The following is a 72,089-nucleotide window of genomic DNA, read 5'->3' on the forward strand; positions in this document are numbered from 1 at the left end:
TGAATACCATGAAAGTCTTGGTGCACGAAAGTTTTGAGATCGGTGGGTTTTGCACATGGCCAAGCTTGGCGGTGCACCACGGCATAGCTAGATGGCTTGGTGGGGAGTTTTCTAAAAAAATGAAATTCGTGATTTTTGAGATGTGACGGTTGGAAAGGCCTACAAATGTCCCCAAATGAATACCATGAAAGTCTTGGTGCACGAAAGTTTTGAGTTCGGTGGGTTTTGCACATGGCCAAGTTGGTCGGTGCTCCACGGCATAGCTAGATGGCTTGGTGGGGAGTTTTGTGAAAGATTGAAATTCGTGGTTTTTGAGATGTGAGGGTTGGATTGGCCTCCAAATGCCCCCAAATGAATACCTTGAAAGTCATGGTGCACGAAAGTTTTGAGTTTGGAGGGTTTTGCACATGGCCAAGTTGGTCGGTGCACCACGGCATAGCTAGATAGCTTGGTGGGGAGTTTTGTGAAAGATTGAAATTCGTGGTTTTTGAGATGTGAGGGTTGGATTGGCCTCCAAATGCCCCCAAATGAATACCTTGAAAGTCATGGTGCACGAAAGTTTTGAGTTCGGAGGGTTTTGCACATGGCCAAGTTGGTCGGTGCACCACGGCATAGCTAGATGGCTTGGTGGGGTGTTTTGCGAAAAATTGAAATTCGTGGTTTTTGAGACGTGATGGTTGGAATTGCCTCCAAATGTGCCCAAATGAATACCATGAAAGTCTTGGTGCACGAAAGTTTTAAGTTTGGTGGGTTTTGCACATGGCCAAGTTGGTCGGCGCACCACGGCATAGCTACATGGCTTGGTGGGGACTTTTGTGAAAAAATGAAATTCGTGGTTTTTGACATGTGATGGTTGGAAAGGCCTCCAGATGTCCCCAAATGAATACTATGAAAGTCTTGGTGCACGAAAGTTTTGAGTTCGGAGGGTTTTGCACTTGGCCAAGTTGGTCGGTGCACCACGGCATAGCTAGATGGCTTTGTGGGGAATTTTGTGAAAAAATGAAATTCGTGGTTTTTGAGATGTGATGGTTGGAAAGGCCTCCAAATGTCCCCAAATGAATACCATGAAAGTCTTGGTGCACGAAAGTTTTGAGTTCGGTGGGTTTTGCACATGGCCAAGCTTGGCGGTGCACTACGGCATAGCTAGATGGCATGGTGGGGAGTTTTGTGAAAAAATGAAATTCGTGATTTTTGAGATGTGACGGTTGGAAAGGCCTACAAATGTCCCCAAATGAATACCATGAAAGTCTTGGTGCACGAAAGTTTTGAGTTCGGTGGGTTTTGCACATGGCCAAGTTGGTCGGTGCTCCACGGCATAGCTAGATGGCTTGGTGGGGAGTTTTGTGAAAGATTGAAATTCGTGGTTTTTGAGATGTGAGGGTTGGATTGGCCTCCAAATGCCCCCAAATGAATACCTTGAAAGTCATGGTGCACGAAAGTTTTGAGTTCGGAGGGTTTTGCACATGGCCAAGTTGGTCGGTGCACCACGGCATAGCTAGATGGCTTGGTGGGGAGTTTTGTGAAAGATTGAAATTCGTGGTTTTTGAGATGTGAGGGTTGGATTGGCCTCCAAATGCCCCCAAATGAATACCGTGAAAGTCATGGTGCACGAAAGTTTTGAGTTCGGAGGGTTTTGCACATGGCCAAGTTGGTCGGTGCACCACGGCATAGCTAGATGGCTTGGTGGGGTGTTTTGCGAAAAATTGAAATTCGTGGTTTTTGAGATGTGATGGTTGGAATTGCCTCCAAATGTGCCCAAATGAATACCATGAAAGTCTTGGTGCACGAAAGTTTTAAGTTTGGTGGGTTTTGCACATGGCCAAGATGGTCGGCGCACCACGGCATAGCTAGATGGCTTGGTGGGGACTTTTGTGAAAAAATGAAATTCGTGGTTTTTGACATGTGATGGTTGGAAAGGCCTCCAGATGTCCCCAAATGAATACTATGAAAGTCTTGGTGCACGAAAGTTTTGAGTTCGGTGGGTTTTGCACTTGGCCAAGTTGGTCGGTGCACCACGCCATAGCTTGATGGCTTAGTGGGGAATTTTGTGAAAAAATGAAATTCGTGGTTTTTGAGATGTGATGGTTGGAAAGGCCTCCAAATTTCCCCAAATGAATACCATGAACGTCTTGGTGCACGAAAGTTTTGAGTTCGGTGGGTTTTGCACATGGCCAAGCTTGGCGATGCACCACGGCATAGCTAGATGTCTTGGTGGGGAGTTTTGTGAAAAAATGAAATTCGTGATTTTTGAGATGTGAGGGTTGGAAAGGCCTACAAATGTCCGCAAATGAATAATATGAAATTCTTGGTGCACGAAAGTTTTGAGTTCGGTGGGTTTTGCACATGGCCAAGGTTGGCGGTGCACCACGGCATAACTAGATGTCTTGGTGGGGATTTTTTTTGAAAAAATGAAATTCGTGATTTTTGAGATGTGAGGGTTCACTAGTGCAGTACCCCCTTTTGGCCCCGGTTATTTTCGAGATTCTGCCTCGGTTTAAGAACCGAGGCATATTAAAGCGAGGCCAAAAGGCACCTCTTTTGGCCTCGGTCATTACCCGAAGCCATAGATCTCTTTTCTGCCTCGGTTGCAGAGAAACCGAAGCCATAGATTCAATTTTTTTTAAAAAAAACTAAATTCACAGGACCAAACTTCATCTCGCCGGCAGCACCCATCGCGAATCCTTCGTGCAGTCCACCAAGCAGTGACGAGAACTCCATTGTTCAGCCATTGATGCCGCGCAGCAGTGGAAATCGTAACCACCTGCACCACCATTTTATCGTTGCACCTTGTCTCATCTTCCAGCAACACCTGCACTTTTGTGAGCCACCGTGAATGCCAATACTGCGTCGCTCACCATGGAAGCACCTGGAACAGTTGCAGCAACGAAATGCTCTGTTGAAATCCTCTTCTCTGTTTCGATATTTCATGTTAGTGGCCTTTGAAGCGAGAGGGCTCCTGAGGGCCATAGTGTTGGTTCTATTATACCCTTTTGTTTGTGCAGTAGGAAGCGAGATGGGGTTGAAGATAATGGTGATGACATGCTTCTTCGGGATGAAAGCATCAAGCTTCAGAGTGGGACGCTCCGTGCTGCCAAATTCTTGTTGGAAGACGTTGGTGCTGAAATGTTTGAGACACTCAAAAAAGGAGGGAAGCAAATGGGTGTGACCAAACTCCCTCGGGTCATGGTGGAATTAGGGAAGAAGATGAATAGTGATTGGGGTTCGCGATTTGGGGATTTTAACAGGTTTTATGGCCTCGGTTATTCAAAAAACGGAGGCCTAAAGTGGCGCAATGGTCTCGGTCGAAAGGAACCCGAAGCAAAAGGCGGCGGCGCTGATGAAAATTTTAAATTAGGGTTTCTGGGCAAGGTTATAGGCTTCGGTTCTATTTCAACCGAGGCCTAAAACTGCCCAATATTGCCTCGGTCGAAAAGCAACCGAGGCCAAAGGGGGCGGCGCTGATGAAAATTTTAAATTAGGGTTTCTGGCCCGCCTAATAGGCTTCGGTTCTTAAGGAACCGAGGCCTAAAGCTGCTTACGGCACCGGTTGTTTGTAGAACCGAAGCAATATAGGTTGCTGAAAGGCCTACAAAAGTCCCCAAATGAATACCATGAAAGTCTTGGTGCACGAAAGTTTTGTGTTCGGTGGGTTTTGCACATGGCCAAGCTTGGTGGTGCACCACGGCATAGCTAGATGGCTTGGTGGGGAGTTTTGTGAAAAATTGAAATTCGTGGTTTTTGAGATGGCCAGTCTTACAAACAATATTTCCTTGCCCAAGTTGACAAAAGCTGTCAACTATGACATTTGGAGTCTCAAAATGAAGGCCCTTCTTGGATCCCAAGAAAATTGGGAGGTGGTTGAAGATGGTTTTGATGAACCGGCCAACACTACAGGTTGGTCAAATGCCCAATTGAAAGTGCTGAAAGACGCACGTGTGAAGGACAAGGCAGCTTTGTACATCCTGTACCAAGCTGTGGACGAGTCTGGCTTTGAGAAGATTGCAAGTGCTAAATCTTCAAAAGAAGCGTGGGGCATATTGGAGAAGGCGTATAAGGGAGATGACTGAGTGAAGCAGGTGCGACTTCAAACACTTAGAGGCAAATTGGAGAGCATGAAGATGAAGGAGACAGAAGGAGTAGCCGAGTACATTAATCGGGTTGAAACTGTGGCAAATCAACTTAGTAGAAATGGAGAGACGTTGCCCGCTAGTCGAGTTGTGGAAAAGATTTTGATGTCTCTAATGGATGACTTTGAGAACGTGGTGTGCGCGATTGAAGAGTCCAAGGACTTGTCAATGCTCACGGTTGAAGAGCTTGTCGGGTCCCTTGAGGCGCATGAGCAGCGGAAGAAGAAGAAGAAGGTTGAGCCACTTAAAGATGAGAAAGCTCAGAACACTCAAGGTAGAGGACGATATTAGAGTTGTTGTCTAACAAAGTACTAACATTTACAATGTGGTAGCTTGAATTTATGTAAGAGGAGAAAATTTATATGGGAAAGAAATTTGTCTTTAAATTTATTTTGCATGATAATATAGAAACATATGTCTAACTTTCTAGCATAAATTATTGTGGAAATTCCTCTTGCCATCATGATAACTTTGCCCTAAATCAAACATTTTTTTTATCAACAATAACAAATATATTAATAAAGGCAATAGGGTTACCCCAACCCAAATACAAAAAAAAACAAAGAAGGAAGAAAAAAGGAAAAAAACAACAAGAATAAATCTAAATCATACATCTTTCTCTCCCATAACTGTTGCCCACCAAATTACAAGAAAAATTTATAATAGGAAAGGATACTAGAACATGAACTTGATCTACCACTCTTAATGCCAATATGGATCTTGCATAGAATCATAAGCACAACACCACACACCAGTATAAATTCCAATACCAAAAGAACAAGTCATGTCAATATAATTATTCTTGCTATCGTGATAGGTTCTTACCATGCAAAAACTAAACAAGACTTAAGCAACACAAAACCATACACAGATAGAATTTCATTCTGAACCTATTGTAAACAAAGAACATTACCTTCACGTCCCCACCCCATCAGATAATATAACAGTCTACTAATTGATAAGTTCAAATTTTTGCCCTCGTTTAATATTTAAATTTGGGGATTTAATTGAATTTTCTGTGCTTAAAGATTGATTTAATTAGGATTTGTGATTATTGGATTTATTGAATAAGTTTGGTAAAAATGGCGTAAAAATTGATTTTAGTTGCATAAAATATTATTGGATATTCTAACGTTTGTTAATGCAGCTGGAATTTATTTTTGGTCATTAATATTGTGGATTTGAAATATTCAAAGTTACAAAATAAGTCCAAAATTAGGAAATTCTGGAAAAGAATAGGAGCTAAATACACCCCCTGTTTTTATTTACACACTCCTTCTAAAGTGGACCACCAAACACCTGTTCTGCACCCCAGTTTTCACTAAGTTGCACCCCTCCTACCACTTAAACTCCACTCAACCAGATGCTGCCATGTGGCAATCCCCACCTTTCAAATCAGGCCAACCAAATGCTGACATGTGTCATTATCCTTGCAAACTAATCTGCACCAATTAAACACTGCCACGTCAGCATCTCCTCCCTCTCACATGAAACCCTAACCCTAATTTTCATCATCTCCTTACATCATCATGGCAGCCGCCACCCTAACCGCCAATCTCGCCGTCGGCCACCATGGTTCCACCACAGATCTGCAGTAGCGCCCAACGCCGTGAATCTGCACCGCAAGCTTGAAGCCACCATCATCCTTGCGCACCAGCAGCCATTGTAGAAGACTCCACCATGACGCACTCATTAGCCTGCAGCTACGAGCGAGAACGAACCAGATCGGAAACCTGCATCAGTTCACGTTGGAAACAGTGAAAAACACAGCCACTACCGCGAGCCACCAACGTTTCGCAGTCCACCAGAGCGAACCTGCAACGCACACAACAGCGACGAGCAACCACCACGCATCTGCACCGAGCTGGACCACCGCATCGCCGACCATCACGAGCCTGAATTGGAAATTGGACAGAAATTAAGTTGCCAATTAATTAAAAAAAGATAAAATATTTTAGCAACCGACAAATAAAGTCCAAGTTCAATTGAAGCCTATTTAAAGAGGCCTAAGGGAGCAGAAGAGAGACAACTTACAGACTTAGCAATTCTCTGGTTTTGGCAAATACCGTCATCCACCACATCTCTCCTTCTTTCTTTATATTTTCTTCCCTTCATCATATTGTTATCATGTATTTCATCAAAGCCATGGAGGGCTAAGCTTTTAAGGTTGATTCCACTGTAATTTCTTTATTGGATTCTGAGGTTAGATGAATTAATTTATTTGTTCTTTTGATTCTTGTTTAGATTTATATTTTATCTATGTCTTTTAGTTCTTAATCTAGTTAAAGCAATGATTTTTACATTATAGCAAGTTAGCATAGTGTTAAATCTAAAGAACATAACAATCATATGAGTCTATGGGTTTTTGAATTTTAATTAAGAAGTTACTTTGATTAATTTTTAGAAACTTTCATATGATTACAAGAGTTTTTGCTAATTATTGAGAAGTTACTTTGATTAAAGGTAAAAACTTAGACTAGAATTAATCAAGAAGTTACTTTGATTAATTAAGTTTTTACTAGATATAAGGTCTAAAAGAATATACATGATTAGGACTAGTAATATTTAATTGAGAAGTTACTTTGGTTAAATTTACTAGGACTAATCTACAAAGTTCTTACTTTTAATTGAGAAGTTACTTTGGTTAAAAGTGAGGACGTCAACAAATTAATTAAGAAGTTACATTGATTAATTTGTAATCTTAAACAAGGAATCAATAACAATAATCTTTAGAAAACCAGTGATGAATCCTATTTTGAAAGAACAATGGAATTGACCTATTTACTATTATTGTTTTTATAATATTTAATTTACGTGTCATTTATTTTTTGCTTATCAAAACCCACATTTTCATGGTTACTAGTTTTAATTGCATTTTTATAAGAGTCAAATATTTGAAATCAATTCCGTATTCATTGAGAGACGACTCAGGGTTATCTTAACCCTAACTAGTTTGTTCACTACTAATTTGGCAATGCTGAAGTTGCTAAAGTTAAGTAGTGATAATTTGATCGCCTAACGACAGCGATATCACTAATACAGGGATAAAAAATGAGTCCACCACCAACCTAAACAGAAGAGCCTAATATCTGCTAAAAGCACAAAGATTGTAAACACATGGTTGGGACAAACACCAATCAGAGTATGAAAATAATGCTTTAGGATTTTTGTACACTATCCAAGACCATGATTTAAGTTGGGCTAGAGTGAACACTTCATCAGCATCAACCCTTTGTTTCTTTGATTTCAAATGCACCATATAATGGCCACCCATATACAGTGCCACAACTTGTTGCAATTTTTATTCATACCTTGGAGTTCAAACTGAATGAAGTGTGAAGCTGCTATATTATGATGTACATATAACAGTCCCACCCATAAGTCACACATGCTTCCATACAAAATACATGCACAATGACCCCACGACCTTTTTACAATTGTTTAAAAAAACAAGTGAATCTAAGCTAATCTAAATCCATTCAAATTTACATCTTTTATGTTTTTAATATGTATATCATTTACATATTCAGTTTCATTGACTTTTTTTTTTTTCAACAGTGTCTTCTAAATTAAATATTTTAATTTTAGGTTTTTTTATCTATGAATGAATATTAGTGTATTTTTTTTTCTTTTAATGATATTTGATGATACGTAGAACGGTAAAGAAAAATGATTAATTATGAAATTATATATATATATATATATATATATATATAAATAATATATATATATATATATATTATTTATAAAACATTCTAACAATAAAATAAAATTTGTATTAAATTATATAAGAAATAAGAAATAAGCAAATAATATTAATTTAGATATTCAAACTCAAAATGTATAAATAATCCATGCACATTGACCTAATAAAACTATTTACTAGGAACAAATTCTTTAAATAATTTTACATATATTTCTAATAATGGATTATAAGGTTATAGAAAATAGCAACACTAGGTCATACTAAATAAAAATCTAAAAATCTACATCGCTAACATTTGGTTAAGACAAAAGATATAAAATTCTTAAATTGTAACTACTAGAAATATTCAAAATATATACATGACTTTTTAATAAACATCTAACTAGTTAAGTAAAATAAAATACAACTATAAATAGTAACTAAATTAAAAAGTCATTACATTTCCTATTCCATTATAATAAACAATTATTTTCTTAAATTCTTACAGACTGGAATCTTACAGGTCGGTACTTCAGAGTGAAAAACCAACAAAATTATTTTTCTATCAAACTTTCTTTTCCCTTGCCACTACTTCCTCCAATTCTCTCCAAGAAAAAAAAAGAAAGGAAAGAAATAAAGAAAAAATATATTTATGACAAAACTATTAATAAGGTAAAAGTATAGATAAGTTACCTTGAAGAAGAACATTGTCTTTGTTGTTCTTCTTTTCTCTCTAAATAGGTTACAAATTACTTTTTCTTCATATCACGAAACCTATTTTTCAGTAGCGAAACTTGAAAAAAAAAACTTAGAGATGCCAAATTAGATTTATTTCTTTATCAAACCAAGACCTAGCTAAATGTTTAGAAAAATACAAAATCGAGGAACGAAAAAAGAAGCAAGACATCAAATGATAAAAGCAATGGACAGTATATAATGCAAACAAAATTATAGCGAAACTCAACACTAAACTTATATAGCAACAGTTGTTTGCCATACATATAAGTTCTTTTTCGTCGTAGTGTGGTCATACAATAAAACCAACATTTTATTTTTGCTTTCAAAATCTTTTGCTAATAACTACTTGTTTACAACTTGGATAACTTTCAACTATGGATTTTTGTACCACACCAAAATATTTTGACCTAAATCGATGAAAAATGATCGGACAGACTCGAAGATTTCGCCGCAGTAATCACTCTCGCAGCCTCTGATCTTCAAAAGGATGAGAGCACAGTGAGAAGTTTTAGAAAGAAATTAGAGAAAATTTAGAGAAACAGAGTTTTAAAGAAATAATGTTTTCTAAATAATGAAATCTTTTATGAAATTTCTATTTATATATAAATGGTTTATTTATTAAAAATAACACTAAGATCTCATTATTTTAAACACAATCACTCCTAAAGTATGATTTTATAGATTCTCACAATTAATCCTTGTATACAAAAACATAAAGGAGAATTTTGCTGCAACTTGCAATAAATTAAAGAAATGGAAGAATTTTCAGATGAAGTTCTAGTAAAAGTGTTTTTTGACTATTTGAGCTCAATATTATAAATTTTTTGTTTTAATTTATTTGAGATGTTTGTATTTTTCATAAAATTGTGATATACTTAGCACTTGCAGAAAAAATCTGAACTAAGTTGACTGCTATAACCCTAACTATCATATGTAGCATATCAAATATATATATATATATATATATATATATATATATATATATATATATATATATATATATATTTGTGATAGGTGAGACTACAATAGTAAACCTAAACCAAGTTAAGATATCTTTTTCAATAGTGGTGCTAAGCATATCATACTTTTACAAAAAAAAAAACAAACATCTTAAATAAAAAATAAATCTGAGATTTATAATGCTAAACTGGCCTAGTTCGGAGACATACGGGACAATACTTCCTTTTCTTTTTAAGTTTTTACAGGTTGCAGTTGTAACATCCATTTAAATAATAACATAATTAAAGGAAATCTTACACCGGATAATATAAAGAGCCAAGTTGCGGAGTATAAAGTCACTCCTTACAGTTATCCAAGGTACTTAAAAGGAAATACTAAAGCTCACTACAATGCCTACAACCCAAAATGAGTAAGAGATAGCCAGTATTCGAAACGGGCCTTCGCCCTAAAGAAAAGCCCAAAGAGACATGAAGTCCAACACAGGTAGACTGTGCAGCAGAACCATCCCTTCTCTATTGACCTCGAGTACCTCTCGCATCTGCGCCCATCAATAAATTGATCATCATCGCAACGGTAGAAGAACAACATACAAGACAATCAAACAAGCAAAAGGGTAAGCTAGAGCCAAAAAGATTTTATCATGCAATCAAATATACTTTCACAGTCCAATATACATACATCATCCAAGCATGTTATGACCTCCCAATCAATACACTAAGACTCGACTTGACTCATTCGGATACATATAATCTGGTCGGATTCAGCGGATGCTCGCACTTGTGGTGGATACCTCTGCTCACCCTCGAGCTATGTGTTACAAGTGTTACAAGTGTTACAATGAATCAATTCCCTCACACACAAGGGTAACCCTTAATGAATTTCAGGCCTCTTGCTACTCCCACCGTAGGAGTCGATCCACTCTAAGTGAGACTAACTGACTCCTTAGAGTGTTAGGATGGAATCCTTACCTTGAATCCTTACCAAATTATATAAATGGGGCACCACCATGGACACCCACTAACAGGGGCCATGGAATTACGTCCCGACCACTGAAGTAGGACCTTGAAATCCCACTTAGAGATTTCAAGGAATTACGCACTGACCACAAACCAATCATGTTCAATCAATCAAGTAATGTTTACCATACACAATATCTCATGCCAACCTCTAAAACCCATTCTCATTCATAACCAAATGTTGAATCCATACCAACTCATCCTTCCCAAAAAGTGAATATATATGTGTATTTCATATCAATACCATGTCTTCTTGATACCAACCATCTCATTTAAATCACATGCCAAGTTCATACCAAACCCATCATCCACAATCCATGAATCATATCACTCATGCATAATCATTTATCACATGCTTTTAATATAACAATTAGATTCAAGTCAGTAATAACCATTCAAGATCAGAGAAACAACCAAACTACAGCGATCTTGCGATAAAAACAACTCTCACTATAGAGCTCTGATTCAAGATCGAACGGTCAAAGTTAAACACTATGTGTTAAGGATCAGCTGTTAAAATATCAGCTCGATCCAATGGTTAACGAAGTAGTAACTTTCATTTTACGAAAAGTGTGCAATGTTGTCAACAACACAAATTCAGTGACCTTGCGATAAAAACTGCTCTCACTACAGAGCTCTGATTAAAGATCCTACCGGTCGAAGTCAGGAATTATGTCTTAAGGATCAGCTGTTAAAATTTTAGCTCAATCCAACGGTTAACATAGTAAAAATCTTCATTTTACGAAAAGTGTGCAGTGCAAAAAAAGAGTAGCGGCACATCAGTCAAACATACTTGCACACCATACACTTTTATTCGACCAACAACCTCGGACTTGCTTGATAATCAAAATACTCTTTTATAGGCTTTTAATTCTTTTTTTAAAAGAAAATTAGAAATAACAAAAAATAAAAAAATTATAAAATCATCTTAAATATTATGTCAAATCTCGGATTTGCTTGATAACTAAATATTTATCATGTAAAATCTTGGGTTCTATTGATATTATTAATAAAATATACATATACATAAAAATCTAGAAAATTAAAAAAAACAAAATAATAATATCAAATAACAATTTTTTTATAAAGAACTACGTTATCCCTGATTTTCCAAATGGAAATACGTAGGAGCGAGGTACAATCCTCGTCGGGCCAAAAAAATAAAAAAATAATTTTGTTTGAATCTTTAATATTTTTGTATGTGTTTTTTTATTTTGGTTGATTTTTTTGGGAATAACAAATATTCTAAACATCAAAATTCTACTTTTCACACTTAATTAAAGAGGGAACCGTCTTAAGACGGGCGTTGTGGGGTGCTAATACCTTCCCCACACGTAACCGACTTCTGAACCCAAATTTTGTTCCGAAGACCATTGTGTTAAGGTTTTTCTATACTTTTCCATAATAAATTATGGTGGCGACTCCTCTGTACTATTTAAAATTATTTTCATTGTCCCGCCGCGATCTCAGTTGCGACATTTAATAACTAGCTTGGAAAAGCTGGAAAAATCTAAGAAGCACTCTAGGTCCAAAGATGGAACAATCTCTCCCCAATGTGAACATTGCCTAGGATAACTAGAAAAGATAGAGTATTTGATGAAAACTCTCTCAAAATTCACGCTGGAAAGATCAAACCTAGATGTTGTGTCAGGATCTCAAAGGAGTGTACTTAATAAAGAGGGAATAGGTTAAAATGGCAAATTTAATCCATTAGGCACCAGAAATTTTCTAAACATGAGTAAACCAACATCTGTTATTTTCTCCTACTATTCTAAATTTGGTCATGCATCAAATTCCTGCTATTTTAAAAATTGTGGGGTTTCTAAAGGAGAGTACAAATGGGTACCTAAAGGAACACCTCAAACCACTAACATGAAAGGACCCAAGTTCAATTGGGTACCTACATCTTCTCTTTAATCTATGTTTCAGTTGTGTCTTGATGCAAGGAAAACAATGTAGCTTCTATATAATGGATGCTCAAGACACATGAAAGGAGATGTGAAGAACTTCTGCAGGATATCTTACAAAGCCAATTAATAGTCATGTTACAAGAGGTGATAATAACAAAGGTCAAATTTTAGGCATTGCCAAGGTGAAAAGTTCCTCTTCCATTGTGATCAAGAACAATTATTGGTTGAAGTACTCCCATATTTTGAATTTACTATATGTTTGTTCATTAAAAAGGAAGTAAAATGTGCATTTTTCATATTTTCGCATAAATTAATCAATTAGAATAACTTCAAATTGATTAAAATGGATTGTTGTTGTGATTGTGTGTTTTGAGGGCTTGATTCAAATTATGTGCCTTGATTGCTACTAAATCACCTTTTGTTGAGATGCATGAGTTGATATTATACTATGTTTTGATAATGTGAGTGAAATTGTGTACCTTTATTGTTATTAAACCACATTCTGCTGATTTATATTATGTGTTTTACTTGCTAGCTAATCCATTAGGTAATTCTCTAATCGATTATCGTTTTCCTGCTATGGCTCATTTGCTTCTGAATAATACATAATTCATTAGATTAGTCATCTACTAGTATTGTAATCCTTAACTGATTGTATGGACTCTGATGTCTTCATACTTTGCACTCTGATACTGCACTACTTAATTGCTCATATGATTTATGCCTGTATGCACTCAAAGATACTATTGTTGGATCTACTCATGCAATCAGTACTTGCTCATTGGTTTATGCTTGTTGTGTGTGTTGTTTATCTTTGTTGCTTGTATTTGGTACTTATGTTTGCCGCTCATACATATCATTTCACATATGCTTAACCCCTACTGCCATGAATAAATTGTTATACTCTATGAGGTGATCTTAAATGTTACTACTCTTTTTGCTAATGTCCAAAGGGGGAGAAAGGTTATTTGTCTTGTCTCTATGTTGCAGGACACATTTTGGCTATCATAAAAAAAAAGGGGAGATTGTTGAAAGGGGGAGCTTGTTCAACTCAAGTGAAGATGGTTTTGATGACGTCTAAGGCTATGCATCATGTGCATTAGTAGTTTAGGCTTAGTCCTGATTTTCTATCTTTTGCATTAGGTGTTATAGATCAAGTATTACATGTAAAACAAGTTTGCATCAAATTGTGTCAACCATCAAACTCTTGAATGTGAACTCATGAATAGATTAGCTACTTAACTAATAGATTAGATGAGGGCACTGCACTGATGCAGAGAAAATACACTCACGATAATCTATTAGGTAAATTCCTAATCTATTAGTCACTGCAGCAGAACTCTAGTATAAAATTAGTTTTGAAATCATTTTTAAAGATAGAGAGAAAACTAACTGAATTACTGAATTACGAATTGAGAGACTGCTTTTCTGAGATCTATAGAGTTCTTGTGCTTTCTTGAGAGATCATTCAAGTGAACCTTCAAGAAGATTGATGGTGGATTCAACCTTGATGGGTCAAGCTTGGATCTAGGATCAAGTGAAAAATCTACACATCCACTAGGTGTATTCGTTCCTATTCCTTTCTTATTGTATTTCTATTTACAATTGATTCACTGTGTGAAATGAAGGTCGAGGTGCAATTGTGTGGATGCATTGCATCTAGGGGGAGTTCTTGATTTGTAGATCAAGCTCCTTAGTCTTTAGGGTCTTGAATTATATAGATGCTCTTGTAATTCTTGTATCTCTATTGATTTAGTGAAATCCTCCTAAGTGGGTTGCTTAGGAGAAGACTGGACGTATTGAATCGAACTAGTATAAATTGTTGTGTTCTTTGTTTCTCTCATCTTTTATGCCTTTCTCAATTGCTTTACACATTTCATTAACACAGAACTATAAAACTGATTATTTGGAGTATAAAGATTAAAGAAACTTTCATGATTCATTTAAAATCAGTAAAAGATTCAATAACCAATTCACCCCCATGTTAGTTGAGTTATATTAGACATATTTGTTTTAACATCATGATCATAATGAAATTGCAGCACACATGTAATGGCATATTAAACACTGAATAAAACTTTGACACATGTTATGGTGCAATTATGCAATGTCATAAATATTTTTTAGAAGACCTTTTCAAACTTAGTGACATAATATGATATATTTCCATGGTTTAATTATATAATATATATATATGCAAACCAAGAGCAATAGTCAAAACATACATTCAAAAAAAGTCAAATCAAGCATGCATTCTCAAATAAAAATAACCTTTATTTAATTTCTCTTCCCAAATAATTAATTTAAATACAAAATCCTTGGCATTTTATCTCTAACCCTCAACTAGGCAATTTCAACAATTTTCTTTAAAAAAATATTGAAATTGGTTTTGAATCACCAGAGTGTTGTCAATACAATCTATCTTTCTGTCATCTTGCCACTATTTTCTTCGAATTTTTTCAAAAGAAACAAGAAGAAAAAATGAAACATATTCATCCCAGAATTAAGGATAGGGTATAGATAACTTACCTTCATAAGAACACACACGCCGCAAAACAAACAATTCTCTTTAGGTAAGATATTTTTAAAGGAATGAAATATAGTCTTTGGTTTTGGCTTTCCGAAAAAAAAAAGTAATTCACAGTTACCATTGTCGATATGAATGTTTGGCTTGCCTGCAGTATCACAGGTTTTAAGAAACTGATTTTATGTGACTTTTTTATTTTTTTAATATTTTTTATATACTTTATGTTACTGCTGGATTTTATAATTAAGAGTTTATTTTTGTCTGATACTATTTTATTTTTGTTTTTTTTCCTAAATTATTAATTTACAACTTCTAAATACCTAGTAATATTAAATAATGTTCTTTTTAATATCATCCTCAAATATATAAAATTCAACGATTCCTTCGATTAATTTCTCTTTTTTTATTACAAAATGAATAAGTAGAGTCTGCAGGCTTCTTCTTCTTCTGTTTTTTAAAGTTGATACATTTTCTTCAATTATTATTATTCACTTTTGCATATTAATGTTCTTTCTTCAACTAAGTTGTAGAGAAAGAAGTTCAATTGTAAAACATTGTTTTGACTATTTGTAAAGCACTGGTATGTATTCATTATAATATAATACATTGGTTTTTTTTTATATAAATTTTATTTTATTGATAGAATGTTTTATAAATATAATATATATATATATATATATATATATATATGATTAATCAGTTTTCTTAATTGCTCTACGTATCATCAAAAGAAATTCATAAGTACACTAATATTCATTGTGCAACAAACTCGGTCTCTGCGCGAAGGAGTGGTAACGCTGTGTTAGAGAGAATGGATACAGTACTGTGAGAAGTAGAGGAAATTTAATATACTAAAGAGAAGTTAAAAGTTTTGAAAGGAAGGAACAACCATTTTGAAGGGAGGGGAAGAAAGGAAGAACATTCAAGGGAATAGGATCATTTTTTCACTAACATTTTGGTCCAAAAAAGTTCATCCTCATATCAACATTAATTTACTCATCTCCTTTTCAATTCAATTGAGAGTTCAATTAAGAGTCATGATCTAAAAAAAGCAATTTGAAAGTTCATTTCAGAGAAATTTTTTAGATTCAACAATAAGAATACTTTAGGAAAAAGACAATAAGAATACTTTAGGAAAAGCACAAGGAACGAGAACAGATTGGCAAGTAATAGGTTACACGGTTTTGCTTTCTACTTTGCTACGATGCTCTGTTACATTTTGTGTGGTCATAGAATTGTATGAAATACATATAGAAAGAACAAAATATTGTCATCTTAGGCTTCTAAGTTAATAAACCACAATTAAAAATAAAATTAAACTAGGTTTAAGGAATTTGAAATGGAGAAGACTTAAGAGATGCCGCTGGTGAACGAGGAAGGCAGAATAGTTTTTAGTAATGAAATTAGCAAAAAAACAAACAATTATTACAAGAGATAATTTCTCTCATAAAATTTATTAACTAACGGTTTAAATTTTTTTAACAAAGTCACTAATAAAATGGACTCCATTACTATTTGAAGAATAATAAGTATAGAATCTTATAATTAAATAATTTTTTTATATAAAATATATATTTTTAAATTGGAAACCATGTGAATTAGAATTTTCAATATTTTATTCCCTAAAACATATTTATTTACATTTTATCTTCAATATTATTTTAATTGATATTTTAAATATTTTTAAATTTCTCTTTTAATATATTAACTCGTTGTTTTTTATCAAATTCCGTATGACTTTAATTCTTTTGTATTACATTTTTATTTCAATATATTAATAAATGTAGAGTTAAAAATTTGATATATGTAAAAATAACTAAAGATGAAAATATTTATTTGAGAAGGTTACACCGTATTACAAAAAAAATAGTACATATAAAAAAACATAAAAATTAAGGAAATTTATTTATTTTATGGACTTTGTTTAAAATTTATGAATGTTATGTATTGTATTTTATTTGAATTTACAATTAAAATATATTTTTAAATATTCACTTTTATTTTATTTTAATACCCGCAGGTACCCGTGTAAATATTAAAAAATTATGCAAGTACCCGCAAAACGGATACCCGACAAATATAGATACGAGTACATGACACATATTTATCCAACGGGTAAGGTATGAGAGAGCTACTACATGTACTTTACCCGCCCGCACCCCGTTGACATCCCTAGTTACAACCGAAAACTTTTCTCATGATCCTTCTGAATTCTTAATTAAAGATTTTATTTCATTTTAACAACTCATTAATAAAAGATTTATTTGCCATTTGAAATAATTTATATAAGCGTATAATTTTATGTTTCAGTAATATTTTTATTATAAATATATTTTTTAAATTACTACTCAATGAAGTATAATTTTTACAGTTTTTCTCTCTGAAAGGTATTTATTTACATTTCTTCTTTATTGTTGTGTTAATTATTTTAATTAATATTTTAAATTTCTTTTTTCGTATATTAACTCATTGTTTTTCATGAAAATCAATGTAATTTTAATACTTTTGTAATACATTCTGTTGAAGAGGAGTTGAAAAATTGTATATAAAAATAACTAAAAATTATATATTTAATTCAAAAGGTAATTTTAATATTATTATTGTGGATTTAAAAAATCATTTTGGAGATGAGTACCATTTGGGTCAAATATGAGAACAAATAATCATGTATGTAATTTAAATTTGAAAAGCCAATTAGGTTTTATTTTTACTTTTTGGTATGGTTTAACCATTATTGTTTATAGTTTTAGGAGTCAAATGAAACTTAAAGATAACATTTTTCTTTATATTCTACTCAAAATTAAGGTTTCCAAAAGTTATGTCATTCTTAATTATATCAGTTATGCATATTAATGTTTTATTTTTTTTCTAAAGTTTAAAATGGTTGTTTTATATCCAAATGTTTGCCCATGTACATGATGATAATTTTTTTATATTGTATAGTATCTGTTAGTTAGTTTTTTTTATTATTTGTGTTCTAAATTGATATTCTATCCACTGTTTCTTCTAAAAAAGGATTTATATTTATAGAAAAAAAAAGTAATAAATGTGTAGCAAACTATAAATAAAGTCAAAATTGACTTGATTTGAATTAAATTTAGCAAATATATATGATAAAATAATTTAATTTGCTAAAACTTTAGTATAATTTGTTAGAAACAAAATTAAATAATAAACTGATTGTAAATGAAATTCTTTGAAAAAAATGAAGTAAAAAATCAAATATATAATAAAATTTTGAAAAGAAATGAAGTTGATGTAGTCCAACATTTTAAGTTTTTCTTTTGACGGAATATATTTTTAAGATTACAAATTCATATATTTCATTCACACCCTTCTCTTATTTAAATACTGTAATGAAAAAAAGTGAAAAGTATATAAAGATGGATAAAAAAAAATAGAAAATGTTTAAAAATTCATATTTAAAATTTAACTTAAATGTTTTCAAAACAGTGGAAATCACATATCTTATTCTCAATCCATTTATATTTATTTTCATTACTTTATTTGAACATATATTATAAATTAGAAAAATGTGCTCATCATATTTTTTTTTTGTTTTTTTTACTAGAACATGCATATATGTACATAGTTAAGCAAATTTTAATATTTAAAGGATTTTAAAAATAAGTTTTTAAAATATAGATTATATGTTTAATTATGTTAGAATCTATCTATTACAACAGTCTTAATATTTAAAATAATTTTAATTAAAATATTTAAAGTCTTAATATTTTTAATAATATTTAAAGGATTGGCTTCACTTTGAATTTCCTTCTAAAAAAACACTTCTTACTTGAATTTTTAAACTTTTAATAAAATCACTACTTAAAAGGACTCACTTGTCATTTGAAGAATCAATCAGTACAAAATTCTTTTATTTATTTTCAATTGTTAGATTGAATTTTTTTTTTCAAGGAAGTATAAAAATTCCTAGTGAAATTTTATAAAAATTTTAAAATACAAAACTTATAAAATTAAAAAAATTCAAATTCAAATTCTAATTAGATAATTATTTGTTGATGATATTATTGATTTAAATTAAAGTTAATAATTAAAAAAATAAATTACTTAGTAATAAAATTTTAGTTTTGAAAATTAGTAATAGATGTGTAGCAAACAATGAATAAAGTCAAAAAATGACTTGATTTGAATTAATTTTAGCAAATGTATATGATAAAATCATTTAATTTGTTAAAATTTTAGTATAATTTGTTAGAAACATAAAATTAAATAATAAACTAATTGTAAGGGAAATTATTTGAAAAAAATGAAGTAAAAAATTAAATATATAATAAAAATTTGAAAAAAAAATGATGTTGATGTAGTCCAACATTTAAAGTTTTCTTTTGACGGAATATATTTTTAAAATTACAAATTCTTTTGACGGAATATATTTTTAAAATTACAAATTCATATTTAAATACTGTAATGATCCCTCCCTCTCTTATTTAAATATTGTAATGATCATTTCTTCAGCTCGAAGTACTCTTGCTCGCCTTAGCGAGACATTGGTTTCAGCACGTCTCGCCCAAGCGAGAAGCTTTCTTTAGCATGAAGAATGTTGTCTCGCTCAAGCGAGACTCACGTCGCTTGAGCGAGACCTTCGTGGGTATAAATTCTCCTTGCATCATAAAGTGAAATCAGCTTGGAGATTTTGGGAGAAAAGCTGCAGACTTGCTGGAGCTGTGACCACGAGCTACAGAGTTCACATTTTCTTCTTCTTCTTTTTTAGCTCTTAGTATTTTTATAGCTACCATGAGTGGCTAATCTCTTTCCTTGGGATTGGATGTAATCTACTCGAACTTGGATGTAATCTGGTGATATTTATATATAGCATTTCTGTTTTACTCAATATTGGTATTATTGTTCTACTCTTAGTGCTTACTTCTATCTGATCAATAGATGTTTTGATTTTGATTTTTAGATCTGACCGGAAGGTATTTTTGAAAATCTGATTTGAACAATGATACTTGATATACTGTGATGCTAGGAATAGATCTCAATATATCACTTGCTTTTAACACTTGACCGTAATGCTGGATAGTTTGTTGAATATGTGAGGAATCAATATTCAGGGAACTAATCTTATGAATTTTATACGTGAGGGATCAGTATAAATGATTTTCGAGTGTGCATCAATATTGGTATTTTCATATGTTATATATTATATTCATCCAGATTACAGACAAGGGAGATACATGAAATTCAATCCCAGTTTCTTTTACTGAATTTTTATCTAATTTTCTACTTTTAGTGTATTTTTTTATGCAAATTAGTTTAAACGTCAATGATCTATCAAATAAAATTTCTGTATATAGATGCTGATCGAGATAATTAATTATTTTAACTGAATTCGTTCCTCTTGGGTTCGACACTCTTACTTCAAATCATTATACTATAGTTGACTTTTGGTACGCTTGCCAAGAGACCAACAACAGCAGCCACTCGAGATGTAGGGAAATATTTCTGAAGAAAAATTCTTTCCATAGTTGCCCAATTAGTGATTCTCAACGAAAGGTAGTACCACTGATGAAGGCGTGACCACCTCCTTAGAAGCTCCCTCAAGAAGGATCACTAGAAGCATGTCTAGAGGGGAGTCTTCTATTCCATCACCTTTATCTTTGTTTTGCATTACTTTAGTTTGAATTCCCTAAGTTGGTTTCTAGTTGACTTATTTTGGTTGACTTGTTGACTTTAATCCAAAGTTGACCTTTGACCAAGATTAGATTAACTTAAACCAACATGCTAATCCTTGTTTGTCTTGTTTTGTAGGTAATTAAGAGAAAGTAGAGCATGGCTAGGTGGCACTTGGTGATTGGAGCACTTGGAAGAAGTGGAAGAAAGAGGAAAGCAAAAAGCATAAAGCAAAAGCAAAAGTAGACATGTACCTTGTCTCCTTTTGCCTTTGTTACTACAAAAAAATTATCATTTAGTGAAGGTTTATTTGTGGAGGTTATAAAAACCCTCTCCAAATTAATATGATTTAAGATAGTTCTTTTGAATTGTCTAAGCGCTAAAATATTTGGACTTTTAACTATTTTTAAAAGAGGTTTATAACCTCTGCAAATTATTTTACATTTTTTATTTCTCTTTTATCTTTTTCAGCGTTTCCCTCCAAGGATTTTACACTCTCTGCGCACTCCAGTGTTTCCCAAATTCCCAAACCCTTGTTCGTTTTCGTTTTCCATTGAACTCCATCTCGTCATCAAATTAAGGTTCAGTTCTCGTCATCGATCATCGGTGTTCATTCAAATCGTCTCCGTCATCGGTCGTTGTCCTATGCTCGTCGTCGGTGTCATCCTATGCTCGTCGTCGTCGTCGTCCTGTGCTCGTCGTTGGCGTCGTCCTGTGCTCGTCGTCGTCGACCTTCAAGATACGAAGTCTGTAGTTGGATTGCCATCTCTTTTTCTTGCAAACATTGTTTTTACAAATTCACAGTGCTCGTTGTTCTTCACGATCTTTATTCATCATCTCCTTTTTTTAGCCTACCGTGGATCGTGCCGATGGCGTTGAAAGTAGCGGGTTGGCGTGGAACCTTTGGTAGTCATGGGGCCAAGCAGAATCCGAAAAGGAAATCGTTGGATACGTTGATAAAAAGACTTAAGGACGTTAGCTGATTAAGCTTATAGTTGTATGTGAGGTACTTTCTCTTCTTGTTGTCTATAGTCCATTTTGACTATGAATTATTTAATAGTGAGTTGTTGATAAATTTATTTGGTTTAAGGTCAGGCTATCACTGTCTTGTCTTCCAAATGCATTTTAAGATTTTCCCAAATATCTGTTTGAAATGTATACTTGTTATGTTCTTTTTTTTGGATTTCATTAAAATACTTCCATGTCATTTTATTGTATCTGTTATGAACTGTATCCCTCATGTCTGCTAAACTATCTTTAATGTTGTAAAATGATGCTTTATTTTCCTGAGTAGCTGCTGGTGTTCTTTCAACTTTCATTGGTTTAGGTCTAGATGAATAGAACTCGTGTTAAATTAGCTCATATTTATTGAAATGTCATAATCATTGCCTTGGCATTTGCCTCTCTGTTCATTTGCCTTAGCCTTGTATTGTACTACAGTGTTGTTAAAAAGCCATAGTAGGGCCACCATAACACTATAACATGGCATTTTTCTACCCCTCCGCCAGTGGGAATTTGTGAAGGGAGTCTTATTGTTGTGGCGCCATAGACCACAATGGCTTTCTTAGCCTCTATTACTTGTTCAACTGTTGCTAATGTTAGAAAAATTGAGATTATTGAAGTGGCATTGATCCACACATAGCTTTCTAAAGCACGATTGGTAGCCTTGGCCCTTAGGTTTTGAAGTTGAAACTAGGATACCTTCCCAATCATGTTGTCATGATTGTAGGTTTTACTAATGATCGTATATGGGTCTATAAAAGACACCAATTTTGGAAAGAAACCTTTAAACCCAACGCATAAGTTAGATGTTATATCTAAATCCTTAAGCAATTGAATTAAAGAAACTCTTTACCTGTTGAAAAAGTAAATCCCAAGCTAATTAATACAATTTAATTGAGGTTGTGGAGTGATGCAAACAGAATTTGTTTGCATATTGTCTTTAATTAATCTATTGCTGACTACTATCATTTTCTTGAGTCGGTGCACTCTTTTTTGCTTTCTCGCAATAGAGACCAACCCATCCATAGATTTCGCTTCAATTGTTTCTCTAACTTTTATGATCCTACAAATATCTTGACTTCGGTTAATGTTGCAATGAGTGGTAGAGTTCAACATATGGACTTTAAACTGCACTTCACCCATGTGTTGCCATCTGTGGTGTTTAGCTACAAAACTCTTGTAGTTCTCAAATTGGCGTTCACAAGAGTGGCAGATATTTCCTCTGTTGATTTTCCCTTGCTTAAGATCTTGCACTTGTTTTCTGTTAGTTTTTCAGGAGATTTAGATCTCTCGCAGCTTCTCTCTGGGTGTCCTAATCTTGAGGACTTGGAAGCTAAGGGTGTAGCCTGTAAAACTAAAGGAAAGTTTAACAGATTGCCCAAGTTGGTTAGGGCAAGCATCGATGGACATTTTCCATTGGAAATTGTTAAGGATGTTGAAGTTTTATTCATAGATTGGGTAATGCCTGTTAGATTTCTTTGTTATTACTTTCCATTTCTAAGAGAATAAGATAATATCAATTTGTATCTCTTGTAGATATATCACCAAAACCTGGATTTTGAGTTTCAGAATTTAGTTCAACTTAAATTGACTTTGGGACTTAGGAAGGATTGGTTTGGGGTCTTGAAAGTGCTCAAGCATTGTCCAAAGCTTCAAACTCTCGTCATTTACATTTCTAATAAGGTTTGATGATTCAAATTATGATTTTTGTTGTTGTCGTTTATTTAAACATTAGTATTAATATAGTTTTATGATTGTTTTTATCAGGTTTTTTATTCATCTGATGATGAAGGCCATGAAGAAGTAGTTTGGCAATACCCACAAATTATTCCTGCATGCATTTCATTACATCTCAAAACCTGTTGTCTTGAAGGTTACAAGGGTTCTGTAGATGAGCTTCAATTTGAAAGGTATATTATGGAGAATGGAAAATATTTACAGAGCATGAAAGTTTGCCCTCATTTTAATGTTACTCATGAGGAAAAACTTGATATGATTAAAGTTTTAACCTCATGCCAGAAAATTTAAAAATTGTATAGTAAAAAATTTTCTGCATCAAATACAAGTAGATTTTCTTATTTAAAATTATTTGCAAACAGAGATGTTATAACTAGGGGTGCAGAACAGGTTTTTGTGGTCCATTTGCAGCAGAAGTGTGCAAATAAAATTTGGGGGTGCATTTAGCTTCTGATTTATTCTTTTCAAGAATTTCCTGATTTTGGACTCATTTTGTAACTTTGAATATTTCAAATCCACACTATTAAGCGGCCTGGGTCGAACACCGTTAACTCGTGGTTAATTCATTTAAGTTCCCCACCCTTACTACAAGTAAGCGGCCTGGGTCGAACACCCTTAACTCGTGGTTAATTCGTTTAAGTTTCCCACCCTTACTACAAGTAAGCAGCCTGGGTCGAACACCCTTAACTCGTGGTTAATTCATTTAAGTTCCCCACCCTTACCGCAAGTAAGCGGCCTGGGTCGAACACCCTTAACTCGTGGTTAATTCGTTTAATTTCCCCACCCTTACCACAAGTAAGTGGCCTGGGTCGAACACCCTTAACATACAATCGATTGCGCCATACATAACATACACCACAAATCATCAAAACCCGGCATACACAATAACATACAGAACATTAATCACATTAAGCATAAATGCAAAGAAATGTACCAACATAACAAACATAATGTACCAGTTATTACAGACATAGGCTCAATAATACTTTTAAATCATTAACAAATCGATGTCCTATTCTGCTGAATCATGGGCCACCACCGCAGCATCATCCACCTCCTTCTCTTCTTCGGCCGACTCCTTCTCTGCCCCCTCGTCCGGACTGCTCTCATCCTCCTTGATAAGCTTCCCATCAATAACGTCCTTATTCACATCAAATTTTGAGTCAGCTACGTCAACTTCTTGATGAAAAAAGGCCGCTTGCCGCAATCCCTTCTCAAAGTCGTTGATATGCTCTTGGATGATGCAATTCTTCAAGTCATCAAGTTCACCTACGGCACCATCGTACTTGTCTTTCAATTCATCATAATCTGCCTCCAAATCTTCTATCTTCTTATTCATTTTTCTCTCCGAGTCCAAACACTGGACCTTCCAGGTTCCCAGCCTTTTTCTCTCTTCTTCCCAACTCTCCCTTTCCTTCTTCCACGCAGCTCTCTCATCCTCTAACTTATCGACCTTTCCCTATAACTCCTCCACTTTCTCCCTACCTCATTCCTTTACTTCCCATCGATACAGAGACCCAACACGACCGCTCAATATCAACGCCTTACTTCCAAACTCAACCATCGTCCTCACAATATGATCCGCCTCCATACCGTCAATGGAGTTGATGATGGTATATGGGAGGTTGATCGCAAAATCTTTTTTGACACATATTTTTGGCAACTCAATCAAGCCGGACTCAGGTCCCTTCACCCCGCTGGCCGATCCTGCCCCACTAACCGGCCCCGAACCGAGTAATGCAGCCCTCACCTTCTTCACATCCTTCCCTTTGCCGGGTCGAGGTGGCAACTCGGCCTTCCTCTTGGTCCCGCCGTGCACGTGCACCTCGACCAACGATTCCTCCAGGTTGGGAACGTCAGTCTTCCCGGCTTCCTTAGCCTTAGCAGCCATTTCTTTCCTCAACGTCTGGAAGTGCGCCAAATTCTTCTTCCACGATTGCGCCATGTGCCCTACAATAACAAATCAAACCTCGGTTAAGACAACTTAGAATCATTAACATAGTTTAAGTAATAAACAAATACCTTCAATATCAATAATCGGGTGCACCGAATTATAAACTCTAACTAGGCCCTTAGTGGGCAACTCGTCGGTAAACGAGAGGGGGTTCCTGTCCAGCTAAACGGGAACTTCGTACTCCCATGTGCGTTCAAGAAATGGGACTTGCCCTCTTCCTTCACCATAACTTCAAAGTATCCGTCCTTAAAATGCTTGAAGGACTTAGAAAATGCGACCAATCTGCTGATGCTGGGGCGACTTATCAGAGACAGCCAAGTAGTCGGTTGGCGGGGCCTAGTATCATAGAAGTATAGAAATGCATAAGGAGAAGGCTGCAGATATAGGGATTGGCACAAAACGCGGAGGCTTGCATATAAGCCCAACTGTTTGGATGTAGTTGTGTGGGTGCAACGTTCAATGCACGCAACACACCCATGGTGAAGTCGTCCAGCGGCAACCGCACGTGTAACTGAGAGAAGTGGCACATGTACATGTAGAAGAACTTTTCGGTTGCCCGCTCCTGCCCGTGGCATACGTGGTCGATGGCGCTCACCCTCTCCAAGGATAAAATACCCCCGCTTACACCTTTTGCGATAACAGGTGTACAATTCAGCCAAGATTTCAAAAAAAGAGACCACCAAAATTAGGATGATTGGTTACGAACGTCGGCAGCCACCCACCTATACCCGCCCTTGGCGAGCCAGTTACTCTCCGCCAACTTCTCTGGAGGGTCTTCTCGAACCTCCCTCACCGTCTCCATAAGGATTCCACCTACCATACCCCCGGAGCTAGTGCTCTCCTCTTCAACATGTCAACTGTAAGACCCAGGAAAATTAAATAATTATTTAACTAATTATTTAATTAGGACGGGTAGTGAGAACATTTAAAGCAATAAATGTGAGGGACTATGACGTGGAAAGGTACTAGCTCAAGTGGTTGAGAGTACTTTATTGTGTGTGAGGACTTGGGTTCGAGTCCTATGTGTGTCACTTGGATGTTATTTAAATTATGCGTTTTTGTGTGTTTATATATTGAATGTGCGGTTTGATGATAAACTCTTAGGATTATAGGACTTATCACGAAATAAGGATTGGTTGGATGGTTTGGTCTTGGTTGGATATGTGCATGAGTGTGGGTTCAAACCTTGGTGAGGACTAAATAATTTCTTTTGCCAAATTTTATTTCTGCATGGAATTTGAAAGGGGCAGCTTAACCTAGTCGTTTAAGGGGCTGAAAAATCAGATGAATGATCCACTCAATGGTTATTAAACCCCTTTTTAAGTAATTTTCGTTTTGGAAAGTGAATGAGTGAATAGATTACTCATAAGCCAAGAGAGGGAGTGAATTAGTGAAAGGAGAGGTGTTGTGGTACGTGGGGGACTTTGGACAGAAGGTTTTGTGGGTTTAGGACTGAAAGCAGAGGGAAAGTAAGGAGAAGAAACTAGCGTGGGAGTGTGAGCAAGGGCAAGGAGATTTTGATTGGGGCGCGCTCACATTGATTCGTAATTTGAAGCAAATTCCAGGTTAGGGGAGTTGCTTACTGTGTTTTGATTCGTGATCGATTGAATATGTACTGTCTTGTATAATTGCATGAATTCCTTCTCTTTTTGACGCTGTCTTTCTGGAAATTCTGGGTTCCGTCCAGAAACCGCCTGGCGGGCATGAAGGTGCCGCCAGGCGGCACATCAGTAATAGCCATTCTGGGTTTTGTAACAATGAGCTGCTTGGCGGTGAGCATGAACCGCCAGGTGATGTGTGGCACTGTCGTTGTTTTTATTGTGTTTTGTTGAAATTGTGGCCTGCGTGATTTTCAATTGGATATTTCTTGTCTGTGTAATTGGATAATCTTGTGTTATTTCATGTGTTCTGAGGTTTTGGGCATATTAAGAATCTGATTGGAGACATGAGAGATTCGTACGGGAATCAAGGGATGGTATGAGTGGTAGGCTAAATAGGATTGCTATGCAATCGGAAGAAGTATGATAGGTAATTGAATAATATAATGGTGTGATGGTTTGTTAATTCATGCTGAGTGAATTGAGCCTGAGATTGGGAATTGGTTAGAACTTTGGGGGGTTTTGGGTATTCGCAGGTGCAGGAAAAGCTGAGATTCCATCATGGTACTGGGATGCCGCCTGGCGGCGTTACCCTTGTCGCCAGGCGATAGTGGGACGCAGACCCGTTTTGTGCAGAGATAGGGTGACGCGAGAAGGGGCAAAATTCGTGCGTAAGTTGTTAGGAAACTTTAATTAAGGAAAGATTCGTGGTAATTAATAGAGTAAGAGAAGAAGAAGGGAAGTGTATTGTAAAGTATTGATGATTAGTGGGTAACGGGAAGGTAATGAAGATGAATAATCGAGTATAAGAATGTGGTGGAAGAATAGTGTAGCTGCAATTAAATGAGGAGTATAAGATTTCATGTTTTGGTAAGCCAATTGATGACAAATTACTGGATGAAACAATGTTGGAAGTTGGTAAGTATAAGGATTTGGGATTTATTGAAATGTGGTGTTAGTAGAATTAAGCAATTGTTCTACTGTGATACTTAGATAGCCTAGGGGGTGAATGATTTCTGAATCTGTACTTGAATAAGTTAGAGGGAATGGATTAGGCAATCTCTTTAAGGTTGACCTAGACATTATGCTGGGATAAAGAATTGGGGGAAATTCTTGTGGGGAGTATATGGACATAGGAGTATGGTTATGAGTAATTCCATTGATTGTTGTATGGTTGGGTAACTTTGCATAATGTACTGATGAATGGGAAGAGTGATACTTATGGTAATATTCTAGTAGGAACCAAATCAGTGAGTGTGCCAAAAATCAGCTGTTGGAGGCTTCTGGTATGGCGCCTGGCGGTCGGTTGATAACCGCCAGGCGATAGCCTTAGCGTGAGAGAGTCTGAACTGAGCAGGCGCCTGGCGGCACGGCGTGCTCCGCCAGGCGGTGATGGGAAAGCAGTAGGTCTGGGAGGAAGCTGGCGCCTAGCGGTGAGTGAATACCGCCAGGCGGTCTGGAACAGTTTCGCCTGGCAGCGTGTGGGCCGAGCCAGGCCGAAACGCTGTTGTTCTTTGCTTTCTGGTGTGTTGTTTTTAACTAACAATGATGCTTTGCTTGGATCGGGAGATGCTGTGCCATGAGCGGGTAGGTTCATGGATGGTGTGACATGTGATGATATGAGCGGGGAGGTTCATATCAAGTTACTCTCACGTGGGGATACGAGCGAGGTAGGTTCGTATGTTCCATGCTCACGTTGAGAGATGCCACGTGCGGGGAGGTACGGGGGCTGGTGGATCACATGTGTTGGACTACGGGCGGGTAGGTCCGTAGAGCAGGACTACGAGCGGGGAGGTTCGTAGAGGCAGGACCACGAGCGGGCAGGTTCGTGTGAGCATCATGTTCCCGAGTCCAAGGCTAACAAATTGTATGATTTGGAGACTGGTAAGTCTTGGGGTTAGGGTCTTGGCCAAGAATTATATATAATGAATAAAATGGGTATACGATTTATCTTGTATTTCATATGCTTGTTATTTTATTTTCTCAGCTCACCCTTTCTGTTTGTGTGTGGCGATGATCGTGTAATTCGTTATACGGGAGCAGATGTTGATACAGGTGATGCTGAGGATGTTCAGATGGTGGAGTGAGGACTAGCATGGGATTAGAGCTAGGGTTTTGCTCATTTGTATTTTACGTTTTGAATACTAATTTTGGAAACTTGTAACCTTTTATGGATTAGTTATGAGTTTTGACGCACTATTTCAATGATTTTAAATATTTTCCCGCGTTGGGACTTTTATCGAGATGGCTATTAATGCAATTATTTATTTTAATATTTATTTTTAAGTAATATTCCCTAGGGATGTTACATCAACCTCTACTCCTCCCAGACTCTGTACTCTCACTACTAGACGTAGACAACGACACACTATCACTACTAGACATACCTTTTCTCTTTTCTGGAAAGATCACGGCTGAAATTAGGAGCAAGTCGGACAAGAAAACGCACACAAAATCTATAAATGAAAATTCTCGCGAATGAACCAACGAACCCTTACTCGTTGTAAAATCTACATTTATAGGTCATAATTGAAAAATAGACGAATTTCCCTCTTTCTTGCCGTCTTTCTCCCTCATCGTTGATTGCAGGAAGAGATAGAATGAATTCAAGTGCATTAGAGTGTGAAACTTATCTTGTTCACTTTAAGGGGATTAAAGGAGAAAGTGAATGGATTTAGAGTAAATTTTGTTGATGTTTGTGAGTGATTTGATAGATGTGATACATTAAAAATTATCTTTAAATCATAAAAAAACAAGATTACCAAATTGTACTTTATTTTAAAAATAATTACAAATTATCATTATATAAGTTTAATTTATCGTAGAAAAAATATGAAAATGTATAAATCAAGTAACATATTTTAATAACAAAATATTTAAAGGATAATGTAAAAAAAATTATAATTAAAAATTACTTTTTAAAACTTATTTTAAAACAATTTTAAAATATTAGTTATTTTTACATCGTTTTCATAATTATGCTAAAAAGAATTGCGGACATAATTGTAATCTAGATATCGCCCTCAATCCATTGCATGACAGACATGATTGAAAAATAGAGGAATTTCCTTCTTTCTTCCCCTCTCTCTCCCTCATCGTTGATTGGAGGGAGAGAGATAGAATGAATTCAAGTGTATTAGAGTGTGATGCTTATCTTGTTCACTTTAAGAGAATTAAAGGTGAAAGTGAGTGGATTTATATTAAAGTTTTTTTATGTTTGTGACTGATTTGACGGATGTGATAGATTAAAAATTATATTTAAATCATAAAAAAACAAGATTACCAAATTGTACTTTATTTTAAAAATATTTAAAAATTATCATTATATAAGTTTGAATTATCGTAGGTAACATATGAAAATGTATAAATGAAAGTAACATATTTTAATAAAAAAATATTTAGAAGATAATGTAATAAAAAAATTTATAACAATTTTCAAATTTTCGTTATTAATTATTGTTTCAAAAATAATTTGAAATGTCATATTTTTACATCATTTTAATAATTAAGCTGAAAAATAAATTGCGGATATAATTGTAATCTCGATATCACCCTCAAACAAAGATATAACAAAGATGATTTAAAAATTGTAGAATTTTCCTCTTCCTTCCCCTCTATCAGTCAAGGTTGATTAGAGAAAGAGGATGACATCAAGTGGATTAAAGTGTGAAATTTGTGTTGTTCACTTTAAGTGGACTAAAGGTGAAAGTGGGTGGATTTGGAGGAAAGTCGTTTGTGAGTGATTTGATGGATCTGATAGATTAAAAATTATATTTAAATCAACAAAAAACAAGATTACCAAGTTGTTTTTATTTTAAAAGTAATTAAAATTGATCATTATATAAGTTTGATTTGTCCTAGAAAAAATATTAAAATGTATAAATGAAAATAACATATTTTAATATAAAAATAATTATAAAATAATGTAATAAAAGTTTTTATAATTCATAATTACTTTTTAAACAATATTTTATAACAATTTTCAAATTTTCGTTATTAATTATATTTGTAAAAATAATGTCAAAAGCCATATTTTTACATCATTTTAATGATTAAGCTAAAAAATAAATTGCGGACATAATTGTAATCTTGATATCACCCTCAAACCACTGCATGATAGAGATGATTGAAAAATAGAGGAATTACCATCTTCATTCCCCTCTCTCTCGTCAAGGTTGATTGGGGGGAGAGGGAGATAATGAAATCAAGTGATTAGGGTGTGAAGTTTGCGGTTTTCACGTTCAGTGGATTAAAGTTGAAAGATGGTGGATTTAAAGTACACTTTGTTAAAGTTTGTGAGTGATTTGATTGATGTGATAAATTAAAAATTATTTTTAAATAAAGGAAAAATAAGATTACCAAATTACCATTGTATAAGATTGATTTGTTGTAGAAAAAAAATATTAATATGTGTAAATTAAAATAAAATATTTTATTAAAAAAATATTTAAATAATAATGCAATAAAAAATTTTATAATTAATAATTAGTTTTTAAACCTTATTTTAGATCAATTTTCAAATTTTATTTATTAATTATTTTTGTAAAAATAATATGAAAAGTCATATTTTAATATCATTTTCATATTTAAGCTGAAAAATAAATTGCGGACATCATTGTTATCTTCATATCACCCACAAACCAACACATAACCGAGATGATTTAAAAATAGAAGAATTTCCCTCTTCCTTCCCCTCTCTCTCCCTCAAGGTTGATGGGATGAAGAAGGAGAGAATGACATCAAATGGATTACAGTGTGAAGTTGGTGTTGTTCACTTTAAGTGGATTAAAGGTGAAAGTGGTTGGATTAAGAGTAAAGTTTGTTAAAGTTTGTGAGTGATTTGATGGATTTCAAGGAAAAACAAGGTTACCAAATTGTACTTTATTTTAAAAATAATTAAAAATTATCATTATATAAGTTCGATTTGTTGTAGAGAAAATAATAATATGTATAAATGAAAATAACATATTTTACTAAAAAAATATTTAAAAAATAATGTAGTAAAAAATTTTATAATTAATATTTAATTTTTAAGCCTTATTTTTTAACAATTTTCAAATTATCGTTATTTTGACATGTTTTTCATAATTAAGCTAAAAAATAATTTGCAGACATAATTGTAATCTTGATATCAGTCTCAAATAGAGGAATTTTAATCTTCCTTCTCCTCTCTCTCCATCAAGGTTGATTGGCGGGAGAGGGAGATGATGAATTCAAGTGAATTAGAGTGTGAAGTTTGTGTTGTTCAATTTAAGTGGATTAAAGGTGAAAGTGGGTTGATTTAGAGTAAAGTTTATTAAAGTTTTTGAGTGATTTGGTGGATGTGATGGATTAAAAGTTATATTTAAATCAAGGAAAAACAAGATTACCAAATTGTCCTTTATTTTTAAAATAATTAAAAATTATCATTATATAAGTTTCATTTATCGTAAAAAAAATATTAAAATGTATAAATGAAAGTGACATATTTTAATAAAAAAATATTTATAAAATAATGTAGTAAAAAAATTTACAATTGAAAATTACTTTTTAAACCTTATTTTTCAACAATTTTCAAATTTGCGTGATTATCTATTTTTGTAAAAATAATTTCAACAGCCATATTTTTAAATCTTTTTCATAATTAAGCTGAAAAAATAATGGGGGACATAATTGTAATCTTGATATCACCTTCAAAACATGGCATAATAGAGATGATTGAAAAATAGAGGAATTTCTTCCTTCCTTCCCCTCTCTCTCCCCGAAGGTTGATTGGAGAGAGAGGATGACATCAAAAGACTATGCTAAAATAGGCTAAAACTAAGAATTGAACTAAACTAAGAAATGGAAATACTAAGCAACTAAAACAATAACAGAAAGGTAAAAATAAAGTATGATATCAAAAACAAGAACAGAAAGAAAATCTGATTATAAGAACCTAAAAATGCAAATTTTTTAAACAACAAAAATAGCAAAATAAGCTAAGCATGGAACAAAAGTTGTAATCTATCTAAACTAATTCATACAAGTTTAAACAGAAAACTGAGAGTAGAATTTAAGGTAACTACTGAAAATAATGACAAATTCAAAATACAACCTATAAACTAAAATTTGTCCAATTTACAACCCAAGAAGTTAAACTATTATAGTAGTTAACAACTAGAATGAACCTATAAATTAAAACAAACCCAACACTACTAAAATCAACCAAAAACATCCACTAAGCATGTCCAAATTCATCAATCAAAACCAAATCTGCAAGTATATACAAAAACAAAACAGAATCTTAGAATCATCTTAGTAAAACAGAACAAACAACATAAGACTAGCTAAAATAGTAATTGCAGAATTATTTACACAACTATATTGTTATAGAACAGAATGATCAAAGTAGTGTGTGTGAAAAACATGTAAAAGTTAACCTTCCAGGAAATTTTAATGATCCTACGACTTGTTGCAGTTCAAATTTCAACAATCAATATCCATTTTAATTTATTTTTTGACAAGTTATTTCATCTTTTGTTAATATTTTCTAAAAAGAAATCCATCCTTAGGTTCTTAGAGGTTTATGTTATACTATAACGATGCTAATTATTGATGATTAGCATAAAGATAGTTAACATAAAGATATTCAAATGTGTAGGGAATGATTTGAACATTGTGATCTAATATATACGTAACTTCTTTAAATACACAGATCATGACTTCATTTCCTTCAAGTCGTGATTGGATGTATGATAGGGTGTATAAAGGTAGAAGAGGTTTGAAACCTACTTTCGTAGCTGGGGTTGAAGAGTTTATCGAAATAGCCTGTCAACAAGAAAGTTATGTTAATGAAAGACAATTTAAATGCCCATGCATTAAATGTGAGTGTACAAGGATTTTTGATGTTCAAACAATCAAGCTCCATCTCTACAAGCATGGCTTTATGTCTGACTACTTTATTTGGATTGATCACGGGGAAGCCATAAAGAATATTTCCCATCATGTTGACGATGCTTCAGGAAGTGGTATACATGTGACTGAAGGACAAACATTTAACTCGATGCATGAGATGTTGTGTGATGCTCTTGGACAACATGGGTCATTTGAAATACCAGAAAAAAACTTCGAAGAGCCTCCGAATGAAGCAACTCAACGATTTTATAATCTGTTAGTCGAGTCAAATGAACCATTATTTGAAGGATCATCAGAGTCTAAATTATCAATCTGTGTTAGACTTTTAGCATGCAAGTCGAATTGGAATGTCCCTTACGAATGTCTAGATTTTATAGTAAAAATGCTTTAAGATGTAACACCAATGAATAAAGCTTTACCTAAAAATTACTATGATGCTAAACGATTAGAATCAAAGCTTGGATTGACTGCTAGAAGGATTGATTGTTGTATACAAGGTTGCATGTTGTTTTACGACAATGAATATGGGAAAAATGATGGAGCACTTATATGTTGCAAATTTTGTGATATGCCAAGGTATCATGATCGGAGCACAGGAGCAAACACAAAAAAGCTTGTTCTAGTGAAAACAATGTTCTATTTACCTATAATTCCAAGGTTGCAGAGACTGTTTGCATCAATGGAAACTGCTAGTCACATGTCTTGGCATCGTGAAATTATAAGTAGCTCAGGCGTGTTACGTCATCCCTCAGATGGTGAAGCTTGGAAGCATTTTGATCGGGTACATCCAGACTTTGCAGTTGATCCACGCAATGTACGCTTGGGTTTATGCTCTGATGGATTTAACCTATTCATTCAATCAACAATCCCTTATTCTTGTTGGCCAATAATTGTCACCCCATACAATCTTCCTCCTAAAATGTGCATGACAAAGCCATTTATGTTCTTAAGTTGTCTAATACCTGGACCACGCAATCCAAAGGCAGGAATTGATGTGTATCTCGAACCTTTGGTGGATGATCTAAAGAAGTTGTGGGATGGTGTAGAAACATATGATATTTCAAGAAAGAAGAACTTTATCATGAAAGCTAGTTTAATGTGGACTATAAATGATTTCCCTGCATATGGGATGTTGTCTGGCTGGGGTACTCAAGGTAAATTGGCATGTCCACATTGTATGGAGCATTCAAAAGCCTTTACATTAGAAAATGGGGGAAATTGTTGGTTTGACTCACATCGTAAGTTTTTACCTAGTGATCATGCCTTTAGAAAGAATAAAAAAGCCTTCTTAAAAGGGAAAGTTGAAACCGATGGCCCACCAACTACAATGACATCTGACTTGGTTTGGGGAAGAGTAAGGGATTTACCAATGGCCACAGAAAATCCTCGTTTGTCGAAATTACGAGGATATGGCGAGGTTCATAATTGGAGGAAAAAAAGTATATTTTGGAATCTTCCTTATTGGAAAGATAATCTCTTACGACACAACCTACATGTCATGCACATAGAAAAAAATTTCTTTGACAATATATTGAACACGGTCATGAATGTTAGTGGGAAAACAAAACACAATGAGAAAGCAAGGATGGATCTTGCTTTGTATAGTAGTCGCCCTGACTTAGAGATGAAACTGCTAGCTAATGGAAAAATGTTTAAGCCTAAGCCAATTACTCTTTAACTATAGAGGAAGCAAAATTATTTTGTCGTTGGATAAAAGAACTCAGGGTGCCTGATGGTTATTCATCAAACTTGGCAAGATGTGCTGATGTTGAAAAGGGAAGGATACATGGGATGAAAAGTCATGATTGTCATGTGTTCATGGAATGCTTACTTCCTATTGCATTTAGTACATTGCCAACACATGTTTTAAATCCCCTAATCGAAATAAGTCATTTCTTTAAAGACTTATGCTCTACGATATTGAGGTATGACGATTTGGTTACAATGGAAGAAAAGATTCCACTAATTCTTTGCAAGTTGGAGAGAGTATTTCCCGCTGCATTCTTTGATTCAATGGAACATCTCCCAGTTCATCTTGCATATGAAGCTAGACTTGGTGACCCAGTGTAATATAGGTGGATGTATCCCTTTGAAAGGTAATATATGATCAATGTATTTCATATAAATGCATTTATTTAACGATTACAAAGCATGACCAAGAAACAATTTTTTTTTATAGATTTATGGGAGATTCTAAGCGATCAATCAAAAATAGGGCAAGGGTTAAAGGATCGATATGTGCATCTTACACACACCGAGAAACAACTTATTTTTGTTCCCACTATTTCAAAGGTTATATGTTGTCATTGCGAAGTAGTAGAAATGAAATGGGAGTTGAAACCAACCAACCATCATTTTCCATCTTCAACCAACCAAGTCGTCCTTCTGGCAAGCCATGAATTCATTAGTTAACACAAAGAGAATAGGATTCGGTTCACGTTCATGTGTTGATCAATTGCCAAGAAGTGAAACCATACCTCGAGTAAATATTTTCCAACTACCAATTTCATTGTTATAATTGAGTTAATTCTTTTATTAAATTAACCTTCTTAATGACTTATTTGAATTGGTCATTCCTTCAATCTCAGGAAATACCTGACTCAACTACTTCTAGTCGTGTACATGTTGATTTTCCTAGATGGTTCAAGAATCAAGTATGTACTTGATAATTAAATTACACTTTCAATGTTTAATAAATAAAATATGACATTGAGTTTGTGTTGTACTGTAGGTTTACAATGAGCCTTTAAATGTGACAAACCAACACTTGAGAGATTTATCACTAGGTCCTCTTATCGAGGTTAAGCAATGGCCCACGTTATATGTCAATGGGTATAAGTTCCACACTGATGCATGGAGTTAAGGTAAAAAGACAATAAATAGTGGGGTTTATGTAAAAGGGCTTACAGACGGAGGTGAAGATGATTTCTATGGGATCATTAAACACATTTACGAGATAGAGTACAATACTTCAAGCACTCCCAAGAAAGTATTTGTATTTTATTGTGACTGGTTTGATCCATCACGAAGAGGTACAAGAGTGGACTTTAAATACCATGTTGTCGATATTCGGATGGATAAAAGATATGTGTCGTATGATCCATTTATAATTGCTCACAATGTAAGGCAAGTATACTATGTCTCATATCCACCATCTCGAATAGATAAACGTGGCTGGTGTGCTGTAATTAAGACAAAACCTAGAGGTCGCATAGAAGCTACTGATGTAGATGATGATATGCCTTACCAAGAAGACCAAGTTTCATACGTCAATGAAATCATAGAAGTTGAACCTATTTTAGGCTTCCAAGATTCAGAAAATGGTGTTGAAGTAGAAGATGAAGCCATAGAAGAAGACACGAAAGAAGAGGAAATTCAAGACTTTGATTTGGAAGAAGAAGATCATGAAGGGGAATTTAATGATCACGAGTCAGAAGAAGACAATGAAGAAATGGAATTGAATGATGATAGTTCTGAATAGGCGTACAATAATTAGATCAATGATTTGTACCACTTTCTATTTGGAAATTTTTTTGTTAGATTTGCCTTTTGTGTGTTAAACTTATGGCTTTTATTAAGTACTTTTAGATGAGGGTTGCAAAATGATACATTGTACTTGTTTTTTTCTGAGAAGATTGATACAATACTTCTCTCATTTCTTTTTAGTACAGATTCATTTTTCACTACCAACGGTTAAAAAAAATCTTAATGACTTCAAGTTGATAGGACCCCAGTCTTTCATGCCAAAACATCCCTCCTCAATTTTGATAATAGAATCATGAACTTCAACTAAATTAAACTTCAAAATTTAAAGCATTTCTAATCTTTTATATCTTTGTCATCTCTATTTCATGTTAATCAATGATAAAACAATAATTTTCAGTAAAAGGAGACCGTGTATCTTTGTGTTAATTTACAACAGTATATCTGTGTCTTCCATTCTAGTTTAGGGTCGTTAAACATATACTTTAGTAAGTCTAGACTTTACTGATTAAATGGTCTTTGTGTGTTTTATGTGCTATAGTTTGATTTACAGAATAATATGATTTGTTGGTTAGTCATAGTACAATCATGTGACCAACAGATGACAACCACCTCTTTATGATTTGAGCTTGACCATTTTTCGTACGCTTTCTGAGTACTTAGATCAAAGGTTGAAGCTTGAGACACAATTCGAGCTTTAATAGTTGCCCTCAACAATTTTAACTAAAATAGGACTTCAGTTCTAATATGGTTATCCTAACATTCTTCAATAGAATGGTCTTGCTGAACTTGTTTGGCTTATCACGTTTATTAGCATCATATTTATTAGTTAATAAAATTGTACTTCTGTGCTGATTCTGTTGACAACTATAGACAGCTTCAATTCTCTTAACCAAAACAATCTGGTTGTATTATCTTTGTTTATGTACATAGCAAATTTTAGGCCTAAACTTAATCCATGTGCTGAAAAATGTAATTTATATGCTCTTGGTAAAGAAGGATATAACTATTGTTGCTTTGTTGTAGCTTTACAAGAAAATACACACTACGTCAGTGTGTATGTACCCGTTTGGAGACCTTTATTTCTCTTATGGACGAGATCACGACCAATGAAGATACTTTTCTGCATGAGTTGGGTACCAATAGGTTCCAAAGCTGGACGGGAGGGACTGGAAATGGGTGGGATGGATAAAATTAGGTTTGCTTGGTATAATAGAAAAAGGAATGAGAGAATTAGAAAGTTAGTGTGTTTCACTAGAGTTTTTTTTGCTCTATATCTCATTTATTTCTATTAATCTATCTTCTATCTCATTATTTCTTTTCTATTTCCCTTCAACCCAATATCTTTACTTTTCTCGTTATTTCTTTCTTATTTCCATCTGCATATTTTAGTTTCACCCACTTTATTTTTATACTCTACCAAATGGACCTTAGAAGTATATTGTAGGGGAGAGATTAGGTAATTAAAGGAAGAACATTTATGGTTATTACAAACAGTTGTGAGTGGTAGAAATGGGGTAGTGAGAGGGACTTTGATATTATGGGGTGCCTACATCATACAATTAATTCTCTAACTTTGTGATTTTGTGCAATATGTGTCTCTACTGGTTTGCATTCTAATTTAACAGTTTCATCCAATAATTTCTAGCATATTTTTAAGACTTCCATTCCTGCTGCCTAATCATTTCAAGTTACAACTATATCATATATTCACCTAATTAGATATGCTAATTATGCTGACAAACTTTTTCCCATTCGAACTTCAACTTTTGTACCCTTTTCTCATTCCACCGTTCATTTTGGATTAGAGGGTTGAACTGAGAACAATAAAAAAAACTATAAGAACAGTAATGGAAAACAGAAAAACTCATAAATATAACGACAAATGGTAGGTTAGTTGCAGGAAATCATATGGTGGAGTTCTGATATTCTCTGACCAGCATCAGAAGCAGAAAAAGAAGCAATGATTTGTGCTAAGATTCCACTAGTTTCACTATCTACACTGAAATTTTCTCTCAGTGAAAGATTCCAGTAGGTTAACAACAAAATTAAAATGGTAAATAGTGATGATGATATGCACCCTTTTATAGCCATGCATGTGTTGATTTTAATTGTCATCACATATATTCGTGATTGAATTTTCAGTAAATATACTTAGCCAGGGCCAAATCTGACACCATCATACATACCTACACTACATAGACATATAGATATAGTGTATTTTTGTATCTAATTATGGAAAATGTTTCATTCATGTGTCTGAAATTATGTGAAGAAGTTTTCTTTTTTTAGTTATATTAGTTTCTATCTAATAAATATTCCATTCTTATGCAATATACAGAAAGCATTGGAATCACATAAAACTATTTATATCTATATGTTTTGCTTAATTCAAGAAAGAGGATCTGCATTCAGTAGTTTGATATGATTTTTTGAACACTTTTCTCATGTAAGGATATGATATTTAATTAAAAGTTCCAACTTGGATTTTTGTACCCTTTTCTCATTCCACCATTCATTTTGGATTTCCTTTTAGGAGCATCACATTCGAACTGGCTGTGGTTCTGTGTCTGTCATAGTCTATGAGGATCCTGACAAACCAACTCTGATCACCTATCTGGATTTAGCACCAAACTGTAAGCACTGCCAATTTATTTTCTTTTACATAGTTCCACTTGTTTAAGGATTACCTATTGTTTCCAAGGATTGTTTTTCTGTCCAGAGGAAGCTTCTTTACTGCTTCACAACTTTTGCATTTATCATATTAGTCCTCCCGGACATGATGTTTGTAAGTTGATAATTTGAATGGGTTCTTTATTGCATTTAGAACTGAATATTGTTATTGACATAGATTTTCCTCTAGAACTTCAACAAGAGTTTTTGCAGTTGGGAGCAACTACAATTTGTTGTGAGGATGTGTTCCTTCTACTGAAGACATAGCAGATCAAATAATCAACATCCTCAACTATTTTGGGTAATTAATATATAATTACAGTGTAGCATTCATTTTTTAGAACTTTTCTTTTGAAACTCAATATGTAAGTTGGTGTTTTCCTTTGCTTCTCTTCTTTTTCTCTATTTACGGATGGCATGAACTATGTTCTTGTCTAGGCTTGGTGCAGTGATGTGTATGGGACTTCTTTCCTCAATATGTGTTCAATACTCCTTTTTTTCCCTTATGTAGTAATTAAAGGAATAACAGAACACAATGTGTTCGGTCGATCACAATAATACATCTTAAAGATAAGGATTTATCCATAATTAGTTATTAAAGATCTTCTAATCAAGGATTAATTATGTTCTTCTTGTATCAAGGATTAATACATCTTGACATGCAGTCTTTAAACTGAAATGGGGTCTTAATTGGTGTTGTTGTCCGATTGAAGGACGAGATTATTACAATACACATTTTATAAGAGTTTAGCTTGATAACAAATTTGAGTGGATAATTTACTGACATTTCTAATGCAGTGCAACTGATTTGTATATGTTCTTCTTTGCAGTTGTAGATATGTCATCAGAATGTAAAAAAGACATTCCTGAACCATCTTTGCCTATTGCCAAAAAGGGGAGAAAGGGGACAATGAAGGGAAGATGACCAAAATATGTTCTTAGATTACCATCACAAAAAGCACCTATACTTGAATCCCCTATTGATCAACAAAATCCTTCTACAACTGCAAATGTTGTACCAATTCCTTCCCAACCATTAATAGCCGAATCTACCCCTTCCCAACCCTCAATTGACCAACCCATACCTTCTCAACCCCCCATTGTTCAACCTGTGCAACCTTATGTTAATGAACCTACACCGTCATCTATGGCTTCCCAATGTGTTGGTGCTAGATTGACATCTCTTCCCCCTCTCAACAAAATGATACACCAACCTCAATACCCACTCGATCTATTCATAATGTACTTCAAGAAGACCAACACATGTCTACCGAAGAAGCAGGTGAACCATCCATAAATGAAGACGATGACCCTCCTATTGGTGCAAGGCTTGAAATTATTGAACCTTGTAATGATAGGTAATAATCAACACTAGTTGAAATCAGTTTTTCTTTTATATTATATGGTTTTTTTCATATTGACATCATATTTTTCCATAATGTGTTTATATTTTTAGGTTTTACCCAAGTAGAGTTGTCTCCAAGGCAATATCAAAGACAATTAAGCAACAATATGTTGAGCCATGGTTAACTTGGGGTGCAATGTTGGATGAAGAGAAGGAGATCTTCTTCCAAAGGTTCAAGGTAAGTTTATATTTGTAACCTACCCTTTACTAGATTTCAATTAAGCATATTTAATTTCTTTGCATATATTGTTTACTATAATAATCATTATCTTAACTACTATATTATCTCTTAATGTAGAGAAAGGTTACTTGGAGACCTGAACATGAGGAGAAGATTAGAAAGATTTTCAACACAAAGGCCTCTCATAGACTTTCTGAAATCTTCATGGAAGCAAGAAAAACTGGGAAAAAACCTCACTGGATGTTTGATAGAGTATGGAACAGTTTGCTTGCTAAGTGGAACCAACCCAAGTTTTGATCAAAGAGTGCTCGTAATCAAAAGAATCGAGCATCTGAGAAGGGTGGATGTTTGCACACAAGTGGCTCAATCACCATCCATGAGCATGCCCTTCGCATGGTATGTACACTAAAAAATTTTGTTATATAAGTTGATTACTATTTTATCATGATTAATTAGTTTTGGTTATAGGCAGAACAATTGGGTCGTCCTGTACATTTTGATGAGCTTTTCCACCATACTTATGTTTGCAAGAATACCGGTGATTTTATAGATCATAGATCTAAACAAACATATGTAATTCCTCTAACTTAGATCTTTCCTCCTTTTTAAATATAAAGATTTGTCATTATATAACATGTCTATTTTGAATAACAGGAGGAATTTCAAACTGTGGTGAAGGAGAAGAAATATCTCCATTGGTCCCTAGTGAGGAAGAGAAGTTAAGGAAAAAAAGTTGGTTAGTTGCTGCTGGTGGCAAAAATCCTAAGGGACGAGTATATGGTGTTGGAAAACTGAATGAAAATTATCTTTGTTGGTAAGCCTTCACACAACAACCATCCAGTTCTACAAGTATGGATTCACAAAAGATTCTAAGGTTGGAAGAAGAAATTCGTCAATCTAGGGAGGAGTTTCGTCAATCTAGGGAGGAGAATCAACGACTGCAGAGAAAATTAGAATCCCTAGTAACTGTTGTTCTCCCACTTCTTCCTCCCGCCCCACAAACCATTTTGCAAGACGTCAATGAACAACCACAAAATGAGGATCAAAACAAAGATGATGCTCGGGAGAGGGACCACCAGCATGGGCAAAACTCTTCTCATTATGCAGATTATTAGTTAGGTTTGTAATTGTAGGACTTTTTGAATTAGGGGTAACATTAGTTAGTTTTTAAATTGTAGGACTTGACCTATGTAGCTTATTTGTTAGTTTCTTAATATGTGTTATCTACTTTATTTTATATTTGTAGTTTTATAGTTTTGATGTGATGATATGAATAGTGCTAAACCTTTGGATAACTATGTTGTTTTATATTTGAAGGTGTTATTTGAATGCTGGAATGTTTGTAGGATCTACAGGTGGAGTCCAACTTTTATGTCTAGACATCACTTCTCTTGTCTGTGATAAACTACTATATTTTCTAATTCTAGAATATGTTAAGTAGACAAAATTGTCTACTGCATTGTTTACAGGTGAAGTTTAGACGTAAGTCCTGACAAATATATAATGATAATTTTTAGAAATTAAAATTATTTATAATTTTTTTTAATATTATAACGTTATCTACGAAAATTTTCGTAGGTAATTATGTACGACAAGTTTCGTAGATAATTTACATCGAAGAACTTCGTAGGTAATTTTTTGCAGGTACGAGGACTTGAGGAAGCCCAAGAGAATGAAGATGAGGAAAATGAATTTGCACCTATTGATAACAATGGAGGATCAGGCGAACCAATACCATGTACATCTGAGACACCTACACCTACTAATGACTCCAGGTTAGTATCTTCTAATTCTTCTTCATGTTATTCTCCCCTTCCTCCCTATCCAAATCGTTTGAAACCGAAAACTAAGAAGTTGGAGGAGTTTGACCAAGAAATCTGGGATCACCGTGGTCAAGAACGAGAAGAACGAGTTAATTCCTACTCATATTCAGAATAGTTAGAGGGTTTGCATTGATTATAGAAGACTAAACCAGGCCACTAGGAAAGACCATTTTCCCTTACCATTCATGGACCAGATGTTAGACAGATTGGCAAGATTTTACAGGAGGTTTATCAAGGACTTCAGCAAGATAGCCAACCCTCTCTCCAACTTACTGCAAAAGGATGTACCATTTGACTTTGGAGAGAGGTGCAAAGATGCTTTTGACACATTGAAAAAGGCGCTTACCACCACTCCTATCATCCAACCACCTGATTGGACATTACCATTCGAGTTGATGTGTGATGCATCAAACTTTGCAGTAGGAGCGGTGCTTGCACAAAGAGATGGGAAGCTACCACATGTAATATATTATGCTTCCAAAACATTGGATGCAGCATAGGCTAACTACATCACAACTGAGGATGAATTATTAGCTGTTGTGTCTGCCTTGGACAAATTCAGACCTTATATACTTGGTTCCAAGGTAATTGTTTACACTGATCATGCAGCATTAAAATTCCTTCTGAAGAAAGCAGATTCCAAGCCAAGGTTGATTAGATGGATGCTACTGCTCCAAGAGTTTGACATTGAAATTCAAGATAGAAGTGGGGCACATAACTTAGTAGCTGACCATCTTAGCAGAATTGAGAATGGAGAAGATAACATTCCTATTCAAGATGACTTTCCTGATGAAGTCCTCCTAGCATTGACTACTATGAAAGGTACGTTTCCTGAACCTTGGTTTGCTGACATTGTTAACTATTTGGTTGTTTCTGCTATTCCTCCCTCATTCTCCAAGTCTAAAAGAACCAAGCTGAAAAGTGAGGCAAAGTACTATATATGGGAAGATCCAATATTATGGCGAATTGGTAGTGACCAAGTCATAAGAAGGTGTGTTCCAGATATTGAGATACCTTATGTGCTTGAGTTCTACCATTCGTCCCCTTGTGGTGGACATTATGGCACACAAAGAACAAGTAGGAAAGTGTTAGATTGTGGATTATATTGGCCTACTATCTTTAAAGATGCACGGAGGGTGTATGAAAATTGTGAGCAATGTCAAAGAGCAGCTAGATCTATTACAAGGAGGGACGAGATGCTTCAACAATGTCAAAGAGCAGCTATATCTATTGGGGTATTGATTTTATGGGTCCTTTTCCTCCTTCTTCTGGATTTTCTTATATTCTACTTGTTGTAGACTATGTCTCCAAATGGGTGGAAGCCATAGCTACAAGGACTAATGATGCTCGAGTTGTTATGAGTTTTGTCAGGTCTAATATTTTCTGTAGGTTCGGGATACTATGAGCCATCATCAGTGACCAGGGGACTCATTTTTGTAATAAACTGCTTGAGAACATGTTGAAGAAGTATGGGGTGACACATTGCGTTGCTACACCATATCACCCCCAAACTAATGGACAAGCAGAGATCTCTGACAGGGAGATTAAAAAGATACTAGAGAAAGTAGTGATGCCTAGTCGAAAGGATTGGGCCATAAGATTGGATGATGCACTTTGGGCACACAGGACAGCCTACAAAGCACCTATAGGTTTGTCACCTTTCAGGGTGGTTTTTGGAAAGGCTTGTCATCTAGCTGTGGAGATTGAACATCGGGCCTATTGGGCCGTGAAAGCCTGCAACATGGATTTGGAAGAAGTAGGGAAAGAGTGGAAACTTTAGTTGCAAGAACTAGAGGAGATTAGGCTTGAGGCCTATGAAAACTCAAAGTTCTACAAAGAAAAGACCAAGCAATTCCATGACCAAAAGCTTGCTAGGAAGGAGTTTAAGGTAGGCCAAAAGGTGTTACTATATAAGTCCAGGTTAGGTCACATGAGTGGTAAGTTACGCTCCAAATGGCAAGGGCCATTTATTATTACAGAAATATTTCCTTATGGAGCAGTGGAGATCAAGGAAGAAATTTCAAACAGTGCTTTCAAAGTTAATGGACATCGTCTTAGGATATTTAATGAAAATCAAGATATGGTGAATAAGACGATGGATGGGATGAACTTGACTTCTCCCTCATACCTTCAACCTTAAGGAGGTAAGTACCCTTCATACTTTTTCTTTGCATTTTATACATATTGAATACATTGAGGACAATGCATGGATAAAGTGTGGGGGTGTGGGGAGAAAAAAAATTATTATTTTTTCTCTAGTTTTGTTTTCTATTTGTTTTGTTTTGTTTATTTTTATTTTTATTTATTTTTTTATTTTTATTTTTGTTTTCTTTAAAAAAAAATTCTGCTTTCAATAAAACATATTGACATTGGATTTTGGGATTTGGGATTTGATTCACTAATTGGAACGGTCATAATTCTAGGAAAATAAGAGTCATGTGCTATGAGTGAATTGTTTCTGTGATTTACTAATTGAGTTGATTTGAGAGTTTCTAGAATAAATCTTTTGTGAAAGAGTTTTGACCTTGTGAGTTTTGAGCTTTATTGTAAAGGGTGGACTACAAGGTGTCATTCTTATTTTTCTTGTGTGACTTTCTCATGTCTTGTCTATACTCAAATGTTTAGCTTGATTCTTTTGTTTTGCATCTTAGGTGAACATGCATGATTTGATATGACTGAGGCATTTCTTGATTTTAGCTACTTGGCCAAATAAGCTAACGATGACATTGATCCATTGGTAGCCCTTTGAGCTTAAACCTCTTTTTTCTTGTTTTGAGCATATTTTTAAACCTTAAAAAGAAAAAGACCATGTTTTTCCTTACCTTAGGGAGAAAGAAGGAGCTTGATGAAGGATTGACCCCAACCAAGGATGGAGGCACATGCTTAAGAAGACTAAGCATGTTTAGAAAGGAAGTTCAATAATCCTTCATCCCTTTCATTTGTTTTTGTTATTTTTGATTCTCAAAGTTGACTTAGTTGAATCAACTTTAGTTGACTTGTTGACCTTTGACTAGGTTTGACTAGGTGTGACTTGTTGACTATAGTTGATTTGACTTAAGCCAACATGCTAATCTATGTTTATTTGCTTTGTAGGTTAATTAGGAGTAAGAAAGCAATGCTAGGTGGCGCATGGTGATTGGGAAGCATAAATGATGTGGAGGAGAGAGTAAAGCAAAGGCATAAAGCATAAAGTAAAAGGCATGAAGCAAGTGTACCTATGTACCTTTGGTCTCCTTTGTTTTTAGCACACTTTGGCCACTTTTTGGAGACATATGAGACACATTCTTTGTCTCCTTTTGTGCTAGAACGAAATTAGTCTTGCACACACCATAGTTAGCTCTTTTGTCTCTCATTTTTTGTAACCTTATTTGACCTAGTTTCTAGAAGCTAGGGTTAGGTTTTTGTAGAGACATGCTTAGGTATCTTTTATTTGCTTAGAGGCCCCTAAAATCTTCTATATAAGGGGTGCTCCTAGACATGTAAAAGGGTTGAACATTTTGAAGTAAAAAAACCCTCTTGTGTCTCAATCATTTTTGAGAGTTTCTCCCTTGGGAGTGAATACTTTTAAGCCTTATCTTGCTTAGCAAGTGGCGACACACATCCACTCATCTTCAAGGTTGCCATGGCTTCTAGCCTAGCCTTGTAGTGGCGTGCTTCTCACATTTTTACCATTTCTTTCCTTTCCATTTTATGTTTTCTTCTTCCTTTAATTGTTCTTGGTTTTCTATGATTTATGTGCTTTCCATTTCCTTTTCATTTTGAATCAATTCATCATCTTCTTCTCTTGAGCTTTGTGAAAGGAACCTTCACATCTAGATAGCTTGCTATCTTAATGTCCAGTGGGGATTTCACTTAGCTTTCTTAATCAACTCACACCATATTCAATAATCTTAAAAAGAAACAAGATAATCCTTCATCAGAGCTAGTGGATTATGTTGAGATTGGTTAAGGAATAAAGTGTGGGGGTGAGTATTTCCCCCACAAAGTTTTAAAAATGGCAAAAGGAAAATAATTGTTGATGACAGAGTGTTGAAATGAAAAATGATTGCTGTCTGAAAAAAAAAGAGCAACAAAGGATAAAAGAAAAAAAACCAAAGAAAAAAAAGTAAGGATTGTTTTTGAAACTATGCTCCATAATTCTTTCTACCTTACTTTTTCAAAATCACTAAAATCCTAAAAAAATTCCCTACCTTTGCCCTGGCCCTATTATAACCTGTGAAAAGTCCTCATGATGTTTGAATGCATGTTTTCTGAAAGCTGTGAATATTAGAGTCTTGCTAAGCATTCAGAGTGTTTACTTGCATGGGTATTTTGAGTGAAAACACAAGCCAAAATACTTGAGCGAATTTTGGTGAGAAAATATACATTTAACTTGAATGTTTCTCTTTCATATTTGATTATCTTGTAAACTCAAAAGATTAAATCATGTGTGAAAAACATAATCTTTCCATTTATATGTGCATGACAACATGATTTCTACAAGATTGATCTGTTTCCATTTGTATTCATTCCTTTAATCCAGTGAAAATATGAAATAAAAAAAACCTCAGAAAAAAAGTTTTGAAATTGTTCAAATTTTGCCCAGGAGTGCAAAAGGGTAAGTGTGGGTGTGCGATGAGTTCAAAATTTTGCCCTCATTTAATATTTAAATTTGGGGATTTAATTGAATTTTCTGTGCTTAAAGATTGATTTAATTAGGATTTGTGATTATTGGATTTATTGAGTAAGTTAGGTAAAAATGGCGTAAATATTGATTTTAGTTGCATAAAATATTATTGGATATTCTAACGTTTGTTAATGCAGCTGGAATTTATTTTTGATCATTAATAGTGTGGATTTGAAATATTCACAATTACAAAATGAGTCCAAAATCACGAAATTCTGGAAAAGAATAAATCAGGAGCTAAATGCACCCCCAGATTTTATTTGCACACTCCTACTGCAAGTGGACCACAAAAACCTGTTATGCACCCCCAGTTTTACTAAGTTGCGCCCCTCCTACCACTTAAACTTCATTCACTCATAAGTTGTCATGTGGCAATCCTCAACTTTTCAAATTGGCCAACCAGAACAAGCCACGTGGCAACAATCCTTGCACTAACAAGCTGTCCAATGGAAGGCTGCCACGTCATCATCCTCATCTCCAAAATAGAAACCCTAATTTTCCTCAAACCCTACCCTCCACCGTGAACCATCATCACCACGCTTCTCCATCTCCACCGCACCTGCAACCTCCATCATCTCGTCAACCTTCAAGCATATGAACCTCGCCAGCAACCACTGCAGCACGCCGCAACTGCACCATTCACGGACCTCACGCCACCGTGAGCCACCATCTCCGTCCGCAACTGCAGCGCCTCCACACATCTTGCAGCCACCATCGCGAGTCATCTTCTCCGCAAGGAAACCATGGCAGCAACTTCACGCGAGAACCTCCACTTTTTTACCGCACCTGCAACCATGTTCGCAGTAGCACCACCTTCGAAAAACACTAGTAAGTGAACCTCGCACCAGAACGAACCTACAACAGCGACGATGAAACGCGAAGCAGCAGTGTAACCTTTGGATCTGCACTATCCCGCATCCATGGAGCACGGCCATCACGCATTCAACACAGATATGCAACTCGTCGAGGTTCCGCGTAGCAACCACCACCGCGTCGTCCACCATTGACGAAGCTTTATCCTTGCCAGAGAAACGGAGCAGCCGTCATTGCACCTTGCACCTGCGACAACAACAAGGATAGGCGCAGCAAACCCTAATTCTGGAGAGAGACTCTCTATGCCACATGTCAGGCTACTATTGATGAGTTCAAATTTTTGCCCTCATTTAATATTTAAATTTGGGGATTTAATTGAATTTTCTGTGCTTAAAGATTGATTTAATTAGGATTTGTGATTATTGGATTTATTGAGTAAGTTTGGTAAAAGTGGCGTAAAAATTGATTTTAGTTGCATAAAATATTATTGGATATTCTAACGTTTGTTAATGCAGCTGGAATTTATTTTTGGTCAATTAATAGTGTGATTTTAAAATATTCAAAGTTACAAAATAAGTCCAAAAATCAGAAAATTCTGGAAAAGAATAAATCAGGAGCTAAATGCACCCCCAGTTTTCACTGAGTTGCACCCCTCCTACCACTTAAACTCCACTCAACCAGATCATGCCATGTGGCAATCCCCACCTTTTAAAATTAGCCACGTGTCATAATCCTCCACTCACCAAATTGACCACTCAGATCTTGCCACTTCATCATCTCCTCCATCTCACACATGAAACCCTAACCCTAATTTCCCTTCCACCCACCATGGCAGCCGCCACCGCCATCTCCTCGCCGGCCACCACTGCACCACGCCAGCAGCCACCATTTTCGCACCAGCAGCCATAGCAGCGTCCTCCATTACCACGCCGGAAAACGTAACAGACGCACCACCATCAATCTGCAGCAACGGCGGCGCAACCATCTTCCTCCTTTGCGCCACCTTCACGCCACCACCGCAGACCTGCCACAACTTTGCAGTTTCGTCATGCCACCTCCATTGCAGATCTCCTCCGCGAAGCTTGTTCCGCACCACCACAGATCGGTCTTCTTCTTCCTTGTTCGCAGACCTGCAACAACGTCCGAACACAGACCAGATTCGTGCAACACCATCTTCTCAACAGCCATGGAAACTGCCACACCATCCGTCGTGAGCCCCTGCAACCATCATTCGCGTACCAGCAGCGTCCACAAACCTTCGCCACCTTCGCTTGAACCACCGCGCACCAACAGCCACGAATCCGTACCTTCACTCCGGTGAGCGCATCTCCATCGCAGCTTCACCATCTCTGCAGCAGCCAGCGCGAACCTGCACCACCGCGAGCCACCAGCGCCTGCACCTGCATATGCACGAACCAGTTTCATTCACGCACCTGTCCTCACCGGAAAAGAAGACCTCGCCGGAGCAGCCACCACGTCGGAGCAGCCACGCCGTCACAAGGGAGGGAGAAGAGTGTGAGAGTGAAACCCTAATTCTGGAAAGTGCACTGCCACGTGTCAGCATCTGATAGGACAGTCAAACTGGTCAACTGGTCAACTCTGGACAACTGGTCAAAGTCAGCAGTCAATTCTGGTCAAAACTGCAAATATGGTTAAGTGAGAGGGGCAGAATTGGAAATTGGACAGGAATTAAGTTGCTAATTAATTAAATAAAAATAAAAGATTTTAGCAACTGACAGATAAAGCCCAAAGTCTAGTGGAAGCCTATATAAAGAGACTTAAGGGAGCAGAAGCGAGACGACTTACAATTTACAACTGAGACAGCTGAAAACTCTCTGGTTTTGGCAGACACCGTCATCCATCACATCTCTCATTCTCTCTTTTCTTTTATTTTCTTTCCTTCATCATATTATCATGTATTCCATCAAACGCATGGAGGGCTAAGCTTTTAGGGTTGATTCCACTGTAATTTCTTACCTAGATTCTGAGGTTAGATGAATTTATATGTTTTGTTATTTTGATTATTGTTGTGGTTTTTGTTTATCTATGTCCTTTGCTTCTTAATCGAATAGAAAATAATGATTTTAAATCTACATGCATGCTAATCATATGAGTTAAAAGGTTTTTAAATTAAATTGAGACTTTACTTTGATTTTGTTTAGAAACTTTCATTTGATTAAATAAGTTTTTGCCAATAATTGAGACTTTAATTTAATTAGAGGTAATTACTTTAACTAAAATTAGTCAAGACTTTACTTTGATTAATTAAGTTTTCTATTTGGTAAAGAAACAAAGGAATAGACATGATTAGGCATAGTAAAATTAATTGAGACTGTACTTTGATTGAATTTACTATGGACAATCTAACAATTCTCACTTTTAATTGAGACTGTACTTTGATTGAAAGTGAGGATGCCAAAAAATGAATTGAGTCTTTACATTGATTGATTTGTAAAACAACAACAATAATTAATTTAACAATAATCTCTAGATAACCAATGAAGAATCTTATTTAGAAAAAGCAATGGAATTGACCTATTTACTATTATTGTGTTTACAATCTTCCGTGTCATTTTCTTTGCACATCAAAATCCCCCTATTTTTATAGTTGCTAGTTTTAATTGCATTTTTAAGAATCAAATATTTGAGATCAATTCCGTATTCGTTGTGAGACGACTCAGGGTTATCTTAACCCTAACTATTTTGTTCACTACTAACTGGCAATACTGAAGTTGCTAAAGTAGTGGTAATTTGATCGCCTAACGACAGCGATATCAAATTTGGCGCCGTTGCCGGGGAATACGGTTAGTATTTCTTTTATTTTGATTCTGTTTTTATTTTTTTTATTCTATTTTATTTTTATTTTTCTTTTTTTTATTTTTTTTTATTTTTTTTTATTTATTTATTTTACGCATATACGTTTAATATAGTTTGTTATTTTGTAGTCTCTAGTTTTCTTTTAATATATTCCAAGCAAATTTCTATTTTTGTTTTGATTAAGAATTTCTTTTAAGAAATTTTTTGAGACTAGTTTGGAAAACTCTGTCTATGAAAGACTTGGTATTTAAGTTGTCCACTGTGACGCACCTCTCTTTCTTGGGAGTAGACCCAACGACATCTTAGCTCATTTCTTTCTTGAAATCTTTCTCCAAAACAAGAATAGGAAAAGAAAAAAAAACACACAGGGAAACACTTTCAGGTGGACTTGCATAGTGCATGACTTGGGCCAATCCGGGTCAATTTTATCAACTTGAAAGGAACTTGAAAGGAACTTGCGTAAATCACGTAGGAGACTTGAACTCAGGTGTTCCACTAAAGGAGCACCGTCATCATCTGAACCTACCACTGAAAGTGTACCACTAGAATCACCTCCGGTGATTAACATATCTTCTGATCCATCACCTGAACCAGAAATTCAAGAAGATAGAATGGAAGAAAGAACAATAAGAGAGTTGGCTTCGCCGGATGCAGCAATCACACAAAACATGTGCATCCAATATCCAGATGGAGAATTTGAGCTTAAGTCTGGGTTAATCCATCTTTTACCCAAATTCCATGGATTAGCAGGAGAAGACCCGTACCATCATTTGAAAGAATTTCATGTTGTTTGTTCATCCATGAGACCTACAACAGTAACAGAGGAACATATCAAGCTTAAGGCTTTCCCATTCTCATTGCAAGATGCCGCTAAGAATTGGTTATACTGCCTTCCACCAGGATCCATCAATAATTGGGAGACTCTGAAAAGATTATTTCTGGAAAAGTTTTTTCCAGCATCTAGAGTTGCTGCTATTCGCAAAGATATTTATGGGATAAGGCAACAAGAAAGAGAAAGTCTTCACGAGTACTGGGAAAGATTCAAAAAGTTATGTGCTTCCTGTCCTTATCACCAAATAAACGAGCATCTCCTCATTCAGTACTTTTGTGAGGGATTGAGTATCATGGATAGACAAATGATAGATGCTGCAAGTGGAGGGTCATTGGTGGACAAAACACCAACAAATGCAAGACAATTGATTGAAACTATGGCGTCGAACCATCAACAATTTTCCACAAGGAGTAATTCTATAACTCTATTGAAGGGAACCCATGGAGTAGAAGCTTCATATGTTGCAGATCACAAGAAATTAGAAGGGAAGTTGGATGACTTAGCGGCCATGGTAAGGACCTTGACAAACTTACAGAAAAAGCCTATCCCTTCTACTTTATGTGGAATTTGTGCTTCTACTAATCATGCTACAGAGGCTTGTTCTATGTTAAAAGAGACAGGGACGTTAGACAATGAACAACCTCAAGCATATGCTGCAAACATCTATGGCAATAATAGACCACCTCGGCAACAATACAACCATGATTTGTCCTCCAACAAGTACAACCCAGATTGGAAGGAATATCCCAACCAGAAATGGGGAAATCAACAGCCTCAACACCAACAAGTCTATGTTCCACCTCAACAGAGGCAACAACCACAACCGGCTGCAACCTCTGGTGATTCAAACATGGAATCAATGATGAAAATGATGGCTGACATGATGAAGGGACAAATCAATGAGTTGAAATAGACAATGGAAGCAACCAATCAAAACTTGCAGAACCAGATTGGACAAATGGCAAATGAGTTAAATCAGATGAAGTCTCAACAAGGCTCGAGTAATTTGCCTACACAAATTGTAATCAACCCACGAAATGTAAGTGCTATTACTTTAAGATCGGGTAAGCAAATACAAGGTCTTGGGGATGCCCAAGAAGATGAAGATAAGGACAATGAAGTTGTACCTAATGATGAAAGAGGAAGATTAGATGAAGCAACACAAGCAACATCTGAGATGCCTGCACCCAGTGATAACTCCAGGTTGGTATCCCCTAATACTTCCTCTGAAAATCCTTCTCCTTATTCTCCTCCTCCTCCCTATCCAAACCGTTTGAAACCAAAAACTAAAAAGATGGAGGAGTTAGACAAAGAAATCCTGAATACTTTCAAAAAAGTGGAGATAAACATCCCTTTGTTGGATGCTGTGAGACAAAGTCCTAAATACGCCAAGTTTCTCAAAGAATTATGTACACATAAAAGGCGTATTATGGACAAAGAGGTAGTGAACATGGGAAGAAATGTCTCTAGCTTAATTAAGAAGCCTGCAGTCAGAATGCCACAAAAGTGTAAGGATCCAGGTATGTTTTATGTTCCCTGCATTATAGGAAGTACTAAGTTTGACAATGCTATGTTAGATTTAGGAGCTTCCATTAATGTAATGCCTTTATCTGTTTTTACTTCACTTCATCTTGGACCTCTTAAGTCTACTGGTGTGGTCATTCAATTGGCCGACCGTAGCACAGTTAACCCTGCAGGTGTGCTAGAAGATGTGCTTGTCCGTGTGGACAAGTTAATTTTTCCTGCAGATTTCTACATCTTGGATATGAAGGATGATGAAGGAATGAGTTCAACCACAATCATCTTGGGAAGACCATTCTTTGTTTTGTATTGATTTATTGAGTAATGTAGTGAACAATTATGCTTTTGGACTTTTGGACGTTTGATCTGGTTTTTCTTCTTCTTTGGATTTTTCTTTTTCGAATATTTCGGGCTCAATTTTAGACGAAAGAGAAAATTGTAAAACAGGTGATGTTGAGGACGCGGTGTAACTATTTGATACCTCTGTGGCGTCCAAGTGTGATGCTGAGGTGGCTGAAATTACCTTAGGCAGTAAAATGTTGCCATCTGTGGAACAACCACCCATTTTGGAGTTGAAACCTCTACCATCTCATTTGAAATATGTTTATCTTGAGAGGGATGGGAAACTCCCTGTTATTATATCTGCCTTGCTTACTGACGAGCAGGAACAAAAGCTATTGCAGGTTATCAAAGATCACAAGCGAGCAATAGGCTGGACTTTGGCAGATATTCCTGGTATTAGTCCTTCTTTTTGCATGCACAGAATACTCTTGGAGGAGGATGCTAAGCCAGTAAGGCAACCTTAGAGGAGACTGAATCCTCAGCTGATGGAGGTTGTGAAGAAAGAAGTCACCAAGTTGCTACAAGCAGGTATTATATATCCTATTTCTGACAGCACTTGGGTGAGTCCTGTACATGTGGTCCCCAAGAAATCTAGGATCACCGTGGTTAAGAATGAGAAGAACAAGTTGATTCCTACTCGTATTCAGAATAGCTGGAGGGTCTGTATTGATTATAGAAGACTAAACCAGGCAACCAGGAAGGACCACTTTCCTTTACCATTCATGGACCAGATGTTAGACCGATTGGTAGGTAAGTCTCATTACTGTTTTCTTGATGGATTCTCTGGGTATTTTCAGATTTGTATTGCCCTAGAGGATCAACATAAGACTACTTTTACTTGTCCATTCGGTACATATGCTTATAGGAAAATGCCATTTGGCCTTTGCAATGCTCCTGGAACATTTCAGCGATGTATGATGAGTATTTTTACATATTTGTTGGAGCATTGTATTGAGGTTTTTATGGATGATTTTAGTGTATATGGTTCATCTTTTGATCACTGCTTGTCTAATCTTGCTAGAGTCTTGGAGAGATGTGAAGAAACTAACCTTGTTCTAAATTTTGAAAAATGTCATTTTATGGTGGAACAAGGTATAGTTTTAGGTCACGTTGTTTCCAAGAATGGTATATTTGTAGATCCTGCTAAAATTGATATTATTTCAGAATTGCCTTACCCCTCTTCTGTGAAAGAGGTTCGATCTTTTCTTGGACATGTAGGATTTTACAGGAGGTTTATCAAGGACTTCAGCAAGATAGCCAACCCTCTCTCCAACTTGTTGCAAAAGGATGTAGTATTTGACTTTGGAGAGAGGTGCAAAGATGCGTTTGATACATTGAAAAAGGCGCTTACCACCACTCCTATCATCCAGCCACCTGACTAGACATTACCATTCGAGCTGATGTGTGATGCATCAAACTTTGCAGTAGGAGCGGTGCTTGCACAAAAAGATGGGAAGCTATCACATGTGATATATTATGCTTCCAGAACGTTGGACACAGCGCAGGCTAACTACACCACGACTGAGAAGGAATTATTGGCTGTTGTGTTTGCCTTGGACAAATTCAGACCGTATATACTTGGTTCCAAGGTAATTGTTTATACTGATCATGCAGCATTAAAATTCCTTCTGAAGAAAGCAGATTCAAAACCAAGGTTGATCAGATGGATGCTACTACTCCAAGAGTTTGACATTGAGATTCTAGACAGAAGTGGGGCACATAACTTAGTAGCCGATCATCTTAGCAGGATTGAAAATGGAGAAGATAACATTCCTATTAAGGATGACTTTCCTGATGAAGTCCTCCTAGCATTGACTGCTGTGAAAGGTATGTTTCCTGAACCTTGGTTTGCTGATATTGTTAACTATTTGGTTGTTTCTGCTATTCCTCCTTCCTTCTCCAAATATGAAAGAATCAAGCTAAAAAGTGAGGCAAAGTACTATATCTGGGAAGACCCAATTTTATGGCGCATTGGTAGTGACCAAGTCATAAGGAGGTGTGTTCTAGATATCGAGATACCTCATGCGCTTGAGTTCTGTCATTCATCTCCTTTTGCTGGACATTATGGCACACAAAGAACAGGTAGGAAGGTGTTGGATTGTGGATTATATTGGCCTACTATTTTTAAAGATGCACAGAGGGTATATGAAAATTGTTAGCAGTGCCAAAGGGCAGCCAGGTCCATTACAAGAAGGGATGAAATGCCTCAACAACCCATGCTATATTGTGAGGTATTTGATATTTGGGGTATTGATTTTATGGGTCCTTTTCCTCCTTCTTTTGGGTTTTCTTATATTTTGCTTGCTGTAGACTATGTCTCCAAATGGGTGGAAGCCATAGCTACAAGGACTAATGATTCTCGAGTTGTTATGAGTTTTGTCAGGTGTAACATTTTCTACAGATTTGGGATACCACGAGCCATCATCAGTGACCAGGGGACTCATTTCTGTAATAGGCTACTTGAGAACATGTTGAAGAAGTATGGGGTGACACATCGCATTGCTACACCATATCACCCCTAAAATAATGGGCAAGCAGAGATCTCTAACAGGGAGATTAAAAAGATACTAGAGAAAGTAGTGAAGCCTAGTCGAAAGGATTGGGCCACAAGATTGGATGATGCACTTTGGGCACACAGGACAGCCTACAAAACACCTATAGGTATGTCACCTTTCAGGGTGGTTTTTGGAAAGGCTTGTCATCTACCTGTGGAGATTGAACATCGGGCCTATTGGGCCGTGAAAGCATGCAACTTGGATTTGGAAGAAGCAGGAAATGAGCGAAAACTTCAGTTGCAAGAACTATAGGAGATTAGGCTTGCAGCCTATGAAAATTCAAAGTTCTACAAAGAGAAAACCAAGAAGTTCCATGACCAAAAGCTTGTGGCTAGAAAGGATTTCAAGGTAGGCCAGAAGGTGTTACTATACAAATCCAAGCTTGGTCACATGAGTGGTAAGTTGCATTCTACTTGGGAAGGACCATACATTGTTACAGAAGTCTTCCCTTATGGAGCAGTGGAGATCAAGGAAGAATCTTCAACAAGAACTTTTAAAGTTAATGGGCATCGTCTTCGGATATTCAATGAAAATCAAGATATGCTGAATAAGACGATGGATGGGATGAACTTGACTTCTCCCTCATACCTTCCACCTTGAGGAGGCAAGTACACTTCATACTTTTTCTTTGCATTTTATACATATTGAATACATTGAGGACAATGCATGGATAAAGTGTGGGGGTGTGGGGAGATTTCCCCCTTTTCTGTTTTTGTTTTCTATTTGTTTTGTTTTTCCTTTTCTAATTTAAAAAAAAAAAGAAAAGAAAAGGGGTTTCTGTTTTCAATAAAACATATTGACATTGGATTTTTGGATTTGATTTACTAATTGGAACGGTCATAATTCTGGGAAAATAAGAGTCATGTGCTATGAATGGATTGTTTCTGTGATTTACTGATTGAGTTGATTGGAGAGTTTCTGGAATAAATCTTTTGTGAAAGAGTTTTTGACCTTGTGAGTTTTGAGCTTTATTGTAAGGATGAACTACTGTGTGTCATTCCTATTTTTCTTGTGTGATTTGCTCATGTCTTGTTGGTACTCAAATGTTTAGCTTGATTCTGTTGTTTTGCATCTTAGGTGAACATGCATGATTTGATATGACTGAGGCATTTCTTGTTTTTAGCTACTTGGCCAAATAAGCTAACCATGACATTGATCCATTGGTAGCCCCTTGAGCTTAAACCTCTTTTTCTTGTTTTGAGCATATTGTTAAACCTTAAAAAGAAAAAGACCATGTTTATCCTTATCTTAGGGAGAAAGAAGGAGCTAGTGGATTATGTTGAGATTGGTTGAGGAATAAAGTGTGGGGGTGAGTATTTCCCCCACAAAGTTGTAAAAATGGCAAATAGGAAAATAATTGTTGATGACAGAGTGTTGAAATGAAAAATGATTGCTGTCTAAAAAAGAGCAACAAAGGATAAAAGAAAAAAAAAGAAGAGAAGTAAGGATTGTTTTTGAAACTATGCTCCATAACTCTTTCTTCCCTACTATTTCAAAAACACACAAATCCTAAAGTTTTTTCGACCTTTGCTTTGGCCTCATTATAACCTTGAAAAGTCCTCATTATATTAGAGTCTTGCTAAGCATTGAGAGTGTTTACTTGCATGGGTATTTTGAGTGAAAACACAAGCCAAAACACTTGAGCGAATCTTGGTGAGAAAATATATATTTAACTTGAGTGTTTCTCTTTCATATTTGATTATCTTGTAAACTCAAAAGATTAACTCATGTGTGAAAAAACAGAATTTTATCCATTTGTTTGTGCATGACAACATGATTTCTAGAAGTTTGATCTGTTTCCATTTGTATTCATTTCTTTAATCCACTGAAAATATGAAATAAAAGACCTCAGAATGAAGTTTTGAAATTGTTCAATTTTGCCCAGGAGTGCAAAAGGATAAGTGTGGGTGTGTGATGAGTTCAAATTTTTGCCCTCATTTAATATTTAAATTTGGGGATTTAATTGAATTTTCTGTGCTTAAAGATTGATTTAATTAGGATTTGTGATTATTGGATTTATTGAGTAAGTTTGGTAAAAGTGGCGTAAAAATTGATTTTAGTTGCATAAAATATTATTGGATATTCTAACGTTTGTTAATGCAGCTGGAATTTATTTTTGGTCAATTAATAGTGTGATTTTAAAATATTCAAAGTTATAAAATAAGTCCAAAAATCAGGAAATTCTGGAAAAGAATAAATCAGGAGCTAAATGCACCCCCAGTTTTCACTGAGTTGCACCCCTCCTACCACTTAAACTCCACTCAACCAGATCATGCCATGTGGCAATCCCCACCTTTTAAAATTAGCCAACCATAAGCTGCCACGTGTCATAATCCTCCACTCACCAAATTCACCACTCAAATCTTGCCACGTCATCATCTCCTTCATCTCACACATGAAACCCTAACCCTAATTTCCCTTCCACCCACCATGGCAGCCGCCGCCGCCATCTCCTCGCCGGCCACCACTGCACCACGCCGGCAGCCACCATTTTCGCACCAGCAGCCATGGCAGCGTCCTCTATTACCACGCCGGAAAACGTAACAGACGCACCACCACCAATCTGCAGCAACAGCGGCGCAACCATCTTCCTCCTTCGCGCCACCTTCACGCCACCACCGCAGGCCTGCCACAACTTCGCAGTTCCGTCATGCCACCTCCATTGCAGATCTCCTCCGTGAAGCTTGTTTCGCGCTACCACAGATCGGTCTTCTTCTTCCTTATTCGCAGACCTGCAACAACGTCCGAACACAGACCAGATTCGTGCAACACCATCTTCTTAACAGCCATGGAAACTGCCACACCATCCGTCGCGAGCCCCTGCAACCATCATTCGCGTACCAGCAGCGTCCACAAACCTCCACCACCTTCGCTTGAACCACCGTGCACCAACAGCCACGAATCCGCACCTTCACGCCGGTGAGCGCATCTCCATCGCAGCTTCACCATCTCTGCAGCAGCCAGCGCGGACCTGCACCACTGCGAGCCACCAGCGCCTGCACCTGCATCTGCACAAACCAGTTTCATTCACGCACCTGTCCTCGTTGGAAAAGAAGACCTCGCCGGAGCAGCCACCATGTTGGAGCAGCCGCGCCGTCACAAGGGAGGGAGAAGAGTGTGAGAGTGAAACCCTAATTCTGGAAAGTGCACTGCCACGTGTCAGCATCTGATAGGACAGTCAAACTGGTCAACTGGTCAACTCTGGTCAACTGGTCAAAGTCAGTAGTCAATTCTGGTCAAAACTGCAAATATGGTTAAATGAGAGGGGCAGAATTGGAAATTGGACAGAAATTAAGTTGCTAATTAATTAAATAAAAATAAAAGATTTTAGCAACTAACAGATAAAGCCCAAAGTCCAGTGGAAGCCTATATAAAGAGACTTAAGGGAGCAGAAGCGAGAGGACTTACAATTTACAACTGAGACAGCTGAAAACTCTCTGGTTTTGGCAGACACCGTCATCCATCACATCTCTCATTCTCTCTTTTCTTTTATTTTCTTTCCTTTGATTGAGACTGTACTTTGATTGAAAGTGAGGATGCCAACAAATGAATGGAGTCTTTACATTGATTGATTTGTAAAACAACAACAATAATTAATTTAACAATAATCTCTAGATAACCAATGAAGAATCTTATTTAGAAAAAGCAAAGGAATTGACCTATTTACTATTATTGTGTTTACAATCTTCCGTGTCATTTTCTTTGCACATCAAAATCCCCCTATTTTTATAGTTGCTAGTTTTAATTGCATTTTTAAGAATCAAATATTTGAGATCAATTCCGTATTCGTTGTGAGACGACTCAGGGTTATCTTAACCCTAACTATTTTGTTCACTACTAACTGGCAATACTGAAGTTGCTAAAGTAGTGGTAATTTGATCGCCTAACGACAGCGATATCAACTATTGAACAGTCAAACTGGTCAACTGGTCAACACTGGTCAACTGGTCAAAGCCAACAGTCAACTCTGGTCAAAATTGCAAAAATGGTTAAATAAGAGGGGCAGAATTGGAAATTGGACAGAAATTAAGTTGCTAATTAATTAAATAAAAATAAAAGATTTTAGCAATCGATAGATAAAGCCCGAAGTCTAGTTGAAGCCTATATAAAGAGACTTAAGGGAGCAGAAGGGGGGGAACTTACACACTTAACAACTCTCTAGTTTTGGAGATACCATCACCCACCACATATCTCATTCTTCCTTTTCTTTTATTTTTCTTTCCTTCATCATATTATCATGTATTCCATCCAAGCCATGGAGGGCTAAGCTTTTAGGGTTGATTCCACTGTAATTTCTGAATTGGATTCTGAGGTTAGATGAATTAATTTATTTGTTCTTTTGATTCTTGTTGAGATTTTTTTTTTAATCTATGTCTTTTAGTTCTTAATCTAGTTAAAGCAATGATTTTTACATTATAGCAAGTTAGCATAGTGTTAAATGTAAAGAACATAACAATCATATGAGTCTACGGGTTTTTGAATTTTAATTAAGAAGTTACTTTGATTAATTTTTAGAAACTTTCATATGATTGCATGAGTTTTTGCTAATAATTGAGAAGTTACTTTGATTAGAGGTAGAAACTTAGATTAGAATTAATCAAGAAGTTACTTTGATTAATTAACTTTTTACTAGATATAAGGTCTAAAAGAATATACATGACTAGGACTAGTAATGTTTAATTGAGAATTTACTTTGGTTAAATTTACTAGGACTAATCTACAAAGTTCTTACTTTTAATTGAGAAGATACTTTGGTTAAAAGTGAGGACGTCAACAAATTAATTAAGAAGTTACATTGATTAATTTGAAATCTTAAACAAGGAATCAATAACAATAATCTTTAGAAAACCAATGATGAATCCTATTTTGAAAGAGCATAGGAATTGACCTATTTACTATTACTGTTTTTACAATATTTTATTTGCGTGTCATTTATTCTTTGCTTATCAAAACCCCATATTTTCATGGTTACTAGTTTTAATTGTATTTTTATAAGATTCAAATATTTGAAATCAATTCCGTATTCGTTGTGAGACGACTCTGGGTTATCTTAACCCTAACTAGTTTGTTCACTACTAATTTGGCAATACTGAAGTTGCTAAAGTTAAGTAGTGATAATTTGATCGCCTAACGACAGCGATATCAACATAAAATTAAGGGTGTTCGACCTAGGCCGCTTACTTGTGGTAAGGGTGGGGAACTTAAACGAATTAACATCAAATTTAGGGTGTTCGACCCATGCCGCCTACTTGTGGTAAGGGTGGGGAACTTAAATGAATTAACATCAAGTTAAGGTTGTTCGACCAAGGCTGCTTACTTGTGGTAAGGGTGGGGAACTTAAACGAATTAACATAAAGTTAATGGTGTTCGACCCAGGCCGCCTACTTGTGGTAAGGGTGGGGAACTTAAATGAATTAACATCAAGTTAAGGGTGTTCGACCAAGGCCGCCTACTTGTGGTAAGGGTGGGGTATTTAAACGAATTAACATAAAAATAAGGTTGTTCAACCTAGGCCGCTTACTTGTGGTAAGGGTGGGGAACTTAAACGAATTAAGATCAAGTTAATGGTGTTTGACCCAAGGCGCCTACTTGTGGTAAGAGTGGGGAACTTAAACGAATTAACATCAAGTTAAGGGCGTTCCACCCAGGCCGCCTACTTGTGGTAAGGGTGGGGAACTTAAACGAATTACTATAAAATTAAGGGTGTTCGACCCAGGCCGCTTATTTGTGGTAAGGGTGGGGAAGTTAAATGAATGCGAGAAGTGAAGTGAAGAATAGTCGTCAAGTTGGGAACCCTTTGTTTATTCATGAAATCTGGGGTGCCTCGTTAAAACCTCCGCGTCCAAAACCCTCCTTAGGGAAAAAAGATAAGGTGAGGGAAAAGAGTACACCCAAGGTTAGATGTGTTTGGTACAAAACATGTCCTTAACTAAAGTAAAACTTTAGATGGGATACATTCCATGTATTGGGTATTTCTTCCCCAGACAACTTCTCTAGTCGATGTGCTCCTCCCCCAGCGTCTTCACGTATTAGGTATGGGTCGTCCCAATTTGCGGAGAACTTGCCATCCTTCTTTCTTGCACTGCTGGCCATTCTCCAAACTAAGTCTCCTTTTGCGAACGATCTTAGGCATAGGTTTGCGTTATATTTCCTGGCGGCTCTTTGTTTGGCAACTAAGTTGCGTATTTGAGCTTTTTCCCTTAGCTCGGATAGGAGGTCAAGGTGGATGGCCATGTTTTGATGATTTTGGGTTGAGTCATATAGTTCTCGGCGCAGGGATGGTTCACCAATTTCAACGGGTATCATGGCGTCTACGCCGTATACTAGGCTAAATGGAGACTCGTTTGTTGCTGATTGAGGGTTACACCTGTAGGCCCAAAACACTTCTACTAGTTCTTCTGGCCATCAGCCTTTGGCGTTGTTTAACCGCTTGCGTAGCTCCACTTGTATAACCATGTTTGCTGCCTCGGCCTATCCGTTGGTCTGTAGGTGTTCAACAAAGCTAGTTACGTGTTTGATGCCCAGATCGGTGTAGAACTTATCGAGTTCTTTATCTATAAACTGCCGGCCATTGTCGATGATGATGGTATGTGGGACGCCATATCGGCATATGATATCCTTACAAACGAATTGTTGTACTTGTTGGGCTGTAATGGTGGCAAGCGGTTTGGCTTCTATCCACTTGGTGAAGTAGTCGACGACTACTATCAGGAATTTTACTTGGCCTCTGCCGGGGGAGAAGGGGCCGAGGATGTCCATTCCCCACTTTGCAAAGGGCCATGGGGATAGTATAGAATGAAGATGTTCTTGTTTCTGGGCAGTTGGCCTCCATGGTTGGCCAGAAGAAATCGGCGAGAAGGATTCGGGTAGTCATGGTGCACCGAAATAGTAGCCGCATATGCCCTCATATAATTCTTTAATTATGTATTGAGCTTGTTCTGCCGTGACGCATTTGAGAAGTGATTGGCCGTATCCGCATTTGTAAAGGTCGTCGCCTATCATCGTATACCTAGCGGCTTTAGTTATCCAAACTCTGTCGGGGTTAGGTGGAGGGTTACCGGTTTTGAGGTACTAGATGTAAGGGGTTGTCCAATTGTCGTCTTGGTCTTGGGTTAGGTTATGGCAAGTACTTGTGATGGAAGGGGCGGGCAGTGTTTGCTATAATAGGGATCGATGCCGGCTTTTTAACTTGGTGCTGACTAGTTTGGATAATATGTCGGCTCTGACATTTTTGGATCTAGAAATGTGTTATATGCGGACTTGTTCGAAGGCGGACTGGACGACTTTCCCAACTATATGGTAATATTGTAGGAGGGTAGAGTCTTTGATTTCGAACTCGTCATTTAGATGGCCTACAGTGAGCCTGGAGTCGATTTTGCATGTTAGCGACTTGATACCAATCTCGCGGGCCAGGGATAAGTTGGCGAGGATGGCTTCGTATTCGGCTTGGTTGTTAGTGGTCTTGAAGGCGAAGTGTAGGGATTTTTTGATGAGGATGTTGTTGGGGCCTTCTAGTATGATGCCAGCACCTATTCCCTTCGTGTTGGATGAACCATCAACATAAAGTGTCCATTGGTCCGCTTCAGGAGTTTGTTGGAGATCGTTGAATTCGGATAACTCAACAACCCAAGATGACATCCGCCCTGCAAGGTCTGGTTTCTGCAATATTTTCTAAATTGGGTAGTCGGTTTTGATGATTATGTTATGATTTTGGAAGTATGGGCGTAGGCAACGGGCTGTAGAAGTAATTGGCGTCGTCTATGATGAAAGCAGTTTTGTTCATGTCGGATGCGGCCATGGGGATTTGATTGTAACCAATGTATGTATCAAGAAAGCTGAGGACCTTGTTACCGGCCGCGCCGCCAACAAGTCGGTCAATATTTGGTAAGGGGTAGGCATCTTTGGGACAGGCTTTATTAAGATCCGTGTAATCAACATACATCTGCCACTTGTCGTTGGCTTTCTTAACCAGGACCACGTTAGAGAGCCAAGTGGTATAGTGAGCTTCTTCGATGAACCCTGCGCTCAGTAATTTATCAGCCTCGGCGTTTGCTGCTAGGCATCGCTCCTCGCCAAGTTTGCATTTTTTCTGGGAGATATATCGAGCCTTTTTGTAGATAGATAACTTGTGAGATGCTACTTGAGGGTCAACTCCAGGCAAGTCGAGAGTTGACCAAGCAAAGAGGTTCGTGTTGCCGACTAGGATGGGTGTGATGATGTCACGCTCTTCAGATTCTAGACCGGTGCCAAGTTTGATGAAGTGGGCATTTGGGAGCTCTAGGGGGTGGTCTCTTCAATAGGTTCGAGACGAACATCCCAGCCCACTCTAGGGTCTAGATCGTCACCCGACAGAGCGATCCCAGAGCCGAGTGGCCGCTCGATGTGATTGGTTTGCTGGATGGGGAGTTTTGGGCGTAGGCTGGCCATGTAGCACTCGCGTGCAAGGCGTTGATCGCAATGAATGGTGAGGATGTCGCCAGATGGGGAGGGAAACTTCATGGCCAGATGAGGGGTGGAGACGACAGCGCCAAGGGTGTGGAAGTCGTCGTCCGTGAAGGTTATGGGGGGCATGCGACATTTGTGATGGGAATGGGTAATGTGGTTGACTGATTGGATATGGCGGAGGGGTCTCTTTCTGGCGGAAGAGGTAGAGCCTCCTCTAGCGAAACTGTAACATCCCGTCTGGATATTACGGATTTAAATAAATAAAGTAATTAAAATGAATAACAAAAACATAAATACATCACTTTTATTATCGTATAATAAAACACTGCTCCATAGTTTATAAAGCGAAACAATATTCAAATATCTCTCAAAAGTTTACATATCATTTCCAAAACTAAAATCAATAAAACATAGTAATAAATCCCATGTTATCCCTCGCTCTACGTCTAAGCATCACCAGCACCACCTGCACCAACATCCTCTGCTCACGTGTACCGCGTACATGATCATCGCCAAACACAAGCAGATAGGGTGAGCTTATGAAATCAACATACCTCATAGTAATATACATATAAACAACCATATATCAATATTTTCTGCAAGGACCCAAAACACAGTCTCTTTCTCTATTCTCTATCATTTGGCCACAACCAGATCATTCGTCTTTTACTTCTTCTAGTGATTACCCCAAGGTAATTTGCTGCAAAACCTATCGGTCACAACCGATAGAGCACGTGCGGGAACCATTGACACAGATCATACACTGTAACGCCAGGTGGAGTTTCCAAATACGAACATATTTCGTAACGTCCCAAGACTACCAAACTCGTTGGCTATTTACTGAGGAGGGCAATCTATCTGGACCCATCCATACTGGTCACAACCAGCACACTCACACCGGCAACACTCGCCAACCCGAGCTCAACTCAAGGGTTCCTCGCGTTCATCCGCCATCCCGAGCTCAACTCGAGGGATGCCATTCTGAGCTCAACTCAAGGAACTCAGCAATCTTACCTTTAAAGAATCCCTAAAAGCCTTGTAGATCACGCCTATAAAGTCCAACAACTAGGACCTACAACAGTCAAACAGCCTAGTGGGGGACACGTACCGCTAGGCGTTACAGCTTCCAAACCGCCTGGCAGGGGACACGTATCGCCAGGCGCCAAGCGCCTTAAAACCATCAATAGTTGAAGACACCACTTGGCGGAACAGTTCACACCGCCAGGCGCATCCACGTTCAAACTTCTCTAATTTCACCGCAATCGCCTAGCGTAACCCCATTCACCGCCAAGCAGAATCGCACCAGACCTCGCTGACACTGTGGCTCTTGCCTGGCGGTCTACCAGTCCTCGTCGGGCGCCATATCAGTACTATTGCTATACTGGTTCGGTACCAATCTGCACAAGTTGACCTACAATCTAAGCATCACGAATTAAGCTCCTTCTCAAGTTTATGGTTTTGCCTTTTCTAGTGGTTAACTTGCCATCCAACTCCCTACTTTTCATTCATACTTAACCACATAAGGACACAACTTGGTTTTCCTTAGATTCAACCTTATCCAGCACTACCATATCACCATGCACTTCCCTATGTTGCTTCCTACACTTACTTCTAGCCATTTCAGCCATTCTTGACTCAATCCCCTTTCTAATGGTACCTTATATTTACACTCTCATTCACAACAATTGTTCAAGTCTCTAAACCCCTTGCACCCCTTACACCTTGTATTTACACTCCAAATTTCCTACTGTGACATAATATAAGCAAGACCTATATTAACTAATATCACTCCTCCTAAAATACTCCAAACCTCTGTAGTTCATGTCCAAGAACTCCATCATCCAATTTCCTCAATTCTCATAAAATCCAATAAAATTGAAACAGAACCTAACCTAACGCATGTCATCACAACCTCGCAGCAGCACTGCCACTGCGCTAGCGCCTGGCGGCAAGTCTCGTGCCGCCAGGCGGTACTCAAAGTTCTGGTAATTTCCCAGAATTCCCGCACCAGTAGCTCCATCCAACCCTAGCTTTTCTGATCGAAATCCGATTCACTACCTAATGGATGCACTCAGGTATTCATAATCAGGGTCCAATTCCTCAAATTCTTAACACACCATCCCAACAACAATCACTAATTAATACATGACAAATCAAAATGATCCTACATAATCAACCCTAGAATATCTACTACTGTTCCATCTGATTCCCCCATCAATTTCGTGATTTTTACCAACATTATGTTATCTAATCTACTCTTTAAGGATTTGGCTAGCTTTTCTCCCGAACAGAATCATCCTAAGACCTCAAAAATACCAAAAACAAGGGGAAAGGTTCACGTCGGCGGTTGATCATTACCGCCAGGCAGTTCAAGCAAAAACCCAAAAAACTAGTAAGTTTCCAAGCGTCGCCTGGCGGGTCGGGTAGTGCCTCCAGGCGGTCCCATCTCTGGAACCCCCAAACATCACAAAAATAGCTTGAGCCGCCTGGCGACTTTCAATGCCTGCCAGGCGGTTTCTGGAAAATTTCTAGAAAACACGAAAATTGATAGAATATCACAAGCATGCATCCAGTTTCATATTATTGAAATACAGAATAAAACAACGATTACAGCTCCCTTAACCTTGTGGTAAGTTTACTTTGGGTTTTTCCAAGACTTGAACCCAGAACCAAGCATTGCCAAATCAATGTCAAACCATCATGCCAATTAATGTTTCATGCTAACCAATATAATTTAGATGATATATCATATGAACATGATCAATCGTATTATTAAAAACAATAATAATTAAATAACACATAAATGGCAAACACAAGACTTGAACCTAAGTCCTCTCATACAAGTAAAGTACTCTCAACCATTTGAGCTAGTACTTTTCCACGTCATACCAATCAAAAATTAATGTCATAAATGATCTACCCACCCGCATTTATTAATTAATTAAATTCCACGGGTCTTACATTTCCCCCTCCTTTAAAATTTGTCGTCCTCGAAAAAGAGAACTTACCAAGAAATAGGTGAGGATATGACCTCCTCATGACATCTTTCATCTCCCACGTCATCTCCTGGGTAGCCTCGTCCTAGAGAACCTTCACTGTTTTGATCTCTTTGCCTCTGAGTTGTTTGACTTGAGAATCCAAGATTCTCACTGGTCCAACTCCGATCGTTAAATCCTCTCATATCTGGACATCATCCTCTTCCAACACATGAGTAGGATCTGGCATGTACTTCCTCAGTTGCGATACGTGGAAGACATTATGTAGGTTTGCCAAATGTGGTGGCAAAGCAATCTCGTATGCTACAAGTCCAATCCTCCTCATGATCTGATATGGGCCAATGAATCGAGGAGTCAACTTCCTCGGTTTAAGTTTTCTCCCAATGCCTGCTGTAGGAGTCACTCGGAGAAATACGTGATCACCTGCCTCAAAAATAAGCGGCATCCTCCTCTTATCTGCATAGGATTTCTGTCGACTCTGAGTTGCACGCATTCGATCCTGTATCATCTTCACCTTCTCGGTGGTGTACTGGAAGAACTCTGGCCCAAGCACTACTGACTCTCCGTCCTGCTGCCAGCACAATGGAGTTCTACATCTCTTACCGTACAATGCCTCATATGGTGCCATTCCAATGCTGGAATGGTAACTATTATTGTACGTGAACTCCACCAATGGCAGCATATCACTCCACCAATCTATCACACCATCAAATCACTCACAAACTTTAACAAACTTTACTCTAAAACCACCCTCTTTCACCTTTAATCTATTTAAAGTGAACAAACAAAACTTCACACTCCAATCCACTTGAATTGATCATCTCCCTCTCCTTCCAATCAACCTTGACGGAGAGAGGGGGAAGGAAGATGAAAATTCCTCTATTTTTCAATCATCTTTGTTATGCAATGATTTGAGGGTGATATAAAGATTACTATTATGTTCGGAATTTATTGTTCAGCTTAATTATGAAAATCATGTAAAAATATGTCTTTTGAAATTATTTTTTCAAAAATAATTAATAACGAAAATTTTAAAATTGTAATGAAATAAGGTTTAAAAAGTAATTAGTAATTATAAAAAATTTTATTACATTATTTTATAAATATTTTTTAATGAAATATGTTATTTTCATTTATAAATATTTATATTTTTTCTACAACAAAATCAAACTTATATAATGATAATTTTAATCATATTTAAAATAATGGACAATTTGGTAATCTTTAAATATAATTTTTAATCTATCACATCCATCAAATCATTCACAAACTTTAACTAAATCCTCTCAATTTCACCTTTAATCCCCCTAAAGTGAACAAGACGAGCTTCACACTCTAATCCACTTGAATTGATCATCTCCCTCTCCCTCCAATCAACCTTGACGGACAGAGGTGAAGGAAGATGGAAATTCCTCTATTTTTCAACCGTCTCTGTTGTGCAATGGTTTAAGGGTGATTTGAAGATTACAATTATGTCCGCAATTTATTTTTCAACTTAATTATGAAATGGTGTAAAAATATGGCTTTTGAAATTATTTTTACAAAAATAATTAATGACGAAAATTTTAAAATTGTTATAAAATAAAGTTTAAAGAGTAATTATTAATTATAAAATTCTTTTTTACATTATTTTATAAATATTTTTTTAATAAACTATTTTATTTTCATTTATACATATTAATATTTTTTAAAATAAAGGACAATTTGGTAATCTTGTTTTTCCTCAATTTAAATATAATTTTTTATCTATCACATCCATCAAATCACTCACAAACTTTAACAAACTTTACTCTAAATTTGTAACGTCCTATTTAATTAATAAGCATAATTAAAAGAAACGTCACACACAAATAGTACAACAGCGCAGTCCTAGGGTCTTAAACACAACCCCTACAAACCTTGGCACACCACAATTCCAACAGTAAGCCAGTTGAAAAGTCTAACAGGAGAAGGTAGAGTATTAAAGAGCAAAGCAATACATAGGCCATAGCCTTAACAAAAGCCCAAACAAAACACGATGACCAATCCAAACAGACTATGCGGCGAAATCGTGTCTTCCCTGTTGACATCGAGTGCTTCTCGCATCTGCTCACATCAACAAGTTGATAATCATCGCAAAAGTAGAGGAACAACATACAAGACAATCAAACAAGCAACAGGATAAGCTAGAGCCATAAAGATCTCATCAATGTAATCAGATATACTTTCACAGTCCAATATACATACATCACCTAAGCGTGTTATGACCTTCCAAATCAATACACTAAGACTCGACTCGACTCATCCGAATACATATAACCTGGTCGAATTCAACGGATGCTTGCACTTGTGGTGGATACCTCTACTCACCCCCGAGCTGTGTGTTACAAGTGTTACAATGAATCAATTCCCTCACACATAAGGTTAGCCCTTAATGAGTTTCGGGCCTCCTGCTACTCTCACCACAAGAGTCATTCCGCTCTAAGTGAGACTAACTGACTCCTTAGAGTGTTAGGATGCAATCCTTACCTTGAATCCTTACCAAGTTATATAGATGGGGCACCACCATGGACACCCACTAACAGGGGCCATGGAATTACGTTCCGACCATTGAAGCACGACCCTGAAATCCCACCTAGAGATTTCCAAGGAATTACGGACTAAGCATACTAGACCAATCGATAAAGATTTATTACACATATACATATACATCACATACCATCTCTTGATAATTCACCTCTTTCATTTCATTCCCTGTGGTTCCATACCCATTCATTTCTCTCAAACCATAGTTATGGCAATTCAGTTCATGCCAATACCATGCCACTTTAACACCAACCATCTCATTTAGTTTACATGCCAAGTTCATACCATACCCATTATTCACCATCCATGAATCATTCACTTATACATAATAGTTCATTACATATTTTTCATCATAACGATCATACCCAGGTAAGTGTCAATCATCCAAGATCAATAAACAACCAAGCACCACACTGCCTCGCCCAGCTCCTCGCTCAGGCTGAAGGGTCTCGCTAAGGCGAGACGCTTGCTCGCTCAAAAAAGACGTGGGTCACCTGAACGACCGCTCGCATGAAGCGGCTTGGGCGAGCATCTGTTGATCTCGCCTAGGCGAGACATGCTCGCTTGGGCGAGAAAACCAGTGCTCACCACTGTTCGCTCGTGCACAAACACACAACAGATCCCTAACAGTTCAATAACGCTATTCACATGTTCACATCAACACACCAGGCATATTAAAATGATATAGCAGTAGTACAAGCGGAACAATCACGATAAAAGGGTGAACCCTAGCTTCCCGTACCTGGAAAACAAACTAGCAGGTGGGTCCTTGGGTACGAATAGGGGAACACAACAGCTCCTAGAGTAGAATAGCAAGCTGGAAACAAGGAACAAAGGGTGTTTAATATTAGAGCTCTAACACTGCCCATGGAAATAGGGCCAGGGATTGAAAAGTATGGGTTTGAAATACTTATGTGAGCCAAAATGGGATCAAGCTGAACATGGAGCTGAGTGTACGGTTGCGGCTCTAACCACCAAGGGAGCAGATTTTGAAAGTGTAGAATGAGTGAATTAGGGCAGACTTTGGGGTGGTTTTATCCTTTGGGCCAGCCCTTAGGCCTAATAGCTTAAAGGCAGCCCTTAAAACTTTAGGGTAGAAAACTGGGCCTTACAAAATCCACCCTCTTTCACCTTTAATCCACTTAAAGTGAACAACACAAACTTTACATATTAATCCACTTGAATTCATCATCTCCTTCTCCCTC

The 72,089-nt window shown here is 36.5% G+C and overlaps 2 protein-coding genes, 1 long non-coding RNA gene and 2 pseudogenes across 5 annotated transcripts; 4 read left to right on the forward strand and 1 right to left on the reverse strand.

The window, feature by feature from the left end:
• Positions 1-4,112: 4,112 nt before the first annotated feature.
• On the forward strand, positions 4,113-4,418 carry LOC146885556 (uncharacterized). Its single transcript, XM_085674986.1, has one exon. It carries the CDS (start codon positions 4,113-4,115, stop codon positions 4,416-4,418), a length of 306 nt encoding a protein of 101 aa, XP_085531112.1.
• Positions 4,419-21,047: 16,629 nt separating this feature from the next.
• On the forward strand, positions 21,048-23,709 carry LOC146885557 (uncharacterized). 2 transcript variants are annotated; one of them, XR_014995797.1, is made up of 5 exons: positions 21,048-21,346; positions 21,451-21,606; positions 22,871-23,060; positions 23,139-23,285; positions 23,370-23,709. It is a non-coding gene; the product is annotated as an uncharacterized LOC146885557 (long non-coding RNA). The 2 variants fall into 2 exon arrangements; XR_014995798.1 differs by having other exon boundaries at positions 23,172-23,285.
• A 9,762-nt stretch (positions 23,710-33,471) lies between these two features.
• Positions 33,472-36,193, forward strand: LOC146885558 (uncharacterized; annotated as a pseudogene).
• A 5,198-nt stretch (positions 36,194-41,391) lies between these two features.
• On the forward strand, positions 41,392-42,718 carry LOC146885559 (uncharacterized; annotated as a pseudogene). Its single transcript, XR_014995533.1, has 4 exons — positions 41,392-41,506; positions 41,627-41,905; positions 41,978-42,082; positions 42,164-42,718. The product of XR_014995533.1 is annotated as an uncharacterized LOC146885559 (transcript).
• Positions 42,719-64,580: 21,862 nt separating this feature from the next.
• LOC146885560 (uncharacterized) lies at positions 64,581-65,449 on the reverse strand. Its single transcript, XM_085674987.1, has 2 exons — positions 65,224-65,449; positions 64,581-65,113 (listed from the first exon to the last, which is right to left on the reverse strand). Exons 1-2 carry the CDS (start codon positions 65,447-65,449, stop codon positions 64,581-64,583), a joined length of 759 nt encoding a protein of 252 aa, XP_085531113.1.
• Between the last annotated feature and the right edge of the window lie 6,640 nt (positions 65,450-72,089).

This window comes from Vigna unguiculata, chromosome 6, assembly GCF_037176805.1.
Source record: "Vigna unguiculata cultivar grain cowpea cultivar isolate G323 ecotype 2 chromosome 6, ASM3717680v1, whole genome shotgun sequence".
Lineage (NCBI taxonomy): Eukaryota > Viridiplantae > Streptophyta > Magnoliopsida > Fabales > Fabaceae > Vigna > Vigna unguiculata.

Excerpts from the sequence above, each read along its gene's own strand:
- LOC146885556 (XM_085674986.1), top strand. The coding sequence starts at position 4,113 with ATGAAGATGAAGGAGACAGAAGGAGTAGCCGAGTACATTAATCGGGTT.
- LOC146885560 (XM_085674987.1), bottom strand. The coding sequence starts at position 65,449 with ATGCCCCCCATAACCTTCACGGACGACGACTTCCACACCCTTGGCGCT. Across the intron at positions 65,114-65,223 it reads CTCTGGGATCGCTCTGTCGG|AATCTGAAGAGCGTGACATC; the intron begins GTGACGATCTAG and ends GCACCGGTCTAG.